This window comes from Eucalyptus grandis, chromosome 9 (assembly GCF_016545825.1).
Source record: "Eucalyptus grandis isolate ANBG69807.140 chromosome 9, ASM1654582v1, whole genome shotgun sequence".
Taxonomy (NCBI): domain Eukaryota; kingdom Viridiplantae; phylum Streptophyta; class Magnoliopsida; order Myrtales; family Myrtaceae; genus Eucalyptus; species Eucalyptus grandis.
The window spans coordinates 28,703,793-28,774,270 of NC_052620.1; the positions used below are offsets into that span (position 1 = coordinate 28,703,793).

At 38.9% G+C, this 70,478-nt stretch overlaps 5 protein-coding genes and 4 non-coding genes across 10 annotated transcripts; 1 reads left to right on the forward strand and 8 right to left on the reverse strand.

Moving 5' to 3' along the window:
- Positions 1 to 4,073: 4,073 nt before the first annotated feature.
- On the reverse strand, positions 4,074 to 6,268 carry LOC104415138 (peroxidase 5). Its single transcript, XM_010026392.3, has 3 exons — positions 6,120 to 6,268; positions 5,862 to 6,004; positions 4,074 to 5,016 (listed from the first exon to the last, which is right to left on the reverse strand). The coding sequence occupies exons 1-3, from the start codon at positions 6,184 to 6,186 to the stop codon at positions 4,255 to 4,257; spliced, it is 972 nt and encodes a 323-aa protein (XP_010024694.2). The 5' UTR covers positions 6,187 to 6,268; the 3' UTR covers positions 4,074 to 4,254.
- Positions 6,269 to 7,791: 1,523 nt separating this feature from the next.
- Positions 7,792 to 17,740, reverse strand: LOC104415139 (isoleucine--tRNA ligase, chloroplastic/mitochondrial). The gene is made up of 22 exons (XM_010026393.3): positions 17,508 to 17,740; positions 16,877 to 17,075; positions 16,545 to 16,699; positions 16,359 to 16,460; positions 15,753 to 15,822; positions 15,523 to 15,635; positions 15,286 to 15,354; positions 14,372 to 14,479; positions 13,903 to 14,053; positions 13,110 to 13,341; positions 12,332 to 12,618; positions 12,079 to 12,215; positions 11,825 to 11,972; positions 11,502 to 11,633; positions 10,735 to 10,863; positions 10,384 to 10,511; positions 10,144 to 10,308; positions 9,885 to 10,010; positions 9,553 to 9,626; positions 9,058 to 9,307; positions 8,711 to 8,890; positions 7,792 to 8,496 (listed from the first exon to the last, which is right to left on the reverse strand). Exons 1-22 carry the CDS (start codon positions 17,535 to 17,537, stop codon positions 8,299 to 8,301), a joined length of 3,183 nt encoding a protein of 1,060 aa, XP_010024695.2. The 5' UTR covers positions 17,538 to 17,740; the 3' UTR covers positions 7,792 to 8,298.
- A 3,386-nt stretch (positions 17,741 to 21,126) lies between these two features.
- LOC120288614 lies at positions 21,127 to 21,322 on the reverse strand. Its single transcript, XR_005546718.1, has one exon. It is a non-coding gene; the product is annotated as a U2 spliceosomal RNA (small nuclear RNA).
- Positions 21,323 to 22,639: 1,317 nt separating this feature from the next.
- LOC120288616 lies at positions 22,640 to 22,835 on the reverse strand. The gene has a single exon (XR_005546720.1). It is a non-coding gene; the product is annotated as a U2 spliceosomal RNA (small nuclear RNA).
- Positions 22,836 to 25,332: 2,497 nt separating this feature from the next.
- Positions 25,333 to 25,528, reverse strand: LOC120288613. Its single transcript, XR_005546717.1, has one exon. It is a non-coding gene; the product is annotated as a U2 spliceosomal RNA (small nuclear RNA).
- A 1,342-nt stretch (positions 25,529 to 26,870) lies between these two features.
- On the reverse strand, positions 26,871 to 27,066 carry LOC120288612. The gene has a single exon (XR_005546716.1). It is a non-coding gene; the product is annotated as a U2 spliceosomal RNA (small nuclear RNA).
- A 353-nt stretch (positions 27,067 to 27,419) lies between these two features.
- LOC104415142 lies at positions 27,420 to 29,161 on the reverse strand. 2 transcript variants are annotated; one of them, XR_005546372.1, is made up of 6 exons: positions 28,870 to 29,161; positions 28,604 to 28,710; positions 28,344 to 28,491; positions 28,041 to 28,235; positions 27,615 to 27,960; positions 27,420 to 27,564 (listed from the first exon to the last, which is right to left on the reverse strand). XR_005546372.1 is itself a non-coding variant. In XM_010026400.3 (5 exons), exons 1-5 carry the CDS (start codon positions 29,095 to 29,097, stop codon positions 27,727 to 27,729), a joined length of 912 nt encoding a protein of 303 aa, XP_010024702.1. In that variant the 5' UTR covers positions 29,098 to 29,161; the 3' UTR covers positions 27,449 to 27,726. The 2 variants fall into 2 exon arrangements, 1 of the variants encoding a protein (XP_010024702.1); XM_010026400.3 differs by having other exon boundaries at positions 27,449 to 27,960.
- A 510-nt stretch (positions 29,162 to 29,671) lies between these two features.
- LOC104415140 (kinesin-like protein KIN-13A) lies at positions 29,672 to 38,125 on the reverse strand. The gene is given in 15 exon segments (XM_010026395.3): positions 29,672 to 30,486; positions 30,811 to 30,876; positions 30,968 to 31,547; positions 31,649 to 31,867; positions 32,161 to 32,490; positions 33,563 to 33,725; positions 34,152 to 34,233; positions 34,402 to 34,433; positions 34,436 to 34,478; positions 34,854 to 34,958; positions 35,460 to 35,651; positions 36,635 to 36,856; positions 37,194 to 37,446; positions 37,632 to 37,712; positions 37,870 to 38,125. Coding segments are annotated over 13 exon segments (2,418 nt in total). The 5' UTR covers positions 37,395 to 37,446; positions 37,632 to 37,712; positions 37,870 to 38,125; the 3' UTR covers positions 29,672 to 30,303.
- A 25,371-nt stretch (positions 38,126 to 63,496) lies between these two features.
- Positions 63,497 to 65,625, forward strand: LOC104415145 (inositol 4-methyltransferase). The gene is made up of 4 exons (XM_010026401.3): positions 63,497 to 64,006; positions 64,298 to 64,608; positions 64,730 to 64,794; positions 65,139 to 65,625. The coding sequence occupies exons 1-4, from the start codon at positions 63,597 to 63,599 to the stop codon at positions 65,445 to 65,447; spliced, it is 1,095 nt and encodes a 364-aa protein (XP_010024703.2). The 5' UTR covers positions 63,497 to 63,596; the 3' UTR covers positions 65,448 to 65,625.
- Positions 65,626 to 70,478: the final 4,853 nt, after the last annotated feature.

Sequence of the window (70,478 nt, forward strand, 5' to 3'; positions counted from 1 at the left end):
TAGCGAGGGTCGAGCCTCACTAGCCCTGTGCGAGGCGGTCCTCAAGGCTTGGGCAACCTCAAGCTTGCATCACGTTGGATAGCGAAGGTCGCCCTCACCAGATCTGGCAAAGGTCAAGCCTCCCCCATGGCCAACGAGGGCGACCCTCACCACCCAGCATGAGGCTGCTCTCGCGACCACTGGCAAGGTGGCCGACAAGGCTCACCAATGGCTAGCGAGGTTGACCTCAACCTTGTCAGCCGTCACCTCTAGCCGATCGCCGAGGTCTGGCGACTAACTAGAGGAAGGAGGAGGAGAAAGAAAAAGAAAAAAGAAAATAAAAAAAATATTCAAAAATATTAAAATATTATTAAAATTTATCAACGTCAATGCCGATTAGGCCATATCAGTCGACGGGCATCCAATCAGCAAAATTCAGTCAAAATTGGCCAAAAAAATGACTGAATTGGCATAAAGAAAAAAAATGTTTAGGACTAAATTGACAGAAAAAAAAAAGATTTATGACTAAATTAGCACAAATACAAAAGTTTATGACTTTTTTAACACTTCTCCCACTTGAGGGTCACTTTATTCTCACTCCGCTTTCATGCCATGCCATTAAATTATTGTTCAGCATCCATTCGGTTCACTTAGATTTAGTCTTAACGTTTCAAAGAAATGCGAATTTTAATGGCTTGTTTGCTGGTAAGTAAATGTTTTTTTTTTTTTTTAAATGTTGTGCTCCATTGAAAGCGAAACTAAAGTTGAGTCACCTTATTCAAAATATTGAAAGTTCAATAACCTACTTAAAATTTAAGAGTTAAATTTCAATGATCACGAGATAATAATTTTAGGACATACAAGAACAAAGATGTATGAGTGCAAACTCGTTATTTTAGAGCCATCCAATGAAGGCAAGGGAGTCAAAGGTCAATGTACCTTCTCATCCATGAACTTGGCCCAAAACCGCACAACAGCTCGGTCACACGAATCTTGAGGCAACAAGATCATGGGGCGGTCATTCCAAGTCTCGTCAACGTGCTCAATAATCACTAGTGACTCGGCAATGGACTCGCCATTGTGGGCAAGTACAGGTATCTTCTTGTGGATTGAGTTCTACTCGGGAAGCAAATGGCTCTCGGGCAGTTCATCAAGTCCTCATCTATTTACTCGCTCTTGACTCTTTGCATTTTGAGAGCCATCTCAACTTGCCAAAGGGGTGATTGATTCCCGACAGCTCTCGGCTCCAAATTTCAGAATTAGGAACTAGATCGGACAGTTTTAGAACAGGGCAAACTACAGTTGTGCGCAACTTTATTTTTTTTATTTTTTTTATTTTAAATGGTTTATTAATTTAATCCAAAAAAGTAATAGAAAGATAACTCACTACTTTTTTCAGTCTTCGTGGGATCAAAGAAACATTTCCCTAGGCAAATGTGCACAGAGGGAACTGACGCTATTAGGGAAATATTTTTGTGGATCTACCTTTCCATGTTATTAATAAAGCACCCGCACCTCCCTACCTTGACTTTCTCTCTACTCTCTCTCATCTACATTAGGCACCAAACAGTTCCTCCACTGACGAAACTCTTTCAGCTCACTTTCATCCTTAGGCAGCACATGAGACTATTTATGTTACTCCGGATTTCTGTTCTTTTGTTCCCCGGAACAAAAAAAGAACAGAAATCTATTTAATGATGCCAAGTTGTTTTTCAGTTCACCGGAATAGAAAGTTAGCCCGGGAATAAACTTGGAGCAGAAACGATAAACAAAAAAAAAGTTACTTCTTATTCCCAAAACAATTTTTAGAAATAAGCCAATTTTCTTTTTTATTTTTCTTTTGTTCCTCTATCTTGCCGCGGCCACCTCCAACTGCTTGGAGCCATCGCCGACCTCCGGCCACTACCACCTCCCACCGCCGCCGTCGCCTGCCGCTCGCTGCCCGCCACCCGCCGCCGCCACACAACCCATTGGCCACCAGCCGCCGGAGGCAGACGAGCAATCGAGGGAGGTGGCGGCCGATGGGCTGTGCGGCGATGGTCGACGGTCGACGATCCGCGGTCGTGCAGCGGCAACGGCGAGTGGCAATGGGCGTCAGCGGCTGGCGATCGACGGTCGGCAATCTGTGAACAAAAATAAAAAACGAATAAATACAAAAAAGAAATTGTTTCGCACTAAACGCATTTCTATTCTTTTTCTATTTCTAGAGTAGAAATCTTGTGTAGTTACCAAACAGCCTTATTTTACTCAGAAATTGTTCCTCGAGTAGAAATAGAAATGAACTATTTCTAAAAAAAAAAAAATTCCAGCCAAGAAGCGTTATCAGTCACACCCTTAGTTTCCACATGATGAGCTTTAATCTCATCTAGTTTCACTATAATGTGATGGCGGCTGTACAAGACCGTTGTGGTTGTGTGAGAGAGGAAGGTTAGAGCATCAATCGCAATAAAGGGAGGTGAGAAGCTGAGGTCTAAAAGAGAGAAAGAAATAGGTGTAATCTTAATTTAGTGTCACTTTTGACCGATTCCATTGATTCAATCTATTGGTCTAGTTCTGCACAAGAAACTGGGAACTGGATCAGTTATTCACAATTCCACATTTTAGGAACTAGACTAATTCCAGCGGAAGCCACCCAAAACTGGCTAGTTTGATTCAATTTGGGTAGTTGCCAATTCAATCCAATTCTTTTGTTCACCCCTACTTGTCAACCAAATGGGCTCCCCCAGGCACCTAGAGAAGAAGGGTGAGGACACACACAGCCACCCACTTCTTTCATGTCTTGAGCATGATGGAAAGGAAATGGTGGATTTATAACAGTGCAAGCGAGCCTCTATACACACGGTCATTCATTTCGTCCACATCAACAATTGTCGGTCAAAATTGGCCGAAAAATATATATTGACAAATTGTTAAAATATTAAAAATTAAATTGATCAAATTGAAATGTTTAAAATTGAATTGGCATGCGTATAATTATCCGATCGAATAGGTTTGCTTGATTCCACACATCATCGAGTGCAAATTGTCCTAGGGTTAACTTGCTCTAGATGGGATTCTCATCATAAAAGGAAAAAAATAACTGAGGGTTCTTGTATTCATTTCATTGAAGAGGAAATTTCGTTTTGAGGAGGAAAGTTAGGGAAAAGATTGTACGGTTGGGAGATTTTTGGGCAAATCGGATGAGGCGGAGCCTAACCAACTGAAGCAGATCTTCAAAAATTGACAGGTCATATCACATATATGCAATAAATGCCAATGCTATGCAGGCAAAATAATCTTTGCTCCGTTACGATCCCCGTTGGCATCTTCTGGTTAGTCATAGTTTCATGACCATTTTCAGATAGATTAATGTTGTCTTTTGACGTCATAGTCCCGATATAATGAAGTGAAAAGGAGTTGAATTTATTATACTTTTTGGGACAGATGACTACGACACCCCTTGATCTAATTAAATTGATTACAGCGATATGGCTTGCATAGTTGCTCTTTTATGATCCTTTGCTTTTGCTAGACCTAGAGAATTCATAAATAAATAAAAAATGTTATTTTGATTCGATAAACGAATCTCGTAATAACATCGTGGCGTCGTGTTGAAGTAAACAGAGATTTTTTTTTTTTTTTAGGTCATGGACATGTAGATTAAAGTTATGGAATACTTCAGCTTCTCACGTGCATACGTCAAATATGAGGTTTGGAGATATTTGAACCATTGATGATGGACAAGCCAAAGCATGGTCGGCAGAAGGATGTACAAATGCGCTCCGACAAACTGTAGATGATGGCAAAAAAGCAAGAAATTCTTTCCCATGGGCCTTATACATGATCGCATCCGATCTATGGACTAGAAGGGGACAAGATCGATTTCAGTCATTTGCCCCTTCCAGATAATGCATGCCCACAGATTGATAAGTAGTTAAATATCATGCGTGTAAAGTCGAAAATGAGTAGAAAATGAATGTTTTCTTGCTTCTCTCAGCCGCCAAGCTTGAGTCGTTTTCATGGCTTTGTCATCGTATATTTGCCCAAAGGATAGACCAAACCAATCAATGATCAAGCGTCAATCTAATGAACACAAAACACGAAAATAAACACAGTTGAGAGCAATCATATCTGTCATTCATTTATTAAGACCGCATGTAGTACACAAATTCAGAGGACACCAGGATTATTGCACCACCAAAAAGTTACCCGGCTCTTAACTTCACACATTAGCGCGAACGCCTTTGAAGAACAAGATCAAAACAGAAGCAGTTATCGAACATTGACACGAATCTTTTAATTTATCACCCTGCAATTCTTCCTAATTTCGCCTTGCGTGCCAGTGAGCACCTCGATCAAACCCATGCGCACCATCGCGGCCGTAAACCTCCGAGCCCAAGCGCTGGGGTGGTTCGCATTGTCCTTCACTAACCCCCTTGTCAATGACGCATCCCACAGCACTTGGTCCGAATACAACAATCCCTTGTCACTCTTTAAGTTGTGGTAGTAAGCATTATCGAGTACGTTCGGCGTCACCGGATCGAATGGTACGATCGGGTCGGTGGGGCCGTTTCGCGGGCACTTGGTCTTCAAAAGATGGGCATAATTAGGATTAAGGGAAGGATCTTGTGAATAAGTCGAGTTGAAGGAGTAGAGTCGCTTCGTGAATTGGGAGCAATGAGAGTCCCCGATGGAGTGAGCTCCGGAGAGAGTCACCATGTCTCGGAGCGAAAGCCCTTTCTTCGCAAAGTTCGCTTCGAGTTGCACAGCATCAAAAAATGGGCCGGGGAGGTTTTTGATCACCTCCGACGCGAGCGAGACTCTCCCATCCCGCCTCCCGCTAGGGACGGCATAGTGAAAGCCTCCGGCAGCTCGAACACCATCACGAGCGGCGAAGGCCACAATGTCGGCACATGAGACGGTGTTAGGGCATTGGGCTTCAATCTTGGCCTTGGCATCGTCGATCACCTCAAAGCCCCCGATGCCGAGGTTTCCCATGCTATCTTTCCCCGCGGTGTTCCCTTTGGTCGAGTTGAGAAGAATGGACCCGTCGCAACCCTGAGTACTAGAAGACCGTACGTCACACCATAGAAATATCCATTTTTTACATGATTATTTATAATTAGATCTAGGAACATCTATGACAGCTTTATTTAGATATCCATTTAGAGCTTGTGACATCAATCATGCAAACCCCACTTCTAAGTTCCTAGGATTAGTTATTCAAATGAAAGCTGGCCCATGTATGGGTTTTGCGAAAAAAGTGGATCAATATGCAAATATAATAGACATTGCAAGAGAATACTTAAAAGGTGTGTTTAGTTCGATTTTTTAGAAATGTTTTTTGTAAAAATGCAAAGACCTTTGGGTTAAAAGGATTTTTCAAAATACAAGTACTGTTCGATAAAGTGTATTTTAAAAACACGTTGAAAAGAAATTTTAATAGAAATACTATATGGTACAAATTATACTTTGTAAATGGTTTTTGCTAATTTTTTTTTATAAAAAATCTCAAATTATTTGTCGGTGGAACTCAGTCACCACCATTGAGAGTGGTAGTGGCTCACCAACTACTCACCGATGGCACGCCGGTTGCTCGTTGGTGGCTGAGGCAAAAATTAGGGCTTTCAAGAACATTTTTGGAATTATGAAAGTTGAGCGATGGTAAAGTTGGAAGGAAAAATGTCTATTTGAATTTTGGAAACATAACATTTTAAAGTATCTCCAAACTTAATTTGCGTTAAATGCCTTTAAAGAGCTTTGAAGGTGCAAATTGCATCTCCTCAAAGTGCCCAAAATTTTTTGCCAAACAGTATTTGCATTTGCCCAAGAAGTTTTGCAATTGCTAAACCAAACACACTTGTAATGATGTTGCACATAAAATGCTTGAGTTAGAAAATTACTCTGACAAAACAGTCATGGAAATGGAGCCTAATGAGCGGAGCAACAGCTCCAGGGTCCGCAGCTAGAGCCTTCTGTACTGACTCTCTCACCATGGCCTCAGCAGATGGGCATTTCTTCTGATAAAACCCAACCTTCAATGGACCTGAAATTGGACCCAACCGAAAACAAAAAGTTATGACCAAGACAAGAAAATCAACAATATATCAACTCAAACGCACGTGTTGAAACTGCTAGCATAAGGGAAAATGAAATCGGACCTGAAATTGCAGGTGAAATTAAACAGATCACCAAAACAAAGCTCAAGTAAGCGCTCGAGCTTGCCATTGATACAGATCAGCCAAAAAAGGAGCAATTTCACTCAGAATCTTAGAACTACAATGACTAGGGTTCTTCAAGATAGAGAGGAGAAAATGTCAAGTGTGGATGACACGAGCCTTGGCTGTAATGGCCCTTTTTATAGCGACCTAGTTGCAGACACTTTGACGGTGGGAAACCAAGGAAGATGCTCGAAGAGGAAAAGTCCATTGAAGCTTCGTGTCATGAGCTGTCTTTCAGAATTTCAAGAAAAAAAGTACGACAACATGCACTTAGATTAGACTTAAAAAGTGGAAGGCGTGTGGCCTCCACATGACTCCCTTTACAAAAGCACACGCCTCGTTTATTTTATAAGAGGGAAATGCGAAGCAAAGTTTGATTTGTGAAGTAATCTTACATCTCGTCCCTTGGATTTTTCTCCTCAAACTTTATAGAAAATCGATTCATTCTAAGTTTACTCTTCCCAACTTACCTAAAGACGACAAAGGGTACATTTATTTATTCGTTTATTTAGCTAGTTCATCGAACATGTAAGGACATTTCAGCTTTATTTATTTTCGTTTACCGTGCCAATTAGTCAAATTCAACTGGGGGGCAAGGAATGTTAAGACAGGGGGACGTATAATTGACCTTAATTATTGCGTGACATCTAGCTATGGACCATGGTTTTATATTTTCAATCCATTGACTAGATGTTTCTAGAGACTTATCATGCTACTATTATTGAAATCCACTAATGGTATGCTTTGATACCGTCAATTAAGTGCTGCTGAGGTTTGATAATATCCTTCTACTAGTTGTTGCAGTGATAACATGATGGAAAGTCAATAGCTCATCTAGGACAAAAACTATGGGAGATTTCAAGTCCAATTCCCATCAACATATCTAATTGAATATATATTCACTCAAAAGGTTGAAACAACAAGTTATTAGTGAACCAAAACATATTAATTGTTCCATCTTACACCACATTCTTGATATAGGACTTCTTAAATTTATGCTTAGAGAAAGAATCAATAGGTTGGCTGGGCACTCTTTTCTTTGCGAGGTCATTGAGATAAGATTTTTATTTATCAAAATTTCTCCGAAAAATAAAAAGGTAATCATGTTTCGCTAAATAGGAGTAAATTCGAATTACGACAACACTGCATTACAAATTACAGCCCTAGCCCACAGAAAAATGAATGTAACTCAACGTCAAACCTTTCGGCTGCGAATGGTGCGATGGGAAAGTGAACGTATCTTTGAAGGAAAGGCGTAATTAAGCTTTGAGAACTTTCCACGCTTTTTCATTCTTCACGACCGGCTTTCAAGCTTTCTTAACACACGACAATTTTCCAACCCAAAAGCTTAATTTAAGCGCAAGCCGCCCAAATATTGTAATGAACGAAGAATTGGCGATTGAAGAATGCGGACATAAACTCTGCTGATGTATGTGGAAGTTTTCAATCCAAATTTTTAAAAGATTGTAATTCGATTATTTTCATTTTGTATTTGTTTGATCCATGCTGCTCGTGTTACTGCTTCGACCGCATAAATTTGGGATCGGAGCGGAAAAGATCGTCGGAGAGCACAGCCAAGTTTAGTTGTGACGGCTCTGAAACATACAATACATTACAATCTCCAAAATTTGCGTAGAGCTCTTCCGTAAGTACATTTACAAGGTCATATAAATCATACAATCTTGTAAAAATGTCAAAATTGTTTCAAAAGCTAACATCATTAGCCACTCATGCCAAACGAATATTTTACAGGGAGCCGACAAGGAATTCCATTAATAACTGGCTATTTTGACCCTTTGGAGGCAAAAGAAAATGATAAATCTCAAACCTTGGTGAAGGGCATCGCCACCTTTCTTTTTCTAAAGTACGTTTAACAAATTGGAGACTTCCATAGGGCAATCAGCATCCTCAGAAAACTGAAAAACCTAATGCTTTTACTGCATAAATATAAGAGATAACGACCCTAAGTATGCCAGACGGATCATACCCGATTCAAAAGTAGCCAAAGATGTGACCAAAGATGACCAGCAATTGAAGTTCTGAAGGACAGTTTTGGCCTCTTGTTTGGAGACGATGCCTCAGCTGACTGCTGCTACGGCATGAGGCGATTGAATGGCCACTACAGGGTAGCATCGGCTACAGAGCGTCGGGTGCTCCGGAAAGAACCGACTTTGGGTGAGTAGTTCCAACATCTCTCGCATTTGGATCCCTCTGCTTTGGAGACACCAATCCAGACTTTCCTGCCATTAATCTCGCACTCTCCAGAGTAAGGAACATCGGCAGTCAGTTCATCACCCAGAGACGGAATTACCTCTGCCTGTATGTGCAAAATGTACGTTACTCTGAGTGTGGACGACAGCTCAAGTTTCATCGGTACAGGGATAGTGTACTTATGCACCGTCAGTCTAAGCAATTTTTATCCCAAATGAAGCAGATCATTTGCCGATAAAATGGAAACCAAACACGCAAATTGTGGCAACTGACCCACAAATTATCGATATCAGAGTTAAGATCAACAGAGTAAAGCATACCTGAGAAGTTATGAAGATGCGATGCAAGTTGTCCGCATCGTTCATGGCTGTGCTCATTTGGCATAATAGGGAGGCAAGATTTACATCGGAGGTATGTAAAAGAACTTTAGCCTCTAAGCTCGAACCAATCAGTTTTCCACCCCGAGCAACTTCCAGAACCTTATTTACCTCTGTCCTTAGCTGGAGATTGGATGCAGAATAATATCAGAGGAAGAACTGAAGAACGTCTAGCTGGACATCTTAAAACATATCCTATTTGGGGAACTAATATTCCTTTCTCTCACTTCAGAAATTATTAATATTCACACAAACACGTCCTATTTGGGTAAAACCGAGATGCTGATTACCTCAAGAATTTCTGCCCAAAAATTGACTTCTTCAGGCAATAAAGCAAGCCATTTTTCATTCCCAGCAGGCCATCTAGAATCGAAAACAAATTTGGCAACAGAACCATCTTCATTGGTGTATGGAAACGGAAGGTTCTGCCATGCATCCTCTGCTAAGTGAGGCAATATAGGCGCTATAACCCTCACAAGGGAAAGCAGATGCTCTGCAAGAACTGTCTGACAACTTCTCCTCGTAAAACTCTCCATGCCCCTGTAAAATTAACCACTTAGAAAGAAAGACATTCATAGTCCAATGTCAAAAGTAATATGCAACCTTCAAAACCTAAGCATATGGTATAAATGAAATTGCTGAACTTCACATTGCCAAAAGCATGATATCCTTGCATATGAATCAAACTAAAATAAGCACCGTTACACAGTATCGTGGAAGAAATCAGAAATACATTGGGCTAAGTGCTGAAATCTTTCTTACAGAAAAAAAGAGGAGGAGGTTACCCAACATAAAGTCGATCCTTGGCAACATCAAAATAAAAGTTTGATAGGTCGACAATTACAAACCGCTGTATGATCTGAGAAATGGAAAATCAAAGACATTAAATCAACGATAAAAAATGTTGCCACAGCACAAAGGATGATTTGACATCCTTAGGCATTTATTACTCATTCTAATAAAGATTTTAAGCTTGATCAATATCAAAGGCATATCAAACTAATAAAAAAAAAATGCATCACTAAGAAGTTTAAGCAAAAGAAAATATCATTAAGAATCTAAAGTAGATCCCTGATGACATAACTCCAATATAAGAGTGGCTCAATAAGAAAGAAACCTGGAAAATTTTGAAGAACTGATAATTGTCATAACTCTCTTTAATGTTCTTCACAACATTTTCAAGCTGATATAATGCATGCCGGTCAATCATTGGAAGTTCATGGTAAGAAACAGCATCTTCAGCCTGGCAATGACACGATTCAGCTTGAGAAAATAGAACCAACTTAAAGGAGGAGATAAATGCTCTTTGAATGATCATCCTATCCCGAAATGATGATATACTAGATATTAGATAACATACCAAGATTGAGATATACCTTCCAATCATGCAGATTCCCTAAGAGGTATCTCAATGTCCCCCGCAACTTTCTATAAATGTCAGACATTTGGCGGAGAATCTGAGGACCAATCATCACATCTCCAGTGTAATCTACACTAGAAACCCACAACCGCAGAACATCTGCTCCATATCCAGGTGCTTCCTGCCAACAGAAAATCAAACTCTTAGCTCAACAAAAAATAACAGGCATATCCAGGAAAAGACTTTAGAGACAAACCTTTTGGTTTTTCCCTCCTTCAATCACAGTGTACGGGTCTACAACGTTACCCAAAGATTTGCTCATCTTCAAACCTCTCTCATCAAGCACAAACCCATGAGTTAGGACACTGTTGTATGGAGCCCTTCCTGTACATGCAGAAGAAAGTAATTCACACAGGCCTAATGTCCTTGACAGAATTCAATAGAGGGTAATCAGTGTGAACTAGTGACACAAAAAGATTCTGTCATCTAACTTCCCAACAGAAGCACATATATTTTGTAATTGAATGGACCGTAATTAAATGCATATAGAAGCCAAGATAAAAGAAAATTAAAGAACACTCCAAGAACAAAAGTGCCTGTTCATTACCTTTCGTAGCAATACTTGTCATCAAGGAACTCTGAAACCAGCCACGATGCTGATCTGTACCTTCAAGGTACAAGTCTGCAGGGAAGTTAAGGCCCGCCCTTTTCCCCAGTAAAGCTGCCCATGAAGAGCCTGAAAAGGATACAAGGGATAAAGCATCATCATTTGCTCATGCGGAGAAGTATTCTACAATGAGTGTAGCATTTTTCAGTTGAAGATAAAGCACGAAAAAGGTTACTGGTTGAGTGCTTCTCTTAAAAATAAGAGACATGCATGAATGCTTAGGGACATGTGGAAGAATCAGTTCAACCACTACACTATACTTAGCCAACTAATACTTCAGAAGCTTCTAAGAGCTACCACAGTTTGATCAGAATTTTCCAGATATGACCTCTATTACTTCACCCTATATATAAACAACCAACTCTAGTCCAACCCAAAGTGACCATTACACTTTTTATTGAAGTATTGTCTACTGTTTTAAGATCAACCTCTCACCCATCTCACTCTGCCACTAACATGAATGAGGTACCATCACCAACGTTTTCTAACTAATAATCATCTAGCAGAGGACATCAGAACCACAATGTTGGTATATCAAAATTGCTGAAGGTTCCTCAATGGAAAACACATGTTTAGCCTCCAACAACAAAGGTTAAGGTGGATAATCACTTCATGAATCAACCAAAAGTTGAATCCTCCCATTTCTACCTCAATGCACTCCGATTAGCAACAAAGTAAATAAAAAAGAAATGTCACAAGCAAAATACCCGAGTCAAACCAGACATCCATTGTATCAGTGCCCTTTTCATAGTCCGATGCTTTATCACGATATCTTTCTGGAAGTAGATCCTCTACTTTCATATACCACCATGCGTCGCTACCCCTTTGGGCTATTATGCCTGCAATCACACTTCGTCTTGTTAACCAACATTTAGAAAGACAGAAATGCATTGGCAGTAGGAATGTAAATGTTCAGTCTTGGCATAAAAAGTGGGATGTTAATACATAGTACGCAATAGTAATAAAAACATCAGGCATAAACATATAAAGAAAGAGAGCAATCGATGTTGTCACTTTCATAGTTTCTTACATTTAATATGATTAATAGTCTCTTCATTCATTAGAGGCTCCTTGGTTTGTTTATCATAAAAGACTGGAATGGGTACACCCCATGTCCTTTGCCGAGAAATGCACCAATCCGAGCGGCTAGAAGTCATTGCCGAAATTCTGTTCTCAGCCTGACAGAGTACCAGTCAAAGGATAAAAAGTTCGCACTGCAGAAGTTCATCTTATTTCAAAGCGATACAGAATAATCATGCAGAAAGAACCCTCTACGATCGCTACCTGAGGTGGAATCCACTTGACGTGCCCAATTGCATCCATAGCAGCCTGACGAAACCCTTCCACAGAAGCAAACCACTGCTCAGTTGCCCTAAATATAATAGGCTTTTTTGTTCGCCAATCATATGGATACTTGTGTTCTGCACAAGAGAAAAAGGCAATATGCGAATTAAAAGTGTCCTTTGCAAACTTGTAACAGGAAAGTTTCCAGATTTGAATAATAAATCACTGTATCGGGAGAAGGAACATCACTTACGATATGATTCTTCCATGAGAATGGATAACTGTCCATCCAAGTGGTCCACAACAGCAGTATTACCATCCCCAAGTACGTCAAGTCCACTAAACTGTCCAGCTTCTTCAGTGAACTTCCCATCATCACCTACAGGGGAAAGAATAGGAAGTCCATATTTTACGCCAGTGACATAATCTTCTTGACCATGACCCGGAGCTGTATGGACCAGTCCAGTTCCAGATTCTGTTGTGATATAATCTCCTCCAATGACAACTGGGCACTCCCTCTTATCTATGGGATGGATATACCTGTATCCACATTAAGATATACTGTGTTAACATCCCCTTTAGTAGAGTCCTTATGCAGAAGTGCTAGTGTAGGACAATCCACTTCGACTCATTTTCATAGTTTACATATTTTTGTGTTACCTCTTCTTTCTACCATGTATATGTCAATGCATTTTCTAATGATACGTAAGCAAGGTATTTATGGTCTTTTATAGAGAATATAGATCATAGAGATTTATAATCAATCATTTATAACTTGAGAAGGAACCATAGTATTGCATTGCTACAAATATGGGTAATAGAAAAGAATAAGACATGCATTTGGAAATTCATGAATCTACCAAATAAACAATTGGAGACACTCAATAGATTATGTTCCAATGTCTAAGATACTAATCCTTAAAATTCATTACCTAAATGTGAAGCTGAAATGATTGGCACTTTCTTGGATTTCAAAAATTTATAATACTAAGATGAACAATATCCAATTCAAGACATCATCATTCAACAACCTGCAGTTTTCAAGATCAGAACCCAAAAGAACTTTCTTCACGGAAAGCTTCACACCCCATTTCACTTCTAATGCTGGCACAAGATCCGATGCCACAACAAGAAAAGGCCTCTTCTCTCCCTTCATAACCTGTCCAAGTCTGCGTCTTTTATCTTCCTTAGGTACAGCAGTGTCCCCTAGAGGGGAATGTACTTCAACTATAGCATATTGAAGTTTACCATTCACAGCAACCGCTGCAAACAACAAGCATTCAGCATGTTCACCAACCAATGCAGAAATGGCATAAAACCAAGGGAACTATTGATGGCAGAAGAAGTTGACTTTAATTTGATATTTGCAGGATAAGAGAGCCAGAACAATTTGAGAACTTACAGTCAAAATGGTGAAGCAAATCATCAAGTTTTGCATTAAACCATCATAAAGAATGATAAAAGTGATTCTGAGAGTAAAAAAGGGCATCACAAACCCACTTGACACGGTATTAAGTGCTGTCTGAACGGATCAAATTACTAAGACCCATATGTAGCCGAGCAATTCCTCAACCCCCCAACCCCAAAAAGAAACAACAACAACAAAAGAAAAAAAAAAGCCAACCCCAACCCCAAACCCCCTTCTCTCCCACCCACATGAAGTCTAAATCTGTTCACAAATTAACCTGACATCAACTAGGTGAATTCAAGCAATCACCACATTGAGATAAACCCCAAGTATGAATCTACAACTCCAAGAAGTCCTCATCACTCCCTTTCTGCACCTTTAGAGTCGAGATTCATAACAGAATGCCCTGAGGGTACCTGCATTAGCTGGAATCGTCCACGGAGTTGTTGTCCAAATAGCCAAGCCCAGGTCAGGAAGGAATTCACTGATTAAGTTACTGGATGATGGCGAGGCATTGACTAACTTGAAAATGGCATATATACTTCTTGAGACGTGCCCTTCAGGATACTGCAAACATTTTCCAGTTTAGCTACAGAGCTGTTTCAGAAACATACTAAACTGAGAAGTTGGTGGTGGTGTCCATTCAATTGAGAACAATTACTATGAATAAATAGATAGATTATCTGAACACCGTTCATTAATAGCATAGAATAATGTTTTATAGATAACACCAAAGAGTAATGTTAAACCATCACTACCTTTAGACGTGAGGGTTTAAGGAAACTGTAGATACATCCATACTCCATGCTTGTGCCTGTGCACAACATGCAACACACATGTGCACGCGCATGCACCCAGAGAGAGAGAGAGAGAGAGAGTTTTTACCTCCAACTCGGCCTCTGCAAGAGCAGTACGTGAAGATGGGCTCCAATGGACCGGTTTTCTGCCTCTATAGATGTAACCTCGAAGGGCCATTTGGCCAAAGACTTCGATCTAGCAGTGACGGAATGCAAGCCTTTGTTAGAATCGGAATTATAGAGGAGAATAATTGGCTTATCCAATGCATTTTTTGAAAAGATAGTCATAGGAAGGAACATGTTTTTCCCTTTCATTTTCCAGGTAAATGTTGCAAGTTTGAGATTGTGACATTTCTCTAACCACACCAAGCCGATAGCAGTGGGCTTCCAAGACACGCGTAGTCTCAATAATTTATAAATTGTCAAACTGCAGTGTGTCAGCTCAGCAGTACACACCAATCTAGATGTTTCAATCAAACTGGCCAATCACCAGCCAACCAACCAAGAATCATGACTACAGGATAGAGGTATCACACACTAGAAGGCTAGGAATACAGACATATCAGCATAATACAGGTGATTTCTACATAAAAATTAGTCGATAGACTTAATTTATTAGCCTTATCATCAATTAGTGAAAAACCAAAGTAAGGATTGAACAAAACAATTACTTATGGTCATACTAATCTATTTAGGATTTCGAGACTAACATAGGTTCTCTCAAGTTCATTCTGGCCCTAGCCTTTAAGTTTAACCTCAGTGTCAAGCATAAAACGTGTCCCAGCCAAAGAATCATTCGCACAGTGGCATCTGCATCAAGCAATTGTCGAGTACTCCTTTACAGGCACAAACTGGTAGAAAAGTAGGATCAGCATAAGCCATCTACAAAGTGGACATGTGGATTAAGCAAAAAAATTATCCTAGCAAAAGGATACAGAAGATAAAAAAAGAACAAAGAAATTCAACAACAGAAACTGACAAAGAATCAGTTTGAATATCTACCTGAGAAGCTTCATACTCAGGATCAAGAGTGAGGTAAGGGTTATTCCAGGCAGCCCACACCCCATATCGCTGCAATTATGACATAAGATACATTTCATGAAAAAGCTTCTCCCACAATTGTGCAATTTCCTTAAGAAAAAGTAGCTCCTTTCCATCGAAACGTAAACTAGCTCCATCAGATAATGGATGAACAATCAGAGCAAGAATTAAGCAGGGACTGAGCTTAAGGCTTCAGACCTTGAATGATGCCATCTGAGTTTTAACAGTGGACTTGGCAAATTTCGCTGCCTTTTCTCTCAACTTAATTGGAGTGAGGTCTTTCCTGGCATCTTTGTCTAATGACTGTAGCACTACGATGAAGGTATAAATGAATGTGTGTCACTAGTCAGAAGTATTTCACATACACAAATACAAGGTTGTGCTCCACATATAACTGAAGTATACAGATATAACTTAAAAGTACATGCCTTTTAGTTCAATTGGTAGGCCATGGCAATCCCAACCAGGAACATAGTGTACTTTATAATTCTGAAGAAGCTGCAAAAGAAAACAAACAAAAATAAAATCATCACAAGTCCAATTGGAACAGAAATACAGGATCTTTGAACTTATGCAGAAACTAAAAGCAATGGGACGCAGAAGGTTGTTCTTCTTTATTTTCCTGAGATAAGACCAACATATCCTTCCACTCAAAATGATCTGATCCATCATAACAAACCATCATTTACAATGAAGTACTCATTGCTCATTTGATAAGACTAGTTAACCAGCCTCCTAAAATTCTTTGTCAGAGAATCTCATTTATTTTCACTGTAATCTTTACTAGATGGGGCTCTACACAACCCAAACCTGACTGGGTATATTAATCTTGTAAATTTAAACTTTGCCAGATCTTGAGTAAGGCTATCAAAAATGAGTTTGAATCCAGGGCTAGTACTTACAGATACCGGAGATATAATTGCTTAGTTCCATTTTAAAGCTAAGCATCATGGTCACGTAAAAGAAAAAAGAAAAAGGACAACATATCAGTTTAGAAGATGAAAAACATAAGTTTGTGAAGCAATGAAACATACCTTATATCGGTTAATTATGTCCTTCAAAATCTTATTTAACGCATGACCCATATGCAGGTCACCATTTGCGTAGGGGGGCCCATCATGAAGCACAAAACTTTCCTAATCAGCAAGGAAAGGCAACCTAATAAGTAGAAAATAGAAAAGGGAGGGAGAAAACAATTCATGAGTGAGTATAGAACCCACCCCACTGTTTCTGCTGACAATCCTTTCGAACACCTGGTTTTCGTCCCACGATTTCTGTATTTCTGGCTCTCTAACAGAAGCATTTGCTCTCATCCCAAAACTCGTCCTAGGAAGAGCAACTGTGTGCTTGTATTTGCCCTCATCTTGCTTACCCCCTAAAAAGTTTCCAATTGAGAAAGAATAATTATAACTTGGAGTTGTATCTCAAAACTCAATAATAGCACAGCTTAACAATCAGATGAAACTCGTCCAAAGACTGCATATCACAGACCAAATGTTCAAAATGATTTCCGAGACAAATCAATCCCGCAAATTTAAAACGCTCCAAGTACCTTCAGCAGCTTTCTTGGCTGCCATAACTGGCCCTCGAGACCTCCGCTTCGACGAAGGCACATCGGCACTTGAAAAACTACAAAATCTTAGCCTGCCCAACAACGAAAAATCTTCGAGAGAAGAGCTTGCCCTTAAGTAAAACAAGTTGTTGACCGAAGCCGTCTTCCCCAAACAACTGTAAGTCCTTTGAGTGAGAACCTGACCGTACACAACAAGCTTTGTCAGTCGCAACAACAACAAACGCCACCCAGCAGCGGACCCAATCGCCACAACTTCAACAGCCGAAGCAAACTCCCCATGGGCAAAAATGATACGCGCATTATTCTTTAAAAGCATTAAGAGAAGAAACTTCATCACCAAATAGAAAATTTAATGAAAACCAACTGAACCCATCTCAGAGAGCAAGAAAAAGAACTCAATCCCTCCAACAATTTCACCTAAAGCAACCATCTTTCAACATCCCCAGCCACTACATACAAAACCCAAATGCCTCGAACTCCAGACGGACCAAGCAAGTCGCACGAGCAACGAAGATTTCAATATCCCCAGCCACTACATACAAAACCCAAATGCCGCGAACTCGGGACGGACCAAGCAATTCGCACGAGAGCAACGAAGAAAAGAGCTGACCTTGTAAGGAGAAGCATGAATCACGACCATCTTGGGCTGCTCTCGGATTGGATGAAGCGGAGTTGAAACGAGTGCTTCTAAAGCATTGAAGCATCGAAGCAGGACGGCCTTTCGGCTCTGGGATTGAGTCGGGGAAGTGGATAAAACGCTGAACTCAAACCTCAGACGACGCCACAGGACAGCCTTTGGGTTTGAGGTTCATGGCTCTCAATTTCTCATAAGGGCTCCTACGCTGTCTTAGCGTCTTAGGTAGGTTTTGTAGATTTTCATTTCGCGAGTGAAACTAACAACGCCTTAAAAAATTCAAACTTTCCAGATATTAATTAGTGTAAAATTATATGTGAATTTTCTCTTAACTTAAGGATTTCTTTCCATTTTTTAATTTTCAGAGGAAAAAAACCATTTTGATCAAATTATTTACACTATCTTTCGAAAGAAATCTCTTCTTCTTCTTTTTTTTTTTTGTCTCTAGTTTAAATTATTTTTCTCGTCAATTAGCTTTTTGTTAAATGCTATTTTCAAATTCAATCACCACCCATTACTTTAAGGAAAAAAAATTATTGAGACTACTTTGGAAAAGACGCATAAAGTGATTCGGTGCTATCGACACTCAATTTCTCATGAGGGCTCCTATGTTGTCTTTACTTCTTGTGAACGTTTTGTAGATTTTGATTTCACGAGTGAAACTAACAACACCTAAAAAAATTCAAAATTTACAGATATTAATTAGTGGGAAATTATATGTGAATTTTCTTTTAACTTAAGGATTTCTTTACATTTTTTTAATTTTAAGAGGAAAAATAAAAAAGTAAGCAAAAAACCATTTTGATAAAATTATTTACACTATCTTTCGAAAGAAAGCTCTTCTTTTTTGTCTCCAGTTTAAATTATTTTTCTCATCAATTAGTTTTTATCAAATGATATTTTCACATTCAATCACCACCTATTTCTTAAAAAAAGAAAAAACAAAAACTACTCAAACTACTTTAAAAAGCACGTGTAAAGTGATTTGGTGTGATTGACATTCAATTTTGTCTTTGCTTCTTGTGAGGGTTTTGCAGATTTTGATTTCATGAGTGATGCCATCAAAGCCTTAAAAAATTCAAAATTTACAGATATTAACTAGTGGAAAATCATATGCGAACTTTCTTTTGACTTAAGGATTTCTTTCCATTTTTGAATTTTTAGAGGAAAAATAAAAATAATAATAATAAGCAAAGAACTATTTTGATCAAATTATTTACATCATCTTTCAAAAGAAAGTTCTTCTTTTTTTGTCTCAGGTTTAAATTATTTTTCTCGTCAATTAGTTTTTGTCAAATGCTATTATCAAATCCAATCACCACCCATTACTTTAAGGAAAAAAAAAACTACTCACTCCTTTAAAAAACATGCATAAAGTGATTTGGCATTATTGACACTCAACTTCTGATAAGGGCTCCTACATTGTCTTTGCTTCTTGTGGAGGTTTCGTAGATTTTGATTTCATGAGTGAAACTATCAACGCCTAAAAAAATTCAAAATTTACAAATATTAATTAGTGGAAAATCATATACGAATTTCCTTTTAACTTAAGGATTTCTTTCCATTTTTTAATTTTTAGAGGAAAATTTAAAAAGTAAGCAAAAAACTGTTTTGATCAAATTATTAACGCTATCTTTCAAAAGAAAGCTCTTGTTTTCTTTCTCCAGTTTAAATTATTTTTCTCGTCAATTAGTTTTTGTCAAATGCTATTTTCAAATTCAATCACCACTCATTACTTTAAAAAAAAAAAAAACTAGTCAAACTCCCTTAAAAAACACGCATAAAGTGATTTGGTACTATTGATATTTAAAGTTGGTCATACTATCGTGTGCCGGTCAAGAGGGCTAATATAAGTCGGGCAAAATCACATGTACGTATCATTGGGATATTAACATAGTCCAAAAATTAAGGTTCAATGATTGATAGCAAGTCAAGAAGCTTCCACGTGACTAATTGTTGAAATATGATGGAAAATATTGGATTGCCACCCAAATAAAGCTGGCAGGAAATTTTGAATGAAAACATTTTAAAATATTCTAAGAAACGTCAAGGGAGCACACAGTTGAAAAAGTGGTTACCACCCAAGTACCCAGTCATGGAATTTGTGTCAATAAACCAAGAAAAGTAGAGCTCAATCAAGGCAGTTACAAAGGAAATGGGCGAGTTCGTTACAAAGAAAAAAGGATGTGCCTAAAGTTGGAAGCAGTTACTAGAAGATGGACAACTGTTCAGCGATTTCCAAATCTTTATAAATATCCCACTAGTTCAACGAGAAAGGGCCCCAAGAACAATACATCAAATGTTATCTCTTTATTTATGCATTATTTTAGTTTTATTTAGTAGAAGCTTTTAGATTCCTGTCATCGATTAGATTCGGAGAGTGTATATATACTGGTGTGGCATCATTGATTAAATTACAACGTTGTATCTCTAGCTCAATGTCATCGATTAGATTCCGATATTGTGTTTTCGATCCAGTCATATTGTCATTGATTAAATTTTGGCACTATGTCGTATTATTTTAGAGTTATGCCGTCAATTAGATCCTAGCATAGTTTAAATTGGGTCCTAAAGTTAGTAGATCGATCAGTAAGGTTTTACAATACTGTTTGAAATTAGAAATTCAATATCTGTATTGCATTTGATATCCTCTATCTGAAATTAGCACAGAACATTTGTTCTTGTTAAATAAAAGCCGAGACTAACATTCGGTAAAAAAATTTTGTTGTGGGATCAAAACCGACAAAATAATTGTTAAATACCAACACTTAACGAGACCTTATAACAAAAGCCCAAATGAAAACAAGGCTCAATGAACATTAGACATTACTTGTTGCATATGACACTATTATATTCAATATTCACGGATGTCAAGTTATTCAGAGCATCCCTAAATTAAATGGAGAACGAGCAAAATAAATTATTGCTTTCAACTAAGAGACTTACCATTTCAGAGGATAATGAATGAAGAAACCCCCACATAACCTAAATTTCTTACTATATATGCATCGTTGTCAAGAGGTTATTTTCCAATGGAGATTTCGGTGGAATTGGCCTGGCTTTTTATCACGCTTGTTCTTGCTATGAATAAGAAAGGCTTTACAAGGACTATAAGTTTGCTGTGACTAGCCTTGAGACGTTTCTTTTTCTTTTCTTTTTTAATGTTTTGTAGCCTGGACATCATGTTACCAGATCTCCATCCGCCGTAAGAGTTCACCAACTTCTCTCTTCCCCTTATTACATAATATTAAGCTGCAATTCTTGGATTTTAGGTGTCTTCAAACCTCATACGGGTGAGGCCCCTATCAATTCTTGGATTTTTCCTTCTCCAGTTGTTAATAATAGCCAAAATAAACAATATTTGTGCTTGAATGTCCGGTCATCGAATAGTCAAATAAGTTCCAAAAATTATGGGAACCCCAATGTTTTCATCCTTAATTTGACAAGAAAGATCAACCTACATTTACTAATGGACCATCTCCTGCACGCCTTCGGACCCGACTGGGCTCCCCCTATCGACACACGACAGGGCCCGCGGCCCATCTGACCAATGTTTGGAACTCACCGGGCTACCAACAATTTATACTAAGAATTGGAGGGGTGCGCCAGGCCGAGGCAGTAGTGCAACGCCAAGGCGACGCGCGAGAGACCCAGTAGCAAGCTACTGTGATGGACTCTCCCCCTGAAAAGATTAATTTAATATCATGTGGACCGATGGCCCACGTATCAGATATTAAACTGATAAAAACAGATACTACACTTGATCTTAGCCAAAAGGCCGAGAAAGGTATGCTTTGACTCGTCTCATCCCTCGCTTCTTATACTAGTGTCCAAGTTGTCAGCCTCTTCTACAATTGATGTGGTATTAATCAAAGCTCTCTCTAACCATCGTAGGCTCGCTCCGTCTGTTCTCAGGTGAGGGGTACTCATTGGGTGGGTCTTCGATTTTGTTTGGCTTGGTGGTGTTTCTTCGCAAACTTTGATTGTGTTTAGTAATCAGGATAAAATGTGGAATATGATAAAATTTATTATATTTTGTGTCTAGTATCTACTCAATATAGGATAAAGTCGGATATAAATTATATATAGATCAAATAAAATTATCCTATAGGAGAGATGTGATAAAGGCGAATAGGATTTTTAATATTCATAATAAGAAAGTTTTTTTTCTCAAATAACAAATGTCTTAAATTAACAAATTAAAATTATATTTCAATATAAACAACTTTTGAATTCTAATATAAGAAATTCAAAATAAAAAAAAAAAATTAAATTTTAATGTTTAAAATTTAATCTTATTTTAATTTATATATTTGAATTTAATTTTATCTTATAATATAAATTCAATATAAAAATCAGATTACAATGGAGCGGTATCATGCCGATCGTAATTGAGTGCTAACTGAGTCTCCTGAAGGGACCATATGAGCTTTGCTACTTCAAAGCCTACTAATTTAGACGACTAAAGCAAAAGTTAATATGACTCCAGGGTGAGGTTTCTCTTATATATCTTTGCTCTTGATGATTTTTCTAGCCCAGGTCAAATGACTCATTGTGGATATAAGAATACCCATTTCTTTCTATCTTTCAAAAAATTTAATCAAATGATAACGATTTTTTCCAACACTGGGAATTTAGCTAATTTTTCGAGGGTGGTCATGGAATAACGGTTCCATGCATCTTCGGGACAAGCACCAATTTTACCATTTCAGTTTCATCTTTGCATATTTAATAACAAATGTGCCTGTATAACATAATTATATTTTTAAATAATTTTTTGGAGTATGGAATAATAGAACACTGCGTTCGTAAGTAATCATATATGTCACAATGACAATAATCATGACACTTCTGTTGATCTATCTATTGACTGATGAAACCGGAAACCAAACAGCGGTCCCTTCAACGAGGCCCAGCCCGGCGGCATTAATCTGATGGGCTCGACCCAACCTAGCCCATCTGACCAGCTCAAAAAGCCTAGCTAATTCTCTCCTCAAGGAAGCCTGGCCTAACCCATCAATGCCAACCTCAGCCCACAATATTGTAAGACCCAATTATCTTAAATTGACCCAGACCCAGCAAGCAATGATGAAATTGGACTTGATTTGGTGGGGTACGCCAGGCCGAGGCAGCAGTGCAACGCCAAGGCGAAACTCAAGAGCCCCAGTAGCAAGCTACTGTTATGGACTCTCCCCCTAAAAAAATTAATTTAATATCATGTAGACCGATGGCCCACGTATCAGATATTAAACTGATAAGAACAGATACTACACTTGATCTTAGCCAAAAGGCCGAGAAAGGTATGCTTTGACCCTCCTCATTCTTGGCATCTTATACTAGGCATCCCAATTATCAGCCTCTTCTATAGTCTGATGTGGGATTGATGAAAGCTCTTCATTATTGTCAGCACACTCACTGCACACCTCTGTTCTCAGGTTGGGCGGGTGTTTGTTTGCTCCTCCGGAATTAAAGTTCTCCTCCTGATCGAGACTAATTGTCTTTTACTGATCTCATAGGATTGGATAAAAGCGGACACCTTTGGAGGCGAAGCACACTAAAAGAGGGAGATTTCAGATTGGATACTTAAGATTTAAGACGAGGGCTTCTAAAGCATCGAAGCATTGATGACTTAGTGCTTTTTGGATTTGAGTCAGGGGAAGTGGATAAAACATGAAGCTGAACTCAAACCTCAGACGCCACGGGACAGCCCTTGCGGTCCTGGGTTCTTGGTCCTCTTTCTTCTCGTATATGATTCTTCGGTTTTTTGTTCTATTCCAACTTTGACCCCCTCCAAATTGTCGAAATTTCTCATAAGGGCTCCTATGTTCATGTTGTCCTTGTTTTTTATGAATATTTTGTAGATTTTGATTTCACCAGTGAAACTATCAAGGCCTAAAGAAATATTCACATTTTATAAATAATAACTACGAGAAAATCGTATACATTTTTTTTTTTTTTTTTTGGGTTAATATCACAAAAAGCCCCAAACTAAAACGTCTATGACATATCTACCCATATTAGGACTATTAAAACTCTCAAAATGGTACACCCATAATACATTTACCCCAAAACTAATTTTTTGATAATGGAAAACCCTAAAATGGCCCTCCGTTAATTTCTATTAAATTTTATTATTAAAGTTACTAATATGGATGACACGGGATGATATGGTATCTAGATGTGATAAGTTCACGTGAAAATCCATGAGATAGATACTACAAAAAACCCCAAATTAATAAACTTATGGTAAATTCAATAATACACTTATGACAGATTTGGGATTTTTCATGGTATTAAACTTATGAATTTCCATGTAGACTTGCTACATCACAATACCATGTCACCATGTGTTATCCACATTAGCAAATTTAGTAACAAAATTTTGACAGAAATTGACAAAAGGTAAATTTATCACAAGTTTACCAATTTGATATTTTTTATAGTTAAAAAATTTGTTTGGGATAGATGTATCATAGGTTTATCATTTTTTGGTTTTATATGGTCAAAAAATGAAATGATAAATTTGTCACAAATATATCGATTTGAATTTTTTTGTGATACTAACCCATTTTTTTTAAATTAAAGATTTCTTTCCATTTTTTGAGTTTTTAGAGGAAAAGTAAAAAAGTAAGGAAAAAAACTGTCTCAATTGAAATTATTTATACCATCTTTCGAAAGAAAGCTCTTCTTTATTTTGTTTCCAACTTATATTATTTTTCTCGGCAAATAACTTTTTTCAAAGGCTTTTTTTAAATTCAATCAACACCCGCTACTTAAAACCAAAGAAAAGAAAATCTCCTTGGAACCCTTTACAAATCGTGCATAAAGTGATTTAGTGCTAAAAATACTAACACTTAATCGAGACCTTATAACAAAGCCAAAATGAAATCAAGGCTCGATTATCATTAGATATCGCTTGTCATATATAACACCGTACCATATGCAATATTCATGGATGTGAAGTTATTAAGAGCACCCCTAAATTAATATAAAGAAAAGAACATAACAAATTATCGCTTTCTGCTAATGACTTACCATTTTAGAGAAGAATGAACAAATAGAACCTCATAAACCTAACTCTCTTACCGTATAAGCTTCGTGGTCAAGAGGTTATTTTCCAATGGAGATTTCGGTGGGAATTAGCCTGGCTATTTATCATACTTGGTTTTGCTAGCAACAAGAAAGGCTTCATGAAGACTAGTTTTATTGGGATTTAGTGATGAGATGCATCGTCCATGTCATTATAGAAGCTCAGAGATGGAGAGCTGCTTTCTTCAGACCAGCTTGCGATGTGATGTCAACCAGAGGGGCCTGGCGTGAAAGTTCCACCATGAGATGTTTCCCTTTCTGATGTTTTGTAGCGTGGACATCACGTTAGCAGACGAAAGTAAGAGTTTAGAAACTTTTCTCTTCCACTTATGATATAAATATAATATGCAATTCATGGTTCGCTGCTAAATTGGTAAATGGTGGTTTGGTTCTTATATTTCTTCAAATCTCATACGGGTGAGGAGGCCCTATCAATTCTTGGATTTTTCCTTTCCTGGTTGTTAATGAAAGCATAAAAAAAATCCTTATATAATAAAGTAAATCAGTTTCATAAATTATGGGAACCCTAATGTTTTTATCCTTAATTGAAAATGACAACAAAGATCAACCCACACTTATTCACGGGCCGTCTCCAGCACACTCTCCGACCACCAAAGTGAGCCCATCTGACCGACACAGACCCAGCCCACCCGACCTTCGAATAGACCCCGACAAAACACTAGCTAGGTCCGACCATTTATACTAAGAATTGGAGGGGTGCGCCAGGCCAAGACAGCAGTGCAACGCCAAGGCGACGCGCGAGAGCCCCAATAGCAAGCTATTGTGATGGACTCTCCCCCTAAAAAAATTAATTTAATATCATGTGAACCAATGGCCCACGTATCAGATATTAAACTGATAAGAACAGATACTACACTTGATCTTAGCCAAAAGGCCGAGAAAGGTATGCTTGGACCTGCTTCATCCCTCACTTCTTATACTAGTGTCCAAGTTGTCAGCCCCTTCTACAATCGATGTGGGACTAATCAAAGCTCTCTATTACCATGCACACCTGCTCCCTTTGCTTTTGTTTGGCTTGGTGGTGTTTCTTCTTTGATTTTGTTTGGCTTGGTGGTGTTTCACGCTCTGGCTGCATTTAGAAAATTCAGAATATGATAAAATTTATCTTATTTTATATTTGGTACGTGCCCAAATATTAAAAATAAAAAAAAATCGGATATAAATGGAATATGGACAAAGATAAAATTAACCTGTAAAAAAGTGAGATAAAAGAGAATAAGATTTTTAATATCTACAATAGGAAAGTTTTTCTTAAATAACAATTTTTTTAAATTAACAAATTAAATTATATTTCAATATAAATAACATTTGAATTTTAATATAAGAAATTCAAAATAACAAAATTAAATTTTAATTTTTTTAATTTAATCTTATTTTATTTATATATTCGAATTTAATTTTATCTTATAATATAAATTCAATGTAAAAATCAGATTAGAATGGAGCAGTATCATGCCGGTCGTAATTGAGTGCTAATTGAGTCTCCTGAAGGGGACCATATGAGCTTTGCTACTCCAAAACCTACTAATTTAGATGACTAAAGCAAAAGTTAGTATGACTCCAGGGTGAGGTTTGTCTTATATATCTTTGTTCTTGTTGATTTTTCTAGCCCAGGTCAATTGACTCATTATGGATATAAGAATACCCATTTCTTTCTATGTTTCAAAAAAATTTAATCAAATGATAACGATTTTTTTCCAACACTAGGAATTTAGCTTAATTATTCGAGGGTGGTCATGGAATAACGGTTCCATGCATCTCCGGGACAAGCACCGATTTTACCATTCCAGTTTCATCTTTGCATTATTTAGTAACAAATTACATTTCAAAAAACGATATATTTCTTGGTATATACTTGTATAGTAATCTTATCGCACCTGTATAACATAATTATGTTCTTAAATAATTTTTTGGATTATGGAATAATAGAACACTGCGTTCGTAAGTAATCATATATGTCACAATGACACTTTCGTTAATCTACCTATTGATTGATGAAACCAAACAGCGGTCCCTTCAACGAGGCCCAGCCCGGCGGCATTCATCATGAAAAGATGGGCTCGACCCAACCTTAGACGATCTGACCAACTCAAGAAGCTGAGCAAATCCTCTCCTCAAGGAAGCCTGGCCCAACCCATCAAGGCCAACCTCAGCCCAGAATTTTCTAAGACCCAATCATCTTAAAAAGACCCGGACCGAGAAAGCACTGATAAAATTGGACTTGATTTGGTGGGGTGCGCCAGGCCAAGGCAGCAGTGCAACGCCAAGGCGACGCTCGAGAGCCCCAGTAGCAAGCTACCGTGATGGACCCTCCCCCTAGAAAAATTAATTTAATATCATGTGGACCGATGGCCCACGTATCAGATATTAAACTGATAAGAACAGATACTACACTTGATCTTAGCCAAAAGGCCGAGAAAGGTATGCTTTGACCCATCTCATCTCTCGCTTCTTAAACTGGCGTCTCAGTTGTCGGCCTCTTCTAGCAGCCGATGTGGGACTTATAAAAGCTCCCTATTCCTGTCACGCTCGCTCCCTCTGTTCTCAGGTGAGAGATGCTGTGCTAGTTCATGAATGCGTCCCCCTGGGATTGCACTAATGGGAGCCGCGTTCGTTGCTCCATCCTGATTTATGCTCCCTCCTGATTTATGCGTTTGGTTTTCTGATCTTTTTACTCAAAAATTGATAAAGAGAACTTGAACTATCATGAAGCTGGTCATGAGGGCCACCAAATCTGGTGGGCAATTAAGCAAATTTCTTGACCAACGCTAAAGTGAGTTGAAGGACAAAGTTGAGTTTGTATCCAGTAGAAGAACCACAACCCAAACTACATCAAGGGGCTGTGGGATCAGATAAGTAAATATCTTCATCTGTACCATTTTATCTTACACAAACAACAAGGGGATTTAGTGAACTGCAAGAAATCCCATAGCTACTATATTCCAGACAATCTTAAATTATACAAGCGAAGAAGACAATCACGTAAATGCCAATTTACATGATAAAACTTAAATTAGGACTTGTGATTTTATGCTAGGCTGCTTCTGCCACTACATCAGCTACTGCTTCTCTCCCTGATCCTATACTACTGAGAGGATGCAATTTTGATCATGGACTGAACATGAGCAGGAGGCAAACTGATCTGGCAAAAGCTTTGCCAAGATTCCTGCTTCTGTTCTTGGTTCTCTGTGACACACTCATACATCCACACCACGATGCTTCTCGCCGCCTCTCTTGCCTCTGGCAGCCTATCATTCAACAACTCCACAGCCATTTGAAGAAGCGATGCCAACCCGAATTCTTTCATCTGCTCTAGGCCCTAAAAAGACAAAACCCATCATCACCTCGAATCTCAAACAATGAAAAGACCACAAGAATGGGAAATTCTAATAAATTTACCATCTTGGAGACACAGTTGGAGATGGAAACAGCAGCTTTTGCCCGGACTCGGAGATTGGAGTGGCTGACATAGGAGCGGAGTTTATGAAGAAGAGGCAGAGGAGTCAGAGAGCACACCATTGCGCTCAGTGCTCGGTCTGCTTCTTCGCACACAAACCGCTTGTCCTGCAAAGCCTTCAGTAACAGCTGCAGCAGCTGAGATGCCACAAAAGAAGGATCACAGTCAGATTCATCAAAAGGACCAAATAAATTAATCAAATTCAACCAGATTAGTAAAATGATATGACCCTTCTGGAGTTATACCATTTGGTCAAGAGCATTGGAATTAGCTGCATCGAGTAGCTTATCGCCGTAGGCCTTGAAGACATCCGACGCCGCCATGATGGAGGTCTTACACAAAGCACTCCTGGGGTTCTTCATGGCCTTCACCAGAACCAGCATCACCTTTTCCCTGCACATATAATTCACATACATTAACGAAAACCCATCACAGTGAAATTACGCATTCCACCTCTTATGAACAAAGAATGAACGAGAGAGAGAGAGAGAGAGAGAGAGCTTACAACAGAGGAAGCATGAGATCAGAATTGTACAAGGCGAACCGGCGGGCATTATTCAACCATTCGCAGACCTTGATCCAATCCTTCGACTCCAAACCCTCGATCAAGCACTGCACGAAAAAACCCAATCACTCAAAAACAACAGACCCAATTTGAGCATTTCCTAATGCCGCAATAATTATCGGCAACAAAGTTCGAAACTTTCGACAATCTGCAAACGCAGAGACGACCCTAAAATCAGGCCCCGGGGGGGAAGTGGGGCGGCTTACGTGGATCTTTAATTCGGGATCGGGAATCGGTGCAAGATCCTCCGAGGAGACGTAGTCGATGGTGGCATCTCCAGACGGAGGCAGCGGCAGCGGGGCCTTGTTCTCGTCGTTGACGGTGGCGGCCGCGGCGGCAGAGGGCGGTTTCAGGAGAGGGATCGCGACCTTGGCTTGCTTCTTGGGCCTGTCTGGAGTAATGGGGAGAGCATTGTCGAGCGATCTCAACGCCATTTTTTCTGAGAAATCACAGAGAGAGAGAGAGAGAGAGAGAGAGAGAGATGGGGAGGTTGATTTCAGGGAGATGCTTGAATTCATTTTATTCATTTCGAAGTCGTGGAAAGATGGAGGGGAGCGGGTCGAACGTTGCGGACGTAACGGTCACATTTTGGGACGGGCCGGGCCGGGCCGGCTCCCTTGTTTTTCTCTTTTAATTTTATTTTTAGCCAGATATTGTTTTTTTTTTTCTATTTCTGCAAAATTTTGAGAATCTTTTTATTATTGGTATCATTTGTCTCCCTATAAACGGGCTTTCTAGAGATAATTTGAGTGCACAAACTCTTAAGAGACAACTCGTGAATTTTTAGCAAATTTGAGTTCACATCTTCAAAAATGACCTGACCCCAAAAATAGTACGTTACTAAATTGAATCTGAACTATTAAAGGAGACGATGCCTATCAAATTTGATCGATCTAGATGGAATTTAATATTTATATTGGGACCAACTATTTTCTTCTCCTGTTCCTTTCACTTTAGTCCTCCTCCAAACGATCACTTTTGGCATTTTATTATTCAATCAAGACGAGGAAAAAAAACACACGTTTGTCATTGGATGATTTGTTCACTTTACAAAACATTCTGGCAGCACAGAAATATATGATACAATGAGGTTGGCAGAATGCCATATATTTCAGTGAATAAAAGAAACACATTCTATCTTTTGAAAGTTTTGTCTTTCCTTTCAAGGAAAATGTTTTCAAATTCCAATCCCCAGACAAACGGCAGCCGAAGGCCCTCGTCATTCACCATACACAGCAAAGAGAGCCACCAGACTTGTCCAAAGATACAATCGACAACAACATATACCCACAATGAGCAGTCGATAAAGCAATTCTCGTCACCACCACCTTTCACTAATGCAAGTCCGGCCGCGATCGGCATTGGTCAATAATCAACTGCTGCAAATTCCTTCCCATGAATCGCCACCAACACAATACCTCCCTTTGCACCAACGCAGCACGAATTAAGTACAATCATGACCCACTGACCAGTACCTGTGTCCATCAGTCAATACAGATGAAAGGGGAATGTTCAATTGTGTGGCTTTAATATCCTCAATACAAGATGAGTCATTGGTCGTATAAGAAATAGCAAGTAACTAGCGACAGAGATTACATTACAGTCAACTGTGCCATCGCCAGTGCAGAACTGTGGCTCCCTTAACGAGGTACCCTCTTACGACTAAGTATCTCTTGCTCTTTCAGTCGATGCTGGAACCTGGCAAGACGAGCTTGAAGACTCACGAGACTTGCTGCCTTGCGTGAAAGCACAAAGCTCAACTGCGTCACATAGTTGTCAATGAGGCTACCTGGTTGGTCCACTTCTGCCAACAACTTCATTTCCTGACCACCAGAGAGTATCATTATATGGTATTGGTAATATGGACAAACAAAATCTTAGATCCCATCTAAAATAGTGCACAACAGATTATGGTTGATATCTGACAGATATCCACCCCATGAAAGATGCAACACGAACCAAAGCAGTTTGCACTATCACAAGTGACTCTCACCACCCAACTATGATTTCACCCTTGACTCACATTACTGGTGCCATTTGTTATCGGCCTAAAAGTGAGGAAGAGAACTGTTCTAGTGCAGACAACAGACTAAGTCATCGTGCAGAGCATCACCAAAACCAAATAGAAATCTTGATTATGAGCTTACTTCGCGAACAATCTCCATAGTATCCTCAATTTCCTTTCTGTGAGCTGCAATTAGAGCCTCTTCCTCCTGGAAGAACAGTTCAAAAGCTAATGAGAACAATGAAAAGGCATCTGAGAAATTTTATAAGTTAAAGGAAAGTGCCTTGATAGAAACAAACCTCAAGGATTGCATTAATATTCCCATCAATCAATTCGGATTCATGTCTCTTAGAACCAGCATTACTTTGACTATAGCTGCCTGCATTCTGCTGAGGGAAGCTTGAGGTGGGGAGATCAGATCCCACGGCATCTTTCTTTGTCCAGTTCCCAGGCTTCTCTTGTTTCTCATCCCTAGGCCCTTTTCTACGTGGAGGGGACACCTTTTGAACCTTCTCTTCTGCATCAGCCGAATTTTGGTAATAATTTGCTCTCTGACTCGTGGAACTGCCATGAGTGTTCTTCAGGTCAACTCTGTCCCTGTCGACCGGGGGAAAGGTCACACCACCACTTTCCTCCCTCCCATTGGATGTGTAGTTTGATGAAAATGTCGAAGGCAGCTTTTCATAATCAGTAGCAGAACTGTGAGAAGCATTTTCTTTTTCTACAACCCTTCTTCCCAAATCAACTGCTTTAACCTCTTGGTCCTCCAGGTCAGCAGAATTCGGCAACAGTGACACTGATGAAGAATCCTTACTACCGGGAGCTGAATTTACAGCTTGATCCTTTCTTGAGTTTCCACTTTTGGAAAGACTTTTGACACTGTTCACAAGTAATTAAATCTAGTTAAAACAAAACAAACTTGGGAGCTAAGGAAAACCATAGCAGCTTCCTTCCAAATGTCACAGAAGAGAGTAGCATACCGATCAGCATATCGCAAGGTATTGAGTGTGTGCTCACAAGAGCCTGCATTTGGTGATATGCAAGATATCATAACAGTCCTCGAGTTGCCAACGAAAGAGTCCCGGAGCACCTCGGTGAGTTTGCTTCCGCGAAATGGAATGTGAATCTGGTCATTGTCCAAAGCACGAATGCACTCCTTGAGAGCCAAAAGACTCTTATTAATTTCTGCACCCTCAATCCTACAATATCATGTGAAAGGGCCAGCTTTAGAAAACCAGAAGATGAACCGCAACATTTCCATTGGCCTCCTAGCAGAAGGGGCCACTGCTGCCTAGGAAATAGGCAAACATACTAATATGTATGAAATACCCCTTCTGATCAAGGGAAGCAAGGCCAGACATAGATGTGTTCCTATTCAAGGTATAAGACAGACATGACACAGGGGGTGAACCTTTTCAATTTAGCATTAAAACATGAAGACATCATCAGTATTAACAAGTTAGGTGTAAATATACTAATGTGAGAGCTATACCGTGTTTGTCGATCATTGTCAGTGGTATCAGCACCTCTTTCACTACCAGCAAGATCAATAAAAGATATCTTGCCAACAACCTTCCCGTTTTTAGACTCATTTCCATCATTGTTCCTCCTCGATTCTTTCACCTCATTGTGCTTCTTTACTACCAGTTGTAAAATAGCATGAGATCTGGAGGACTCTTCATTGGCACCAGTTGAGCCAGTACTTCTCGCAGCATTTCCTCTCTCAATAAATTCTTTAACAATTTGCACATCTGAAACTTCAAATTCTTGCAGCCCAACAATGCAAACCTGCTGCCGTCCATCCTCTCTCATACAGAGTTTCCTATAATAAAAATAAAGCCATGTGAAACAAGTGTGTTTATACATTAACAATCAACGGACTGCAAAAAGGAACTGGCACCGTATAGATTAAATACCATATGAAGCATTAGCCATTACCATGTTTATACATAAACAAGCATATATATTTACCATGCATGTTGTCATTTGCAAATTACCATAAACTCAGTCTTATTCATGTGAAATGAGCTTATTCAAGTGTATCTGATTGTTTTTAAGAATGCATCTAGCCCCAAGCCCAGTGCTATGACAATGTCTATATCCTAAAATTCGGGGTTCCAGGATTACACAGCATGCATGAAACATGCTGGTGAGAATAAAGCCAGCCAACAGCATAATTGCCAATGGAAAGAATTGGTTGATACAGTGACAAAGGAAAGAACTAGTTGATACAGTGACACCAATTTTCATGCATTCCGAATCTGAGTGATTAACAAGATCAAGGACATGGCTCCAAGGTCCACATGTGAACGAAAATCATCTAGTTTGCAGATTGTGAAGGTCCTGAGGTACACAGAATAATCAAAATATGAATGTGTGTGGGCATGCGGGTGGGTGGGTGCTTGTGTCTACAAGATAGAGAGAGCCTCATGATTGATAAGAATCTTAAGAATCTTTCAAGAACATCAATAACTGAAAGTTATTCAAAAGAGTCATAAAAAAAATTGCTCAATTCACGGCATAACAGGTGGAAAAGTTTCATTCTTCTGAAATGCATCAATATGTGGTCATCTTGTGTCAGAAATTTAAAATTGTGCTATTATTAGCCAATCAAGTATGTACATCAGTTACAATATTCAACTGTAAAATATACACACACTTTACCGGGTGAAAACGTGTGATGCTACAACATGCCATATACAATCAGCAATACAAAAAAAAAAAATGTTTTCTTCAAGTCAGAGCAGGCCTCCTTTCTTTCTAGCCTCTAACAAAAGGAAAAAAAGAACACTCAAGCAAAAATAAAATAAACTGTAACATCTGATGATATCAGTCAATTGAGTACAAAGCAATAATCCATTGTTGTGCAGCATATATTCCTAAAATGTACTTACTTTCTGTCACTGAGAAGATCATAAAGCTTTCCTCCATATATTTCAAAATAGCTAAGCCACAACTTAAATCTTTGACTTCGGTAAACAGGTTGATGCAACAATCTGACAAGGTCTTGGGCAGCTCTTAGAGGTAATGGTTGCATAGTGTAGGTCTTCCCACTACCTGGATATAATAAAATCATTGGCCATACATCAGTCAAGGAACACAAAAATATATGCAAATATATATGGAGAGAGAGAGAGAGAGAGATGCTGATCATCCAGAAACATGTGTAGCCAGAATTATATATATTTATATACGTATGTGTTTGTGCGTGTGTGTGTGTGTGTGTGTGTGTGTGTGTGAAATGTAGATGCTTTACAATTCAAGAAGGGAGCAAAAATACAGATTAACCACTGCATTTCCTACCCTGCCCTCACCAACATTACTAATAGAGAGCAATGGTCAGTGCAAAACAGTCAGACATGATCCCATAACATGCAGGGAGCTTTTTCCAACAAAGAAAACTGGATCAGAAACAGTTTGTAAAGATCGATAGATGTTAGTGGATCAACAGCAAAATTTAGTAAGGAAAACACTTCCATGTACCTGTCTGACCATAAGCAAAACAAGTAGCCTTGGTTCGCTGAAATATGATGGGAATTATTGGTTCTACAGTTTCCCGATACACCTGCAAAAGCAATTATATCTTTATAAGAATATTGTTAAGAAACTAGAAAATGCTACTAATGCATGTTAAGAAGGAAAACACAAAACCCTTCCACATCGAAATTCAGCAGAATGAATTATCAATACTTAAAAAGCATATTCAAACTTCATATGAATGTAAGCATGTTACCTCATCATTGGTGACATGCTCATTGAGAACGCATCGAAACAAAACTCATGCTTCTCAACGTATGCAGTCAAGTCCACCTTAAACATCGGAATTAAAAACCATGTAATCAGAATAAATAAAACAAAAAGCGGTAAAAAAAAAACAAGAACCATACAAATTTAGCACAATCCCATGCATACATCCGAAAATTATCTCAGAAAAAGTTCTGTCCTTGTAAGTTCTACTTTTTCTAAAGGAATGTTCATAGAGGCATTGCAGTTTCAAGGCAAGGGCCCAAACTTCAAGAAGAAAGATCTTAAGTACATTCAGCATGCTACTGATGTTTTCCTACTCCACCCACTGTCAATGTAATATAAGTGAAAAGTTGGGAGCAATTGAGCAGACTCAAAAGTATAAAAAGGTACAATAGAATCTGCAGATATAGTTTCTCCAAGGAGAGAGATTAGTAAAACCTTTAGCTTGGGCTCGTGGACAGCCAAATAAGCATTGTCAGACACAGTGACAATGTCGTCCTCCTTCCTTGAAAGCTCCTTCTTGTTTAAAGGTCTTTTCCGAACCTAAAATAATAATAAAAATAATATCACATATATAAGAATATTGTTAAGAAACTATGCATAATCTACAGCTCTATTTAATTAAAGGAAAAACAGAATGGCTATCTGTACAAATGCCACAAAGAGCAATAACAATGCCACATAAATATCCTAATTGCCACAATTATACTGATAAAGGAAAGAGATTCCACAGGTTGAAAAATGCATAAAATTCGTATATTTCTCTTCCAATAAATAAATAAATTTATTAAGCACATGAAAACTCAAAAACAGGTAAAAAAAATTCTTTAGCTCCTCAAGAGATTTGAAGGCACATGCAAAAATGACTTTTCAGCTATAATAAATATCCAGTTTCGACGTTCTCTTAAACTTTCTTTAGCCGAATCTGTCATTCTCTTTGACAGTCAGAACTTCGGCTGCGGAAAGACAGCAAACTAAACAACAGACAAGCAGCAGAAGGCTGACACATATTCAAAGAAAAGTATGTCCAGCAAGCCAGCATACCACAACTTTAATCTTAGCCACATTATTTTCCTTTGTGGTGCTTTCCTTCTCGTTCGTGGGAAAGGAAACTGATGCATCAGCATCCATTTGTCCTCTTTGCTGAGTGTCAGCTCTCAGATTTAAGTCATTCTCGAAACCTCTAGGGCCACTGGTCATGAATGGCGATGGCTCAAAGGGTTCATCAATGACATGCTGAAAAAGAGATCAAATAAACATCTTTTATTGGGTAACATGAATAGGAAAAGTATTGGATGAGATACAAAATCAGAGAATGGCAAGTGCAGAATCATCATGAGCATTATGAGAAAGCCAGCAGCTTATGGTTGGTCTATTTTATTGGGGAAACAAGGCAAATTCCGTGGGGCATGAAACTAGAAACAGGTGTCACAGATCCACAGCCATTACCCCATGCTTGAAGGATTAAACAGACAGTCAAAACATCACTCTATAGATATCTATCCCCAACTCAAGTATGGAGACATAGAGAGAAAGCAAATTAAATGAACCCCTTTCAGGAATGCAGAGAAAAATCAGCTCACAATAAATTTCATTCATGATTTTTCTGTTGGACACCCCAAGTACTCCCTTAAGTATTGAAAATGGTTCTTTTCCAGTAATACGAACAAGAATTTACACACAGAAACACTGAGATAGATAAATTATGCCAAAGGGAAATTCTTGTTCTGGGAATTGCAGGAACAGCGAGAAGGATGATATAGATGGCAACTAACTGCTAGATGGCATTTGATAAAAATTATATAATGAAAAGAGAATAATTAGGGTTATCAGTAATGCAGGAAACTGTGCCATTAGTCATTGTGCTGTTTAAAACACTATAATCAAACTATGGATTAGTATAGTTTCTGTTGAGGTTAGAGAATCAGAAGACTATGCATTATCAAACTTTTGGAGTCAGGCACAGTGGAATGCTGCTTTCTGGTTAGATACATTAATAAAGCTTGAACTCCATTGCTATAAATGGCTTCTAAAGCTGTTATTTTCCTTCATATATTGGGTATGCTGTAAATGTAATTATTATAGATGAATCATGAAAATTTGAGAACTTTGATGGAAATTTAACCCGATAACTCTCTCCAACTTAAAGCACATGACACTAATATATTTTCATATCTTCTAGATATGCACTTCTATCTAGCACATGATGAGAATCATACCTCAGACAAAAGCTCTGTGTCATCCATAGCATGAAGATCCAAAAGCCCAGCCCCAAAATCACCCCTGAAGTCAGGAGAGTAGAAGCCATCTGATTCACCCACCCCTCCATATGTCTGAGCTGTGGGTGTATATGTCTCTGATCCAGATTCCCCATTGAAATTGAGGTTCCTCATCAGCTTAAATAGCCTCTGTTTCTCCTCAGCAGATTGTGCTCCATATCCCTGTAACATGTCACCATAGCACCTATTAGCTGAATTTTCTGAACAAAATAGCAAAACCATGACCATAAACCACAACAATCCTGAGCTGCATTTAAGTATAGAAAATAACTACCAAACTTCCCAAAATATCGTGCACCCCATGGTTGCCAAGTAAAGGGTTGAACTTACTCTACATTTGTTCCTAATAACCTCGAATTTGGACAGATGCCCACGACTGAAAAATCATCACCCCTCCAAACTAGCCAGAATAACGATCAATCAAAAGTGGAAAGAAATTGACACGTCACTGGCATGATCATCGAGAACAGGAAAACAAGATGAAATGAGGGGAGAGTACCTGCATGAGGAGATTGGGCAGGAGACGGTGATCCACTCCCGTCGATGCCGAAGGCGAGGCCAGATGCTGCAACCCAGCAGACTGCAGCCATCGAGCCATGACCGCATCGCCGGTGTCGCTCGGCAGGCCCGCATTGTGCAGGGACCCGTCGTACAGAGCAGTCGCAGCCGCGGCGTTGCTCTGCTGCATCTGGCCACCCATGTGGCGCTGCGAGCGTCTTTGGGGAGCCAATTTTCAAGATCTGTAATCAACTCTTGGCACACACAAACACACAAAAAGCGAAATTCAAAATCCATCCCTCGCACTTCTCAAACGCCCAACGATCGCGCACGCGAATCCGCGATCCGGCGATCCGTCAAGCGAACGACAAGAGGGGCGAACCGAAAAAAAAAAAAAAAAAGAAAACAGAAAACAAAAGCAAAAACGCAATCGACTTACAATGAGGAGAGAATTCGGATTCGACGCAAAACATGAAAGGCGGGCGACCGAGGCGGACCGAGGGTCGATTCCAGAAGAAATCTGCACGAATTCAAGCGGGACCGATCGGCGCGTGAGCAATCTTCAAACCGCGGGGGCGGGGGCCGGGCCAGCAATCCGAGCCCGGCGGCATCGTTTCATCGGGGCTCGAATGCATGCTCCGCTAGAGAGAGAGAGAGAGAGAGAGACTGTTACCAACCAGGATGAGTCGGGAACAAGCAATCGATTCGAGATCTGCGCCCCGGCGGATCTGGAGGGAGGCCGAGGGGCCGGCGGCCGGAGGAACCCTAACGGAAGATCGGAGCCTCGCCGCCGCCGGAGGAGGAGGTGGAGAGCATCAATGCCGCCTCTTCTTCCTTCCTGTAGCAAAGCACGCCAGAAGATGATCGCGAGCCGAGAACGCCAGAGAGAGAGAGAGAGAGAGGGAGGGAGGTTTTCGCGATGAAATGTAGAGAGAGAAAGAGAGAGGGGGAAGATAAATTGACGTTATTTTGGAGTGTAATCGCGATCTACGTCTTCCCCCTTTTTCTTAGTATTTCGAAATAATATTTGATTAAAACGGCTAATTGGGAAAAAAAAAAAAGGAAGAAAAAACCGATGGCAATGGCGACGTGGTAATTATGCGATTTTGTTAAATTCTTTCTTCTTTTTTCTTCTTTTTTTTTTTTTTTTTTTTTTGCTTTTGGCCGAATGTAATTTTGCCAACGTCTCGTACAGACGGGAAAACGACGAGGCGCTTCGGACAGGCGCCATCTGCTTGCGGTTTGGGAGTCGGAGGAGAGACGCGACGGGGCCCCACCGTTTGGAGAGAAGAAGTTGCCGCTGGACCAGCAAATTACCACGTTCGTTTTCCCCCAAAATTTGAAATTCCATTGCATTCGCGTGGTGATTATTTTGCCAACAAAGAAAAAGTTTATTTGATCCGTATTTGGAAAATTATTTATCAATGGTGTCATGAGGGATAGCTTTTACGATTTCAATAGCACAAATTTCAGTCTATTAACATCATTGATAAAAATTCTTTTTCCACAAAAGATGAATGTTGAAATTAAGAATTATCGTCTGAGATTTAAAAAAAAAAACTTTGTTATGTTAAAGAATTGTCGCCTATCAAGAAAACCTTGGTTATACAAATTCATGGTCCAATGTGTTGAGGTAATTTGTCATGAGAAAAAAATAACAAAGTAAGGTGATATCATAAATTCTACATCAAATTAATATTATATAGGTCAATGGAATTCAAATGCAATCATCCAATTTAAGCTGAAACAAAAGGGTAATTATAACACAAGTCTTTGAACTTTTAGGTAATGTTTGTTGTTGTTCGCAATGAGGTTATTCCTTTGAACTAAATATCACCATCTTTTGTACATAGAGTGACATATATAAAATGATGAGTAAAACTTTGACATATGTAAAATAAAGAGTAAAACTTAGTAACAAACATTGTTGGCTCGATAAAAAAATGGATTCTTTCAAAAAAAAATCAAAAAGCACATCTTTTTTTTGTCTCTTATCCTCTTCCTTTACTTTTTATTTTTATTTTAAATTTCTATTGGTGTATATGAGAAATTTATTTCAAAAAAGGATGGGAATATACTTTTACCTCTCATAAGTCAACAAGTATTACGCATCTAACAAAAAATATAACGGAAGTTTCACAACCATTTAAATAAAAATTCAATTTGATCCACAATTGGTGAAAGTTTATAGGCAAACATGTACTGTCCCAAAATTTGAATTGATCTTACGTTATTAAACCCACCCTCACAGGTTATATTGTCAATTTTTTGTAACTTTTTAGGTGGCTTCCTTGATAGATTTGCCTATTTAACAACTACATGGTAGAAAATGTGGGGTCTTGTGGTGAAATTTACGCACCGAAGCAGCATGAGCCCGATGCAATTTTTCCATAAGGCATGCGCATCCAAGTAGACGTGCAGGCATGATTGCTTGACGTCATTAAATCCTACTTCTCCAATTTAATATGGATAAACTCTCAAATACAAAGCCAAAAAAAAACACATACGAGCTTTGTTTCTAGAAGAGTAATGCAAAAAAGAAGGAGGAGAAGAAGAAATGTCATGTCGTGACGTCAAATTCTACAAGTCAGTTGAATGATCAAATCAAATGGAATTATGTGAAGTAATTCAACGTTCATATTTTCAATTAAAAAAAAAAAAAAGAATGGTTTCCTTGAAAGTGAAGTTGGGGCTTCCAGGACAGCTAAGTCCGTACAGATCACTCCAAAGCAAGCAAATATAAGTGTACAGAAAATGATGCAATTCCTTTTCGGGAACAGCAAGTCTTGCGATTTTTAAGTTAAAAAAAACAGATTAATATCACGAGAAAAACTTGAATTGATATAAATTTATGATAAATTCACTCCAAATATCACAAAAAAATTGATACAATTATAATAAATTTATCCAAAATTAATATGAATTTCCACGTTAATTGGGTTATTATCATGTATCATATAATTTAGTAATTTCACGATAAAATTTGACAAAAGTTATTGAGGTAAATTCATCATCAATGTATTAATTTGGATTTGTTTTTGTCATAAGTATATCAATTTATGATTTTCAACCCTAAAATGATAGCAACATCACTCACACCATTTCTTCCTCACTCCTACAAATTATCTATCTCAAAAGAAAATTGAGATCAGTCGGCATTCACAATGGGAATATGAAAGTCATTTCGAAATTACAAAACTTACCCGATTATAAAAATCAAGACAAAAATCAGTAACGGATGGCCGAGGAACACGAGAAGCAACAAGAGATGTGACAAAACTTGTTTTGGTTAGGGCATAATGCTCGTTTTCTCCGTGGCATAATTATATAACGTCGATTGTTTATTTTAAGAGGTAACATGTGCATGGGAGGACGGCACTAATCTTGGGAAACGCTTGCATAAATGTGCGTCCCCTAGATATATAGGATTTCGCGAAAAAGTGACAATTCGGAAACAAGTGTCTCCGTGCCCACAAACAAAAGTCAAACATAATTTTATATCATACGGAACGGGACAAGCCCATGTGGGGCTTTTTTTTTTCTTCTCATTTTTTGAGATTTGGAAATCCAATTTCCAATTTATCATAATCGTTTCTTTTTTTCATTTTATTAATTTATCAGCATTTGTGGGCTGTCATTTTTTTGGTCAAAACATTTCGTGTACCTACCTACCACTTGGCAGGGCCCCGTGGGGGGTGGGGTTGGTTTATATTAAATATAAAGCCGAAAGTCGGAATTTCCATGGGCGCATGGGATATCCCGAAGAAGAAGGGGAGAAAAAATTAATTAAATTTGGATACTTAGCTTATCTTGTAAAATAAAGAAAACGATATTTGCTCAAAAAAAAGAAAAAAAAAGAAAACGATACAGAAAATGATTTTTTTAGGTTCGATACTTTTAGATCTTTTTTTTTTCTTTTGGTGTGTTGAATTAAACTAGGAGTCGCGTGCAAGAGAGACAGCGTGGAAAGCCCAGAGAATCTGAGTCCTTAATCATCTTAACACGTGATTCGAGTAGGTTTTATAATTATAGATAACTGTAACTTTTTATAGCCTTTTTATAATTTAACTATCTGGAATTATAATTTTCCGACCAAAAAAAGTATCTAGATTTATAATTCCACTATATATTTCAGTGAATTTATTTTGCAGAAAAAGGACAATTCAGCTATCTAGATAAATAAAGAAGTTCAACCTAATGTCCTTTGTGCGGTGTATTTTTCTCCATTAACATTTGAAGCGTTTTCTATTTAATCTCGATGGCAAGTGTACGAGACCAAAGTGAAACAATTTCAAGTGGGAACAAGCATCGGGTCCAATTTGTTAACGCACACAAATAACAACATAACTACTTGACTCGCACAGGAAATCATATTATTTTATTTTTTTATACTTAATTATAATACTTTCCTTTTTTTTGCCTAAAATATAAAATAAACTGATATTTTTGTTAGACTTGGGAACCGGACTGAAACCAATAGTTTTAGAAACCAATTGTTTGGGGTCCCGTAGATTCATTGGTAACAAAATTAGTCTAAGTCGGGATTTCGGAAATTGTCCACTTTCGAATCGATCACTCCCGATTTCAAGGTAAGGAGATACCGTGCACAACTCAAACCGCCCATCTCAACCAAAAGCAAAGGCCAGCACAGAAGATGAATCAACCGTGTTAGGCTGGGTGGGGCCACATAGATGGGAAAATGATGGACGATGGTGATCGGTGGGGGGAGGGGGTATTTTATAAACGTAGCCTTCCTTAACCTATCATATCTTGCGTTACACTTCTGTTGAAATAGAGCCTCGCTTTAACTTAAAGCATGTGACGTAAGAGTCTTGAGTAATGAGGTCCAACTAATTAGAGATTGCAAACTTGAAATTAGGGCATTCATCCCTAGTGTTTAAAATTTCACATTTTTGGAATGGAGAGGCATTTTTATTTAGGCCTTGTTCGGTTGGTCTTGGTCGGCCAATTAGAGCTACGAATGAAGGAGTTGAATATAAAAGGGAGATGACACAAATGGCCCCTAAATTTTGGTCCATATTATTTCTGAATTTTTAATTTAGTTCAATGTGATCCTTGAACTGCGTATTGTCCATTAGCCTAATGAACATTGTCATCCCTAGACTTTTGGTACATGTTCAATGTAATCCTTGGAATATATGAAAATGTTCAATATTGTCCCTAAGCTTAAATTAATAGAAGGATTATATAGAATATTTTTATATAGTTTAGAGACTACATTGAATATGTACCAAAAGTCTATGAACTGCATTGAACAAATTAAAAGTACATGGACGACATTGTGCATCGGGATAAAATTCAAGAACCACATTGAACAAATTAAAAATTTAATGATCAGATGACATATTGGGCTAAAATTTAAGAACCATTTGTGTTACTATCAAAAAAGAAAATCATAATAATGGATACTTGTTCACTCTATTTTTGCTACGATAACTCATCGACTGCTTATGCAATTAAGATATTATCAATACATTGTAATGGCCATAATGCTGCAAGAATTGATTATCCGATCTCATATAATACAAGCTCGTCCGGTGCTCAATGTACAAGCGTCAATGTACGTTCCTATTTTAGAGTCAAAAGTCTGATCATTGATCCTCTAAAAGAAAAAAAGAATCTTTTGATCAATACCCTCATTTACCTTGCCCCTACCAATCATTCTACACAATGATCTGCAATTCCAATTATCATATCGAGATTCGAACATCTGCGGGACAATTCGACTCGCTTCGCCCGTTCGGAGGGAGAATGAACTCCGACCATTACAAAAACCAAAGGTGACTATGCGTACATCACCTAAAACCCGTAGCGATGTCCTTTCCTTGCCTGTAGATTCTCTCCACGGAGACGAGCTTCGTCCTTGCGGAAGCGGGGGCAATCAATGCCCTGATCTCGCGGGTCCAAGTCCTTTACGACGTTATTCAATTTGAGAAGTACCAGGGTGTCTCCTTTTTGGACCACCTCCAAAGCTCTACGGAAGTGGCGTTTTGGGAGTTGTTCCATGCATCATCGTGATTAACTTGATTATGAATCTCCATCTACTAGTGAGGGTTGGCCAAGTTTTGGACTGTCTAGGTTCGTTTATTACTTCATTACTAGGCCGGCGAGAGACACCGGTGATTAGAATGGTTGATGACCCGGACACGACGGAGAGTGAAATTGAGTTGGGTTTGCTTTTTTGCGTGGTAAAATTCTTCAACTTTCGGATCAATGGATCATTGTATTTGATGTTTCGTTTGAGTAGATCTTTGAGAGATGTGTGTGATTGAACATTCTTGTTGAATCATTCGATGATGATTTGGCTTGTTTGCTCGATGAATAATTTATCAACAATTAAATTACTAAAGTTGGAACACATACATAGATTACTCTGAATGCAGTTTTTTTTTTCTTCTAATAATGTATCTTCAAGTATCCATCTTTTTGCAATAAGAGAGTAGAAAGATTGGGGTTGGACCAAAGTCCCAATTAGAATATTTCCATCCTTTTGGTTCAAAACCTTATTTTGATGACTCAAATGTGAGATTGTTTGCCGTTTGCCTGATCACATTAGTTCTGCCAAACTCAAGACGAGTTCACCTCATCAAATTTGAGCCTATACAACCAAAATATCATCGCTCGTCTATGAACAGTCCACACAGAACACCTATTCTCAAACCATGACCTCGCTTTCCCTTCTGCTTTTTCTTTCAATTCCACTCTGACCACAAAAAGAACCTTATCCTCCCAATTACACCTTTGAATTAAGTTGCCCCAGTATTCGGTCGAGTGATGGCGAGCGGAGAGAAGAGGCCGGCGATGGCAGTGGGATGGACGAGAGCAGCTATGGCTTGTACGCCCTTGAGTGGACTCTCGTGATTGCTTCTTCACTCATCAGGAGCCAAGGTAGCCCTACCCATGTCATCATCGTCCACATCAAGCCCTCTCCTTCCTCGGTCCTCCATATCTCCAGCCTTGGCGCGACGGCTGTTTTTCCATGTTCCGCATGTTCATATTTTTATCTTCGATGCACCGCGACAATATGTTGGAAGTACTAATTGAGAATTAATTAAGAATTTTGAATTTGAAATTCTAGAGTTTATACATTGAAAAAGTTCTAGAATTTTAAATTACATGCAATTGATTGATGTTTGTTATAAAGTGTTGCATGGGTATTATTTTATATATGTTTTAGCATCTTTCGGTTATATTAAGGTAAGTTTTTGGCTTAAACAAGAGAAAATCGAATTTTCGGCCATGGAGGTGTAAAGTCCGAAATTTTAAATCTTGAATATGGTTCATTATTTCGTTTGTTCTTCATTTAATTAATTATAGTCAATTATATTAATATTAGATGTAAGATCCATGAAAAAATTTCATCAAAAATCAACTATTATATGTGTTTTTTGACCGGCTGGAGGTTGAAGAAGACCTCCAGCTGGGCTGAGTCAATAAATTGGGCTCACGCCCATTAAGAAAAAAAAAGAAGGTTATGGGGCCCATAACCAAGAATAAAATAAAGGTTCTGGGCTCACGCCCATGAACCAAGGAAAAAAAAAAGAAAGGTTATGGGCGTGATACCAAAACCAAGAATAAATGGGTCTAAGCCCTTTTTTTTTTAATTCATGGGCGTGAGCCCAATTCTTCCAGCCGGGCTTGGGCCAAAATATGGGCTTTTGCCCATATTCTATTCAAAATTCAGATTCTGGGCTCACGCCCAGAATCTTGGGGCTATAACTCACTTGGGTTGGGGCCAAATAAGCCCATATTTCTTTTAGCTTCTGAGCATGGGCTCTTGCGGGTCTGGTCCAGAATTTTGGGCCTCGCGGGTCTGGCCCCGCGATCTTATCTGGGCTACTCGCAGGTCAGGGCCTGTGGGAGAGTCCAAAATATTAAAATAATAATAAAAATAAAGAAATAAAAAAGATTTAAAAAATTGTGGCAAAAATTGTCACTTGATAAATGCAATATAATATTGGGAAACACATGTTGTAAATCGCTTTATATTGTTAAATGAATTTTGGGCATAAATTTTTGGAGTTCCCTATTAATAAAAATTAGTATATACAATAACTCACCCAAATGGGGTTATTGTGTATGTTTATTTGGAAAATAGCATGAAGATTAATTCCCAAATTTAAAAGATGGGGATATATAATTGAAAAATATTTATCTGCATAAAAGGGATAAATGTTTTGAACATTATATATAATTCTTATTTATATTGATATTATGGAGATATATAATTTAATGGATTTGTTTGCTCAAAGGGGATGGATTTTTGACAATTATATGTAATTCTTCTTGTTGTTGTTTTATAAACTTCATGCTATGGAAAATAATGGCACATTATACAGTCTATCCAAAGAGGAGTTTAAATGTACTAATTATTTTTGTTGAATTGCTTATTGCCCATAATTGATCTTATTACATTATTTGTGATAAACAGTTATAAACAACAACAATGCCACGGTTGAAATGTTAATTGGATCAAATATTATATTATTAAAGACTTGGTAAAAAAGAGAGATATTGTGATTGGGAATATCATAACTGAGCCATGATTGGGAATATCATAACTGGGTCTATGTTGGTTGATCCTCTAACAAAAGGCTTACAACCCATTTTGTTTAAAGAACATGTGAAGAATATGAGTGTTTTAGATTCTTTTGATTTCTTTTGTTAGTGAGAGTTATATAATTTGTATTTCTGGATATTATAATTATATGCAAATTGATAATACTTTCGTGATGTCTATTAAAGCATTTATTCTCAATAATTATTATTGTTGATTTTATCGTTATCCTTTCTTTTGTTAACTGAGAAATAGAAGTATAAAACAATATCTTTAGATAAATTTTAGTTTAAAGACTACTGAATGTCATTAATTATGAGATCTCATGTTGGATTGTGACCTAGTCGTGTAATTTCATGTTGTTTAGAAATTGCGCTAATGCAGTTTCACGTTGTTAAGAAATTGCATTGAGAATCGATAAGAAATAGTGTATATTTTGTTCACATGTTGGCATTATTTCTTACTCCAATATTAACCCCATAATCTATGAAAATATAATGTTTATTATATGTGATTATAGAAGGTCATGTGTTGTGGTATTTTTTTTTAACAAATTGATCCACATAGTCTTATACTGATGTTATATAGGATTAGATTGATTTTGAATTATCGTTATTGGAATATTATTTTTTAAAGTTGTGGCCACATAAAACAAAATTTTCAATTATTAACCTGATAGTGTCGTTTTCAATATAAAATCTTTTTTAAAATACAAATAAGTTAATTAATGTAATTCAAGTGGGAGAATGTTGAAAATTTCCTTTAATATGGGCTTACATTAATTGATTCTTTATTTTAAATAATCGGGTTAATGGATATTTCAATATTTGTTAAACCCTTAAGTGATCTTATTAAATTGTGTTTTGGTATCTATTAATAAGGGGCCTAGTTGAGCAACAAAGTGTAGACAATTGTGTTTAACTAAAGTCCATAATGGGAGGGGCCTAGTTGACACGCTATTAATTAGGGTTTGCTAAATTCCCTCTCTAACCTATAAAAAAGTAGGTTATGCTTATTAGTCGCTTAATCTCATTAAAAGTTGCTATACTGAAATAGGTCATAGAGAGAAAGATCTGGCATTCGAATAGATCTCTGATTATCTGATTGATTTATTTTTTTTCGAGTGAAGCAATGATTTAAACATGCATTTATTAATTCTGCTGTACTTATCGATTTCGGTGTTTTATAGTCATTTATGGAAATGATTGTTCTCAATCAATTAATTATTTATGTGAATAAATTTCTACACCTAAAGCATGTCCATCATTTGAGGTGGCGAATTTCAATTGGAGGCCGAGCATCTTATGTGCAGCTTCTTCATTTGATCTATGTGAGTTGTATTTTGTACGTCTAACATTATTCCCAATGATTCTCCTTATTTTCTTTGCTTGGGCCTCTGGTTGTGTAAAATTATCCTTGTACGGATGGACCTAACCATGAGGCCCATTTATAGTTTGAGCCAGGTGCGAGCAAGAAGCCCGAATAATTATATCGATAAAGTTGGAGGGATAATTTGTCCTTTTTTCTTAAAATGTGATAATTTTATGAATTGCTTTTGGAGGGGAATTTTTGCATTAACTGAGGATTTGGGTCATTACACAAGTAATTCAATGTGATTAGTAACTTTCCATGACTAATAGTGAGTTTTCTTTACACTTCATAGCTCAAAAATGTCATCACTTTCATAGCTCGAAAAATGTCATCACTTTGTAATTATCGGATAATATTCTAATTTTTCTTGATTGGGCATAACTTGTAGCTCCCATAGTAATTATAACTCCAATAACTGTAATTTGTTTAACGTTGTCGCAGTTCCATTGCGAATCAATCATGTGAAGCTCACGAGCCTCCTGTAGATCAATCACTTGGCCGTACAAGAAGAATTGAAGACTCTCGTGCTCCATTTCTCCAAGTCCAGCAGATTCAGAGGTTTATCATAGGCATTTGAGTTGTTTAACTAAATAATTGAAGTTTCAAGCAACACTTCCAAGGAATAAGAAAAATGAAACCTTATAAAAGAAAGTATTTGATTGGTTACACCGGAACGACATGGTTTGTTTGGGGGTTTAGAGGGTAGATTTAAAATGATTATGAGGATGGAAATGCTCTAGCTTCTGGACCCCAACTAAAGCATAGATCAGATTCGAAATCAATAAACAAATCATAACAAAAAGAAGAAGCACGCAAAGATAGTATCCATTCATCCATTCAAAGTATAGATCAAAAATCAATAAACAAATCATAACAAAAAGAAGGAGATAAATTCAACAAATGGTAAAGACAACGTTAATGTCTACGAAATTTCTCTTAATTTCCTGCCAATAACCGCTTGATCCACCTTTTTGCCCTATTCCCTTAATAACTTGTCATGATTAGGAGAAGATAACTCACACCACTTAATCGCCCGTGCTTATACTTGTCACATTAGTTTCCATATGTAAGCTTTTTTATCACCCTTATTGTGGCAACATTAAATTCCTACTTCTCCTTCTACAACTGCTTTCCTCGCCGCCTGAGCTTACTTTTTATCAACTCTTGAACTTTTTTTGGTCGATGAAGGAATTAACTTTGAGTTGAGAATCCTTACCAAAAAAAAAAAAAAAAAAAAAAAAACTTCGAGTTGAGAAGTAGGTAGAGCTTCGCCCTTCTCCGTTGAATTCTTGGTTGAATACTTTTGCGTCGCGGTGTGAGTTTGAGATCACAATCTCACGTAAGAAGTGTTTGGTCAAATCTAATGCAATCACGACATTACATGACTTAGATACTAATTTTTGTTTCAAAGGATCCTTAACAAATTATGGGCTAAAATTGGGTGCCAACGAAATGACACTTTGATTTTCTAAGAAAGAAGAAGAAAGAGATCATGTTTTGATATACGGGGCGGTTTGTCCATGATCTAAATCTGTATCCTCCAAATCTTAAAAGATCATGGACTCCAGTTTTTCTGGAAAAAAAAATGAATAAAGGAAATGATCATTCGTTATCCTGTGAATTTGAAAATGGTACTTTAACAAACAAATTTCAACATGAAATGTCACCTTTTGCTATCAAGCGGCAAATTATTGCATGGAGGAATCAATATCTAGACATTAAGCCAAGAGGCAATTGTCTAGGCATAAGAATAGAAGGGGCAACAAAACTTTCATACGTTGCTCAATTGAGTGTTAAAACTGTTTTTTTTTACTCTCTTGAGTGCCATATCGAAGAAAAGTCAATCACTTGAGTGCCAATTTCGACCAAATGTCTTATATAGATTTTTTTTAATTTTTAATTTTTATTTCTATTTTGTATTTTTCTGTAGGGCCAATGAGGGTAACTGGTTTCCCATCAAAAAAAAAAAAGTCAAGTCAAAGTGTTAGTTGGTATTCATTTCATATGGAAAGAATTGTTGGAAATCGTTCGATAACAAGGATTCCTATTTCTTAATGATATCTGATGATCGAGATGACCCTCGCCGGTCACGAAGGCCTTAGGCAAGGCCGCAAGGGCCCTCACGGGCCGCTAGGTGGTTGCGGGCAACGTTGCCCAAAGTAGGCAAGGGTCGTCGCAAGGCCTCGCCCATGACTTCGCCCACAGATCTAGGCGAGGTCATTAGGGCCTCGCTGTTATGATTATGACTTGGCTATGCCATGCTAAATGTAGAATTTGGCATGGGGGCTAATACCAAAGCTCAAAATTTAGGGCTCGTTTGGTTCAATTTTAGGAAAATGCAAAACCATTTCCCCATGTATCTTTGAGTGAAGAGGCATTTTGTGAAAGCAAGTGTGTTTGGTTGTGTATATTTTGTAAAGTAACTTTAAGGTGAAAAAAAAAGGAAAAAAAGAAATGAAAAGGGAGGAGGAGATGCGGTTGGAGAGGGGAAAATCGTGGGGGAGTGGCTAGTGGTAGCGGCGGCAATGGTGGCAATGGGGGGAGGTGGACGCCCTTGGTCTCACAACCCAGCCGCTTGGGTCCCTCAACCTCAGGCCTCGTGATGCCAAGATCGCACAGCCTCGGCGACACCGCTTGAGGTCGAGCAACCCAAGCGACGCCGCCCGAGGTTGCGTGGCCTCGGCGACGCCGAGGTCGCCCGACCTTAGGCAAGGCTTCCGGTGGCCGATTTGGCCCATAGTGACCAAATCTGGCCACTCACGGCGTCGATTGGTTTGCGCACGCCAAGCGACGCCGCTCGAGGTCCGCGCTACCTCAGGGCGGTGTCACTTAAGGTCCGTGCGACCCATGCGATGCCACTTGAGGTCGTGCAACACCGCCTAGGTCGCGAGTCACGCCACCCTAGGCGGTGGTCACCGTGGACGTGCGACCCCGGGGCGGCGGCGGCGCCGGAGAAGCGCAACTCTCGGGCAGGAAGAAGATGAACAATGAAGCGATGACCAGTGAAAATTGTATCTCAAAAATGCCAATGCTCAAAGCATCTCTTCCCTAGCATTTAGCTTTTAACATTGGGAATGCTCACATTTGGCAAATGAACTTTCAAAAATATTTGTCAAACACAAAATTTTTCTCAAGAGGCTCTGGGGGCCCAAAGCCCATTGGGAAAGTCGAACCAAATGAGGCCTTAGAGCATTGGGGTGGTGTATGGTGATTTAGGTGTTGGAAATTTTCTATAATATGAGCTTACATTAATTAATTAATTTTTCTATTTTAAATAGTCAAGTTAATGGATATTTCAATATTTGACACGCAGACCCTTTTGTGCCATAATTTGACACAATGGGACACTTAAGTGCCATAAAGTGACACTTGAGTGCCAAAATTGGAGAGAAATGGATCACTTAAGTGCACTCCGGCCAAAATGCTAACGTGTCAATTTTCCGGCGAAGTAAATGCAAAACGATGCCGTTTTGCATGCAATGTGGCCAAATAATGCAAAAACGGCATCATTTTGCTTGACGTGGAATAAAAAATAATATAAAAATTAATTAAATTAAATTTAGTTAAAAAATTTAAAAATAATAATTTTAATATTAAAAAATTAAAAATTTAAAAAAAGGGGGGTGGGAGGCGGTTGAGGGGTCCTCGCTGTCGCTGGGGTCGCCGGCCTTGGCCAGGGCCGGCGACCTCGGTCGACCGGTGGTGAGGGCTCGCGAGTCCTCGCCCCGAGCCGACCTCGCCAACTGGGCGGGGCCGTGAGCCCTCACCATCGGTCGACCGAGGTCGCCAGCCCTTGGCCAAGGCCCGACAACCCCGGCGACAGCGGACCCCTCAACCGCCTCCCACCCCCCTTTTAAAATTTTTTAAATTTTTAATATTAAAATTATTATTTTTAAATATTTTAACTAAAATTAATTTTAAAATTAATTTAATTAATTTTATATTATTTTTTATCACGTCAGCCTAAAAACGATGCCGTTTTTGTATTATTTGGCCATGTCGGTATGCAAAACAAGTGTCATTTTGCACTTCTGCTTGGAAAATCGACACGTCGCATTTTCGCCTTTTACTCACTGAGCGGCACTTAAGTGATCCATTTTTTTTCGAATGTGGCACTTAAGTGGCACTTTCATAAGTTATGGCACTTTAGTGTCCCTTTGTGCCAAGTTATGGCACTTGAAGCATTCTTTTGCCTCCAATATTTGTTAAACCCTTGAGTGATCTTATTGAATTGGGTTTTAGCATCTATTAATAACGGACCTAGTTGAACAACAAAGTGTAGGTAATTGTATTTAACTGAAACTCGTAATGGGAAAGACCCAGTTAACACGCTATTGATTAGGATTTGTTAAATCCTTTCTAGCCTATAAAATGGTAGGTTATACCTATAAGTCGTTTTAATTCCATTAAAAGCTGCTATACCGAAATAGGTCATAGAGAGGAAGATCTGGCATTCCAATAGATCTCGATTATTAGGTTGATTTATTTTTCTTCAAATAAAGTAATGGCTAAACAAGACGCTTTAACTCCGCTGTGCTTATTGATTTTGGTGTTTTATAGTCATATATCGATCCGATTCTTCTTGATTGATTAGTTGTCTATGTAAATAATTTTCTACATTAGGCACATCGTCTATGTTTGGGCAACAAGTTCCCCCCATGGGGTAAAACACGGCAACAATGTCCTCGGAGCATTGTCTCTAATCTTTTACTTGATCATTGTCATTGGCTTGATCAAGTATGTCTTCAATGTTCTAATGACAAACGACAAAGGTGAGGGCAACCCATTTGTCTCTCACCATTTCACAAGCAAGTTTTATTTTTAGCTATACCAATTAACGTACTTTTGTGTTAGGTTTTTGGCTATGACAAATATCAGAGGAATGTTTGCTTTGTACTCTCTAATATGCCGCTATGCCAAGGTGAGCTTGATTCCTAATCAGCAAGCCGAAAACAAGAAAGTTTCAAAATCTTACCTTAAATTGCTGAGTCGCCGCCTTGGGTGGGCCTTTGCCATGAAGTCGTTGCTCGAGAATGGTAAAGCAGCCAAGTACATGCTCTTTTTTGACCAAGTTAGGCACCGTCATGGTCATTGGAGATAATATCCTCACACCATGCATATCAGGTAGTAATTATGGTATCGATTTTCTTTAGAGCAAACATTATCTACATTCATGAAAATAATTGTGCAAGGAAAATGGGACATTAATTAATGAAATCTCCTTGCAAAAAAATTGTTAAATTAATGTCTCGAGTTTGAATTCAAATGACGATTTATTATACTGAATTTTGTTGATAAAGATTTCCCAAGTAGAAATAATTCGCTAAACTTCTTAAAGCTGCACAAAAGAGAAAATAAAATAGAATAAAAAAAAGTAGCAAAATTTTCTTCTTTTATCTACGGGAGGTTTTCAACGTGGGGCTTGTAATGTGGGGCCCAAAGCACACATATTCCAGGCCGAGGGAATGAGAGACGCATGTAGGAAGTCTCCCACGTGAAGCCAAGGTTTTCAACGTTGGGCCCAAAGTCAAATGTTTGACTTTGGACACACATATTCCATGCCGAGGAAGGAGAAACGCATGTAGGAAGTCTCCCACGTGAAGCCAAGGTTTTCAACGTGGGGCTTGCAACGGGGCCCAGGCACACATATTCCACGCTGAGGGAAGGAGAGATGCACATAAGAAGTCTCCCACGTGAAGCCAAGGTTTTCAACATGGGGCCCAAAGTCAAATATTTGACTTTGGGCACACATATTCCACAATGAGGGAAGGAGAGACGCTCGTAGGAAGTCTCCACGTGAAGCCAAGGTTTTCAACGTGGGGCTTGCAACATGGGGCCCAGGCACACATATTCCACGCCAAGGGAAGGAGAGACGCACGTAGGAAGTCTCCACGTGAAGCCAAGGTTTTCAACGTGGGGCCAAGTCAAATATTTGACTTTGGGCACACATATTCCACACCGAGGGAAGGAGAGACACATAGAAGTCTCCCACGTGAAGCCAAGTGATGGTGGGCCCAGGTCAAAGTTTGACCTGGGCACACATAAAATAGAAGTATTACGCAGGGTTTCTTTTTTTCAATGAGTGGTTGCTGCACGATTACGAAAGCTGCGTCATCCACGATCGTTGTAGTGCAAGCGCGCAAAGCTTTAAAGAGATACACGAAGCCGTACGTAGAGCGTATTGTTTTGAGCTTGAACATGCGGTATTTTTGTGACGTGAGTTTATGTCCCGTGAGTTGTTTATTTATAAACACTTTGGTTTGGGGTTACATCTAAAGGTGTGGAAACACTTGAGCGTGTGGTGATTAGAACTCTGATTCTCCGATTATAGTGGATTATTTGTTGCTGGTTCTCCCCATGGATGTACGTCGATACCCTGGACCGAACCACGTAAATTTCTAGTGTCCTTATTATTTTCGCGTTTATTTCTCTGGCGATTTTGCGTTGACGTAAATTGCAAGATCCTGCCGTTTCCGCGTATTATATCCCAACAATTGGTATCGAGCTTGGGGTTGAATTTCTTGATTGCGATTTGGAGCTTTTGCTTGTCGATTATTATCTGGAAATTCTGTTATTGCAATTATGTTTGAGAGGAAATTTGAAATTGAGAAGTTTAACAAGCAACAACTTTGTGTTATGGAGCATCAAGATGCGGGCATTATTGACAATACAAGGTTTGGCCAAGGCACTAGATGGTGAAAATGAGTTGCCGATTATAATGAAAGCCTCGGAGAGGGTAGAGTTGATAGAAAGAGCAAAAAGCACAATCCTATTAAATTTGTCGGATGAGGTCTTAATAGAGGTTCTTTGAGGGGAAGGATGCCGCAGCATTATGGGCAAAACTTCAAGCACTCTATATGAAGAAAGGTTTGAACAATCGCTTGTACATGTTGAAGAAGATGTTTCAATTTAGATATACTAAAGGTACGTCTATCAGAACCCACCTAGATGAATTTAATAAACCCATGATGGATTTGAAGAACGTCGGTAAGATACTTGATGATGAAGAACATGGCATGATGTTGTTAGCCTCTTTACCAGAGTCATGTGAGCACTTTACTAATTCACTATTGTAGGGGCATACTACAATTACCTTAGAAGAGGTAAAGTTCGCTTTATTCTCTAAGGAGTGGCAAAGAAAGTTGTGAGATGACGGTTTGGCGCAAGGAGTAGCGCAAGCACTAACAATTCGGGGTAGAGAACAACATCGGGCCTAGTAGCGGTAGAGGTAAAAGCAGATCGAAATCACACCATAGAAAATCCAAGGGACGCGTGAAGTGCTTTGAGTGTCATGAGGAGGGGCACATCAGGAGAGATTGTCCAAAGCGGAGGAATAAAACGTTGCCGAGGGGAGCAATGATGATGCATAAGTTGTTTATGTGTGACTGCTACTTTGTCAGAAGATGAATGGGTGCTAGATTCGAGGTGTTCTTATCATATGATGCCTCATAAGAACTGGTTTACTACTTATCGGACTGCAGATGGTGGTAGGGTTCTTTTGGGGAATAATGCAGTCTGTAAGGCTATGAGGATATGAACAATTTGGATTCGGATGCATGATGGGGTGGTGCGCGCATTGACAAATGTGAGGCATGTATTGGAGCTCAAGAAAAACCTTATTTCTCTGGGGACACTCGATGACATCGGGTGTAGGTACACCGCTGAAGGTGGAAAACTGAAGATCTCTCGAGGTGCCACGACAATGATGAAAGGGAAGAAAGTGAATACTCTCTATCATCTAGTGGGAGAAACTATGACCGGAACTGCTGCAGTTTCATTAGGTGAGTCAGACTCTAACTTGACTCAATTATGGCATATGCGTTTAGGGCACATGAGTGAGGTTGTTATGACGATGCTGAGTGAAAGGGGGTTGTTGAAGGGTCGAAACAAGGAAGCCGGACTTATGTGAGCACTATATCCTTAGGAAGTAGCACCGGGTTAAATTTACTACAGCTATTCATTCGACCAAACGATCAGGTGAATATATTCATTCAGACGTCTAGGGCCCGTCTTCGGTTCCTTCAAAAAGAGGTGCTCGATATATGCTGACATTTATCGACGATTATTCGAGGAAGGTATGGGTATACTTTCCGACACAAATATGATGTGTTGATCGATTCAAGAAATTTAAGGTATTGATCGAGAAGCAGTTAGATAAACAAATCAAGTGCCTGAGAACCGATAATGACATGGACTTCTATGGTAAAGATTTTACTGAGTTCTGCGAGAAAGAAGGTATTGTGAGATATCGCACAGTATGTGGGACACCATAGCATAATGGCGTGGTAGAACGGAAGAACAAAACTTTGTTTGAGGGAGCTTGATGCATGCTTTCGCATTCAGGACTTGACTAGGAATTTTTTGCATCCATCATCTGCTATCGAGTGGAAGACTCTTGAAGAAGTATGGTCGGGGAAACCTGTTGTTATTCTGGATTACGTATATTCAGATGTCCTGCGTAATCTCATGCAAGTGATGATAAGCTTGAGCCGAGGGCGAATAAGTGCATATTTCTAGGTTATGCACATGGGGTGAAAGGCTACCGGCCCGTGGTGCACGATCCCAGATCACCCGATTTTCTAATTGGCGTGTGATCTTCAATGAGAGCTCGCAATGCTTCAACAGAGGAGTTTTGAGACACAAGTAGCGAGAAGACAGATCATGGTGTCATTAGTGAGGTGGAGTTTCGGGTGGAGACTCTGGAGACCTCGAAGGTAAGAGAAGTTGAGACTGCAGATGAGGCCGCAGTTCCTGAAGTCGGTGATAGTGAACAACCAGCAAGGCTGCAGCACACTATAGCCGTAGATAGATAGAGAAGGCAAATTAAATCACCGGTACGTTATGGTTATACAGATATTGCTTATGCATTAACTGTTGGTGATGAGGTGGAGACATATGAGCCTTCATCTTACTCTGAGCCGATGACTAGTTCGGAGTCATTGTAGTGGCTAGGGTCTATGAGTGAAGAGATTGAATCACTCAATCGAAATCAGACATGGGAGTTGGTCAAAGTACCTAAGAGCCAAAAGATTGTCGGAAGTAAATGGGTCCTTAAACGGAAAGAAGGCATTCCTGGTGTTGAGACAGCGAGGTATAAGGCGAGACTTGTGGCGAAGGATATACATGTGTGAGGCATTGACTACAATGATGTGTTCTCTCCGTGGTAAGACATACTTCTATTCATGTTTTACTTGCCTTAGTTGCTTCTCGAGATCTCGAGTTAGAGCAACTAGATGTGAAAATTGCGTTTCTTCATGGTGAGTTGGAGGAGCAGATTTACATGAGGCAGCCAGAGGATTTTCTATTCCAAGTAAGGAAGATCATGTTTGCTTGTTGAAGAAATCTTTGTATAGGCTAAAACAATCTCCTAGGCAAGTGGTATAAATGTTTTGATATTTTCATGGCCAGTCAAGATGACACAAAAAGTCAGATGGATAGCTGTGTCTAGTTTAGGAGATTGGAGAATGGTTCTTTGATTTATTTACTCTTATATGTTGATGATATGCTGATAGCAGCTAAGAATATGTCTGATATTGATGTGCTGAAGAGGCAGTTAAATGCTGAATTTGAGATGAAAGATTTAGGTGCAGCAAAGAAAATTTGGGTATGGAGATTTTGCGTGATAGGATTGCAGGAGTTTTACGTCTATATCAAAAGAAATATATTGAGAAGATCGTTGCACATTTTAATATGCAGTCAGCTAAATCTGTAAGTACGCCTTTAGCGAAGCACTTTAAACTTTCAGATAAATTATCACCGCAGATTGAGGAGGAGGAGGAGGAGCATATGTCCCGTGTTCCTTATTCTAGTATCGTGGGTAGCATTATGTATGCTATGGTGTGCACTAGGCTCGATATTTCACAAGCTGTGAGCAAGGTTAGTCGCTATATGAAGCGTCCCGGTAAAACTCATTGGGAAACAGAAAGTGGATCCTCGGATATTTGAAAGGGACAACAGATGTGGGTATAGTGTATCGGAAGGACATCGGTGGCGGTGAGACCACCGGTTTTGTGGGTTCGGATCACGTCGGTGACTTGGATGGTCACGGTCTTTAGCAAATGGTATGTGTTTATGCCAGCAGGTGGTGCAGTTAGTTGGAAAGCATCCTTACAGGATCACATTGCATTGTCTTCGACTGAGGCGGAGTACATAGCATTAACTTTTGTAGCGAATGAGGCGATATGGTTACAAAGTTTACTCTTAGACTTTGGGTTAGAACAAAAAAGTATGGATATACACTGTGATAACCAATGTGTGATATATTTGTCGTATAATCTAGTTTAGCACGAACGAACGAAACATATCAACATCATGTATTACTTCATCCGAGATGTCTTAGCTAAGGGTAATGTTATTGTCAAAAGATTGCTACAAAATAACTCGCGAGACAAGATAACTAAGTCTATTCCTTTGGCAAAACTCAAGCTCGCTTGAGCTCTATCAGGCGTCGTGGAGTGAGTGCCCATCGGGCGTTGGGAAGTAGCATGGATGATGAGACTATAATTTGGTTTCAAATATCGAGTTAAGGTGGAGAATTGTTAAATTAATGTCTCGAGTTTGAATTCGGATGATAATTTATTATACCAAATTTTGTTGATAAAGATTTCTCAAGTAGAAGAAATTCGCTGGACTTCTTAAAAAGCTGCACAAAAGGAAATAAAATAGAATATAAAAAAGCAGCAAAATTTTCTTCTTTATCTACCGGAGGTTTTCAACATGGGGCTTGCAATGGGGCCCAAAGTCAAATATTTGACTTTGGGCACACATTCCACGCCGAGGGAAGGGAGACGCACGTAGGAAGTCTCCCACGTGAAGCCAAAAGTGATGATGGGGCCAGGTCAAAGTTTGACCTGGGCACACGTATAAAACAGAGGTATTACGCAGGGTTTCTTTCTTTTTTTTTTTTTTTCGATGAGTGGCTGCTGCACTCCCTACCAAGCCGCGTCGTCCACAATATTTGAAGCCGCAAGCCGCGCAAAGCTTTGAAGGGATACACGAAACCGTACGTAGAGCGTATTGTTTTGAGCTTGAACCGGCAGTATTTTTGTGCCGTGAGTTTATGTTCAAGTGAGTTGTTTATTTATTAACACTTTGGGTTTGCAGTTAAATTTAGGTGTGGGAAACACTTGAGCGTGTGACTGATTGTAAACTCTGATTCTCCGATTATAGTTGATTATTTGTCACTCTCCCCGTTGACGTAGGTATCGATACTTGGACCGAACCACGTAAATTTCTGGTGTCCTTATTATTTCTTGTTTATTTTTTTGGTGATATCACGTTGACGTAAATTGCAAGATCCTGTTGTTTCCACATATTATATCCCAACACAAATGATGGAAAATATATAATTTGCGAATTCATGTTTTCCTTTTGTACCATATGAAGACATTTTTCTGTATGATGCATATATCACATGACATTATTATTCCATCACAAAGACTAAAAGGACCTAACTCTTTTGTCTTTGGTTGCCTACTTATTAAGGTTAAGGTGATAGTTGCAAAAACGTCCCATGGCAATAAGGAGGGCCATTCTTTCAAATCCTCGCTGACCTATTTGAAAATTGTATTGGATATGATAATCTATTCCAACTTCTCTGGCTACTTTTTTGTCAAGTTGGTGTAATCACTCGATCATGAATTGGGAGGATGATTTAGTTTTAGAGTCCCATATGATACGTGGAATCCTAACTAGAATGTAGAATATTGATATGACTAGTTGCTTTTAAAATTCTCCCTTAATTCAAAAGATATATATATATATATATTATTCTAACTAGATGCATAATACTAATGTTTGATAAAAGAGTAAAATGAGATCGAGTAATTCTCTAAATTATATTCACAGCTTGATTATTATTGGGCAATTGGTTTATAAGTTCCCTTTGCTTAGGGTATTGCTTGCTTGTCTTCTTCATCATAGTTGTTTTGTTGGGTGAAATTATTAGTAGGTGTAATGTGATGAATGCAAAGTTCTTGGGTTTGGTTTGTTAGAAGTTCGAATGGGTTTATATTACTTCTTGTTTGTCTTGGAAAACAGTGTGTTGCTCGCATATATATGCGCATAGATCCTCCTTTGTGATGCTTTGCTTGTTGTTCGTCTAGAAAATTAAATATTGTTCTTTTGCTTGCTTAGAACAACTTCTTGGGTACGATTCAATTTATATTTGATTGATTTAGAACCTGGATGTGAACATTTGCAATTGCTCTACTATTGCTTTTGTTCAATGTGCAACTAGTCTTTTGAAACTCCATATTTTTTTGCTAACCTTACTTTCAATTGATGCAGAGTATTGGTTGAGTTTCTAGTGTGAGGTTCAGTATGATCCCCTCTTTGCAATACAAGGTGCGTTTTCCTTTTGGCTACTTAAATCCTATGGCATGGAATATAGAGTTGTATTGCCTACATAACTTTTCATTTTCTACGGGTGCTCCAATTCCTTAGAAATCAAAAAGGAAACATTGGTTATTTTAGAAGAAGTTGGTCGCTCATGATGTTGCAACCTATAGGAAAATGGGAACCAAATATATACCGTCTTTATACCTTGCATGTATTGATTTTGTATTCCAAATAGCATAGCTTGTTTTAAAATGCGTTCAAAAGACTCCTAACGAGTAGCCTTCCAGGACTGAAGTCATGGAGGAACTAGAATCAATAGAAGCTTCCAGTGCTAATAGAATACTACGGGATGATGCTTTAATTCACTTACTATGTCATTCTTACTTCATGTGATGTAACCAAAGTCTGTTGCTCCACACTTTTCCATTTTTCCTGGGATGAATCTTGGGCTTTGAATGTTCATTTTCATTGTACCCAACAGTTAGTAGGAGTCGTCTTCCCTTGTAAATTCTTTGGAATATCCATGACATGTATATCAATACGCGCGTCTACTTGTGAATTGAGACGTTGTGATTGTACTTGTTGTTTAAGGGAGGAACAGTTTTTTTAAGGCTAATCCTCGATTTTGTCAGCAATCTGAGATTCACAAAAGAAGTCCATTGCTCTTCAAGAGTTCAAGCTCTTTAATTTTCTTGAATGATAAGGCTTTGAACATGAGTGGAAGGTCATTATTGTTGCCATCACGAAAGTGTTCATGTGGTGCTCACTTTGCAATCAATCTCCAAGAAATGTTATGTTGTTCTGTCAATTTTAAGGAGTTCGGGACACCTAGAGTACCAGAAATTAGCACAAATGGATACTTAAGTACCAAAATTTATGAAAATGACACTTAGGTGCCAAAATTGAAGCAAAATGGATCAGTAAGTGCTAACGGTAAGAAAATTCGGCCAAACAATGACGTGGCGATTTTCCAGCGAGTCAACTGCAAAATGATGTCATTTTGCACGTTGACGTGGCTAGACAAGTACCAAAATGACGTCATTTTGCTACTAACATGAGAAAATAATTAATATAAAAATTAATTAAATTAAATTTAAAACCAAATTAAAAAAAAATTAAAAGAGAGAGAGAGAGAGAGAGAGAGAGAGAGAGAGAGAGAGAGAGAGAGAGAGAGAGAGGAGGTTTAGTTGGTAGGCGAGGGCTGAGCCCTCGCCAAGGGGCCGAGGTTGGAGGAACCCTAACGGAGGATCGGAGCCTCGCCGCCGCCGGAGGGGGAGGGGAAGAGCATCAATGCTGCCTCTTCTTCCTCCCCGTAACAAAGCATGACCGAAGATGATTGCGCTCCGAGAAGGTCGAAGAGAGAGAGAGAGAGAGGTTTTGCGATGAAATGTAGAGAGAGAAAGAGAGGGGAAGATATTGACGTTATTTTGGAGTGTAATCGCAATCTTCGTCTTCCCCCTTTTTCTTAATTTTTCGAAATAATATTGATTAAACGGCTAATTGGGAAAAAAAGAAAGAAAAAACCGATGGCAATGGCGACGTGGTAATTATGTGATTTTGTTAAATTCTTCTTCCTTTTCTTCTTTTTGCTTTTTTTTTCCTTTTGGCCGAATGTGATTTTGCAAACGTCTTGTACGGAGGGGAAAACGACACGGCGCTTCGGACAGGCGCCATTTGCTGCGGTTTGGAGTCGAAGGAGAGACGCGAAGGGGCCCCATCGTTTGGAGAGAAGAAACTAGGGGTGAGCATGGTCCGGGTTGGATTGGTCCACCCCCTAACCCTAGGACCACCGCGCATAGCGCTGGTCCTCAATTTTTGGGACCGAGGACCGATCCCATTGAGCTTAGGACCAATGACCTGACCAACCCAATGAATTTGGTCCGATTCTAAGGTCAACCCGGGACCAACCGAGAATTTTTTATTTCAATTTTTGTACTCCTTAAAAAAAGCGATTGATGACCGAACTAACCCAATTGGTTCGATCCATTTTCAAGGTCAACCCAAGACCAACCAATAAATTTTTATTTCGTTTTTTGTACTCCTTGAAAGGGCGACCGGGATCGTACCGACCCAATGGGTTCGACGATAAGCGATGTCGATTAAGAAAGGCAAGCGATGAGGGTCAAGTGGGGTGAGTATTGAACAGAATGAAAATCGAATGTCGAGCGAGAAGCAACAAGCCAAGCGAGCATCAAGCGGTGAATGGGACAAGTGGCCTAAAGTGAGCGAGGCAAGTGTTGAGTGGTGAGAGGAGAAATTGTTTCTTTCGATTTTGGAAAATTAAAGACTAAGAGGACAAATAAGACAGAAGAGAACGAATACTAAAAGAGGATGCCATAAGATGTCTTTTTGGACACCGTAATGACTCCTCACAAAAACATTTTCCTCCTTAATAAATTATGACTATTAACGCCATAAAAGATATTAAAAACCTAAGTTATTAAAGAACAATATAAAATTACTTGAACTCCTCACTAAAGAGTTGTTAAATGTTGTTGATGCCGTTTATTTTAAGGTTTTCTCTATATAAAAAAATTATATATATATAGTCGGGGTTGGTTTGGGTGGGACCGACCCGAAACTCTCAGGACCGGGGATCAACCCGCACAGTACTAGCCCAGGACCAAGGACCGACCTAGTTTCCTTAGGAACCAGACCAGGACTGGTAGGGTTGGGCCGGTCTAGGGTTGGTCCAAGGTTAACCCTAGACCGATGCTCACCCCTAGAAGAAGCCGCTCTTGGGCGATGAAATTACCACGTTTGTTTCCCCAAAATTTGAAATTTCATTACATTCACGTGGTGATTATTTTGCCAAAAAAGAAAAAAAGTTTATTTGACCTATATTTGGAAAATTATTTATCGATGGTGTCATGAGGGACGATTTTATGATTTTGATAACACAAATATCAGTGTATTAGGGTGCGCATGATAAAATTTCTATTTCTTTATTTCTCTGTTCCCCGAAACAGGTTTGGAACAGAAATTGGTTTGGTAACGCAATTTGATTTTTCTATTTCTGGAATAGATTTCTATTCTAGAAATAGATTTGAAGAAATCAAAAGTTAAAATTTTTAACTTCTCAATTTTTGAAATAGAAATTGAGAAATCAATTTTTGGCCAGAAATCAATTTATGTTCTAGAAATTTTGTCATACGCACTATTAACATCATTGATCAAAATATCTCTTTTTCACGAAAGATGAATGTTGAAAGTAAGAATTATTGTCAGGCCTTTTTTTTATAAAACTTGTTATGTAAAGAATTGTCACCCATCAAAAAATCCTTGATTATATAAATTCATGGTTCAATGTGTTGAGGTAATTCGTCATAAAAAAGGGACAAAGTATGGTAATATAATAAATTCTACGTCTATTAATATTATATAGCTTAGTGGAATTCAGATGCGATCATCCAACTTTAGATTTAATTTGAAACATAAGGGTGATTATACTACAAGTCTTTGAACTTTTAGGTAATGTTTGTTGTTGTTCACAATGAGGTTATTCCTTTGAACTAAGTATCACCATATTTTGTACATAGAGCGATATATATAAAATAATGAGTAAAACTTAGTAACAAACATTGTTGGCTCGATAAAAAAATGGATTCTTTCAAAAAATAAATAAATCAGAAAGCACACCTTTTTTTCTCTTTTTCCTCTTCCTTTCCTTTTTATTTTTATTTTAAATTTCTACTGGTTTATATGAGAAATTTCTTTCAAAAAAAAGATGAGAATATACTTTTTACCTCTCATGAGTCAACAAGCATTACAACGTCCAACAAAAAATATAACGGAAGGTTCATAGCCACTTAAATGGAAATTCAATTCGATTTACATTTGGTGAAAGTTTGTAGGAAAACATGTATTTTCGTTTCTCGTTTATTGGATTTCTTTATAATTATAGATAAATGACTTTTTATAACCTTTTTATAATTTAACCATCTGGAATTATAATTTTCCTACCAAAAAAAAATATCTAGAGTTATAATTCCAATATATATTCAGAAAAGGACAATTCAGCTATCTAGATAGATGAAGAAGTTCAACATAAATTACCCAGAACCCTGAAGAACTGTCCCTCTTTATTCTCTCGTCAGTGCTCCTCGAAGCCCAACAATGGCCGACAACCAAGAACGCGAAGGGCGCGATCAAGAAGAGGAAGTTTGGAAGCTGGCGGCCCAGCTGGTCGGCGCGGTGATGCTTCCGATGACCCTCAAGTCGGCCCTCGAGCTCGGCATCATCGACGCCCTCATCTCTGCCGGTGGGTTCCTCTCGCCCGCCGAGATAGCGAGAAGGGTCGGCGCCAAGAACCCGAGGGCCCCGGTCCTGGTGGACCGGATGATGAGCCTCCTGGCGAGCCACAGCGTGATCGAGTGGCGGTTGAGGAGGGGCGACGGCGACGGAGATGGAGGGGAGAGAGAGTACGGTCCGGGACCCGTGTGCAGGTTCTTTGCCAAGGACGAAGAAGGAGGAGCTATTGGTCCTCTGTTTCTGCTAACTTACGACAAGGTCTTCATGGAGAGTTGGTAATATTATTTTTATTTTTGGACTATCACCAGTCAAAAAAGTAGTTTCTATGAACAATGGCCTCTGTGCTTTTGTTCGGCGATTCCAATGGTAAATATTGGGTTACTTGTTGAACGGCTGAAACTAAAATATGATCGCAGCGCTTGATGGCGACAAGTCGCACAGTGTCGTCGATTGTGATTTTTGGAAAAACGCTCAATTCAATGAAATATTTACGATTTTTTTCCGAAGATTATGGATTTCTACTTGTACAGATCTACGGCTGCTTCATTTTTCATGGACTATCTCAGGTACCACTTGAACGATGTCATCATGGAAGGAGGGGTTCCATTCGAGAGGGCATACGGGATGACGGCGTTCGAGTATCCTGCCATTGACGATAGGTTCAATCAAGTTTTCAACCGGGCCATGGTGAGTCATACTTCCCTCATCATGAAGAAAATACTCGATGTCTACAGAGGGTTTGAAGGCATCGAAGTGCTGGTCGATGTGGGAGGCGGAGTCGGGTTCAATCTCAACATGATCACCTCCAAGCATCCCCACATCAAGGGCATCAACTTCGACTTGCCTCACGTCTTGGCCGATGCTCCTTCTTATCCAGGTAAATCAAATCCAGGACTCCAGCACTCTACAAGAACACTGAACTCGTTGTTTCTAGTCACATCATTCGACAACATCTTGGTTCTCTTCTTGTGATTATGTGTTGATGTCTCGTGTTTTAGGTGTCGAGCATGTTGGTGGAGATATGTTTGAGAGTGTCCCTAGAGGAGATGCCATTTTCATGAAGGTAAAGACGTCAACTTATCTAATGTTCATCCAGCTTGTGATGCGTGAGGCCTTGTAGTTGTTTTTTTCATCACTTTGCGAAATTCCTCTTTCACTCCTCAAACCATTTTAAGGACAATAATCTGTTTTTTCCTAAATAGCCTCCACAAATGTCGCTAGGAATCCAGAGAAACCTTAAGGCGAGGGAACAATAGTAAAATTCCCATTACTTGAAAGAGTTGCACCATATCCCTTGGGATTAATTCGTACTCTGATTTCAATATTCTTTTCAACATCAAAGCTCATTGGCCTTCACAATCACATTACTTCTTTACAATTCTCTAATCTATGGACATCTAAGTGCAGTGGATACTCCACGATTGGAGTGATGAGCATTGCTCGAAACTTCTAAAGAACTGTTTTGAGGCTTTGCCTACCAATGGGAAGGTGATCCTCGTCGAGGCGATTCTCCCCGTGGTTCCAGAGAGAAATGTCTCTTCGAACATTGTGTTCCAGCAAGACCTCTTCATGTTGGCTCAAAATCCCGGTGGTAAAGAGAGGACGCTGAAGGAGTATGAGGCCCTGGCGGTGCAGGCAGGATTCACCGGCTGTGAAGTCAAGTGCTGCGCTTACGATAGCTGGGTGGTGGAGTTCCCCAAAACGGCGGGTCATTAAGTCTTTCGAGGTCTATTCCTAATTTTAGGATGCGTGATTCGCAAAAAACTCAATAATAACCGAAAATGTTTTGTTAGAGAGCATTTTCCATGAATAAGATTTGTTTTCCTTTGTTTGGTGATGTATAATTGAAATGTTTCCTGTTGTTTGGATCCTAGTAGAAAATAATTTCACACTTTATCTCAACAACAAAAAAAATTAAAAAACTTTTAATTTAAAAATTCGTATTATTTATTTATTTATTATTTTTTGTTTCTCTCTTTCCCTTTTCCTTCTTGTTCTCCTTCGCTCCTCTACTTCCTCATGCTATCCCTTTTGCTTCCTATGGCGGTTCGTCCCTAGCCAGCTTACGAGTGGCGAGCTCGAGTTGTCGCTAGAGGCTGCGTGCTTGCCTATTGGGTGAGGCTCGAGGCTTGTCATCAAAGGCCGTGAGCTTGCCAGCGTTAAGCGAGCTTGAGCCTCACCACCCAAGGCCGTGAGCTTGCCCAATCTAGCAAGGCCCTAGGCTCGTCGGCCTCTGGTGGCAAGGCTTGAGCCTCACCAGCTCGCCAGCAGAGGTTGGGAGTTCACCCAATTTGGCGAGGCTTGAGACTCGTCATCAAAGGCCATGAGCTTGCCCGATATGGCGAGGTTTGAGGCTTGCCGGCCTCGAGTGAGCTTGAGCCTCGCCATCGAAGGCTGTGAGCTTGCCCAATCTGGTGAGGCCAAAGCTCGCCAATTGTCTCCATGGCCGATGACAGGTGCAGAAGAAGCAAAAAGAAAAAGCAAAGAAAAGAAAAAGAAGAAAATAAAAATGAATATTCGATTTCTCAAAAACAAAAAAAAAAAAGGAAATGCGAATTTTTAAAAATATATTTTTTATAAGAATATATATTTATATTTTGTAAACCAAGCACCAAATCTAACCTTTGGTAGATTCAGATAATGTTTTCCGGTTCTTTCAATTGGGAAATCATTTTCCTGAATTTAAGCTTTGGTAATAAATTTTTTCTGGTTAACTAGGAAGACGTTTTCCGCTGACTCATTTTCCTAAACGAATCAAACGCCGGAAAATGAGAAAAATATTTTCCTTGAAAATGTATTCCATTAAATAAACACACCCTTAGTTCAAACTTTGATAGATGCGGAACCAAGTGTTGGATTGAATTCTATTTTTATCGTCCCATTGGTGGTGCGAATCAAATCATTGCCTTCTGTAATATTTAAAACGTGACTTTTCAAAATGTCATCCCCTACAAATTGGCCAAGAAGTACTTCACACTCAATCCTCTTCACATTGTCTCCCACTATACCATACCATAAAGATAGGTGATAACATCTAATGTAAGCAGGGCCGTGAGAAATTCCCAATGTTCTGTTGCAAAAGAGAAAATGGAAATGCCTAGTTGACACGCTATTGATTAAGATTTGTTAGATCCCCTCTCTAGCCTATAAAATGGTAGGTTATACTTATCAGTTGTTTTAATCCCATTAAAAGCTGCCATACTGAAATATGTCATAGAGAGGAAGATCTGGCGTTCCAATAGATCTCTGATTATCAAGTTGATTTATTTTTCTTGAAGTAAAACAATGGCTCAAACAGGTACGCTTTAACTCCACTGTGCTTATTGATTTCGGTGTTTTACAGTCATATATGGATCCGATTCTTCATGATTGATTCATTGTTTATGTAAATAATTTTCTACATTAGGCACATCGTCTATGTTTGCAACAAGTTCCCCCCATGGGGTAAAACATGGCAACAATGTCCTCAGAGCATTGTCTCTAATCTTTTACTCGATCATTGTCTTTGGCTTGATCAAGCATGTCTTCAATGTTCTAATGACAAACGACAAAGGTGAGGACAACCCATTTGTCTCTCACCATTTCACAAGCAAGTTTTATTTTTATCTATACCAATTAACGTACTTTTGTGTTAGGTTTTTGGCTATGACAAATATTAGAGGAACATTTGCTTTGTACTCTCTAATATGCCGCTATGCCAAGGTGAGCTTGATTCATAATCAGCAAGCCAAAAACAAGAAAGTTTCAAAGTCTTGCCTTAAATTGCTGAGCCGCCGCCTCGGGTGGGCCTTTGCCATGAAGTTGTTGCTTGAGAATGGTAAGCAGCCAAGTACATGCTCTTTTTTGACCAAGTTAGGCACCGCCATGGTCATTGGAGATAATATCCTCACACCATGCATATCGGGTAGTAATTAATGAAATCTCCTTGCAAACAAATTGTTAAATTAATGTCTTGAGTTTGAATTCGGATGACGATTTATTATACCGAATTTTGTTGATAAAGATTTCCCAAGTAGAAGTAATTCATTGAACTTCTTAAAACTGCACAAAAGAGAAAATAAAATAGAATAAAAAAAAGCAGCAAAATTTTCTTCTTTAATCTACAGGAGGTTTTCAACGTGGGGCTTGCAACGTGGGGCTTGCAATATGGGGCCCAAAGCACACATATTCCACGCCGAGTGAATGAGAGACGCATGTAGGAAGTCTCCCACGTGAAGCCAAGGTTTTCAACGTTGGGCCCAAAGTCAAATATTTGACTTTGGGCACACATATTCCCCGCTGAGGGAAGGAGAGATGCCCGTAGGAAGTCTCCCACATGAAGCCAAGGTTTTCAACGTGGGGCTTGCAACGTGGGGCCCAGGCACACATATTCCATGCTGAGGGAAGGAGAGACGCACGTAAGAAGTCTCCCACGTGAAGCCAAGGTTTTCAACGTGGGGCCCAAAGTCAAATATTTGACTTTGGGCACACGTATTCCACACCGAGGGAAGGAGAGACGCTCGTAGGAAGTCTCCCACGTGAAGCCAAGGTTTTCAACGTGGGGCCCAGGCACACATATTCCACGCCAAGGGAAGGAGAGACGCATGTAGGAAGTCTCCCACGTGAAGCCAAGGTTTTCAACGTGGGGCCCAAAGTCAAATATTTGACTTTGGGCACACATATTCCACGCCGAGGGACTGAGAGACGCACGTAGGAAGTCTCCCACGTGAAACCAAAAGTGATGGTGGGCCCACGTCAAAGTTTGACTTGGGCACACGTATAAAACATAAGTATTAGGCAAGGTTTTTTTTTTTTTTTTTTTTTGAGTGGTTGCTGCACCCCTACTAAGCCGTGTCGTCCACGATCGTTGAAGCTGCAGGCCACGCGAAGCTTTGAAGAGATACATGAAGCTGTAGGTAGAGCGTATTGTTTTGAGCTTGAATATGCGATATTTTTGTGCCGTGAGTTTATGTCCAAGTGAGTAGTTTATTTATAAACACTTTGGGTTTAGGGTTACATCTAGGTGTGGGAAACACTTGAGCATGTGAATGATTGTAAACTCTAATTCTCCGATTATAGGGGATTATTTGCTGTTGACTCTCCCCATGGACATAGGTACTGATACTCGGACCGAACCATGTGAATTTCTGGTGTCCTTATTATTTCTTGTTTATTTCTCTGGCAATTTCGCGTTAACGTAAATTGCAAGATCCTACCGTTTCCACGTATTATATCCTAACAATTGGTATTAGAGCTTGGGGTTGAATTTCTTGATTGCGATTTGGAGCTTTTGCTTGTCTAATTATTATCTGGAAATTCTGTTAGTCTGAGAGGAAATTTGAAATTGAGAAGTTTAATGAGAGCAACAACTTTGTATTATGAAGCATCAAGATGCGGGCATTATTGACAACACAAGGTTTGGTCAAGGCACTGGATGGTGAAGATGAGTTGCCGATTATAACGAAAGCCTCAGAGAGGGTAGAGTTGATGGAAAGAGCAAAAAGCACAATCCTATTAAATTTGTCGGATGAGATCTTAATAGAAGTTGCTGAGGGGAAGGATGCCGTAGCATTATGGGCAAAACTTCAAGCACTCTATGTGAAAAAAATGTTTGAACAATCGCTTATACATGTTAAAGAAGATGTGTGACATCCAGATTTTTAAGTTCTAATTTCGATTAGATAAATTGAGCATTTCATTGACGCGACTACAATGTTTTCTCTAAGTTGGCCACTCACGAGATAACTAGACTAGTTGGGTAAGCTATTAAGGACTTTATAGTAGATAGACTTGAGAATTCGACCAGGAATCGATTTCTCGACCATGCTCATCTTTAGAGGTCATTACGCTACAGTTAAAAATGGAATTAAGATCCGAGATAGGTCGGTTCGATTGAGATGAATGACCAATCATGGGTGACTCCACTAAATTGGAAAACTCTTGTTGATTGGCACTAATTTGATTTTACTATCGTTTTGGCACCCTGTGTTCGTATTTGAATAATTGGAATTTTCACGACAACCGAGAATCGCCAATGGGTCGAGTGGATTCATCATGACTTAAAAGAAAATCGACAACAGGTCATTTGTCCTAAAAAGTTCTGAAAATTACCCGGTAGCCTAGGTTATACTAAAAACGTGCCTGAGTGAAATTAAATGCCAATCTGAGTCCGATTTAAAAAATTGAAGATTCTGTTTTGTCATAATAAATTTTAGGAACGTCGACTCAGTCTTAGAAAATTTTTCTGACAACTGAGACTTTTTGGGAAAAAGTTAGTTTAGGGCCATTTTCGTTCAATTGAAGCCAATGATTAATTTAGGTTGTGAAATTGAGAAGCATAAGGGATTTTTGGATGAGGAAAATAATCAATTTGATGAGTGAGACATCATTTGATTTTTTTTTTTTTTAGAGTCATTTGAGAGAAATTCAAGAGAGAAATTTGATGCAGAAATGCAAGTGGGGACATAGTACTATAATTTGAAATTTCTTTTGGGACTTATTAAAAAGAAAATGGGATGAGAATTTTCTACTCTAGGAAATTCTTTTGTTTAATCTTCTTCCCATTTCCCTTTTCTTTTTCCATTTTTGGGCCAATCACCTTTTCTCTTTCCCCTTTTCTTTTGGCCGAAAGCCCCTCTTTCTCTCTCTCTCTCTCTCTCTCTTTTTCTCTTCGTGTGAAATGCCCCCACCAATTGCCCTCTTCCATTTCTCACTTTGCTTCTCCTTTTCACTTTTTACTTTTTGATTTTCAAACTTCTCTCTTATCTT

What these genes read in the sequence shown, in the direction of transcription:
- LOC104415138 (XM_010026392.3), bottom strand. Translation starts at nt 6,186, where the DNA reads ATGGCAAGCTCGAGCGCTTACTTGAGCTTTGTTTTGGTGATCTGTTTA. An exon ending in AATTTCACCTGCAATTTCAG is followed by an intron (nt 6,005 to 6,119) that starts GTCCGATTTCAT and finishes GTCCAATTTCAG; the next exon opens with GTCCATTGAAGGTTGGGTTT. An exon ending in TCCATGACTGTTTTGTCAGA is followed by an intron (nt 5,017 to 5,861) that starts GTAATTTTCTAA and finishes TCTAGTACTCAG; the next exon opens with GGTTGCGACGGGTCCATTCT.
- LOC104415139 (XM_010026393.3), bottom strand. Translation starts at nt 17,537, where the DNA reads ATGGTCGTGATTCATGCTTCTCCTTACAAG. An exon ending in TTGCAGAGGCCGAGTTGGAG is followed by an intron (nt 14,054 to 14,371) that starts GTAAAAACTCTC and finishes AAATGTTTGCAG; the next exon opens with TATCCTGAAGGGCACGTCTC. An exon ending in AAGGATCGACTTTATGTTGG is followed by an intron (nt 9,308 to 9,552) that starts GTAACCTCCTCC and finishes TTAATTTTACAG; the next exon opens with GGGCATGGAGAGTTTTACGA.
- LOC104415142 (XM_010026400.3), bottom strand. Translation starts at nt 29,097, where the DNA reads ATGGCGTTGAGATCGCTCGACAATGCTCTCCCCATTACTCCAGACAGG. An exon ending in GATCTCATGCTTCCTCTGTT is followed by an intron (nt 28,492 to 28,603) that starts GTAAGCTCTCTC and finishes TTATATGTGCAG; the next exon opens with GGAAAAGGTGATGCTGGTTC. An exon ending in CCAATGCTCTTGACCAAATG is followed by an intron (nt 28,236 to 28,343) that starts GTATAACTCCAG and finishes GTGGCATCTCAG; the next exon opens with CTGCTGCAGCTGTTACTGAA.
- LOC104415145 (XM_010026401.3), top strand. Translation starts at nt 63,597, where the DNA reads ATGGCCGACAACCAAGAACGCGAAGGGCGCGATCAAGAAGAGGAAGTT. An exon ending in AAGGTCTTCATGGAGAGTTG is followed by an intron (nt 64,007 to 64,297) that starts GTAATATTATTT and finishes GGACTATCTCAG; the next exon opens with GTACCACTTGAACGATGTCA. An exon ending in CGATGCTCCTTCTTATCCAG is followed by an intron (nt 64,609 to 64,729) that starts GTAAATCAAATC and finishes CTCGTGTTTTAG; the next exon opens with GTGTCGAGCATGTTGGTGGA.